The sequence below is a fragment of the Cornus florida genome, unplaced genomic scaffold (assembly GCF_030987335.1).
Source record: "Cornus florida cultivar Cherokee Brave unplaced genomic scaffold, ASM3098733v1 CherokeeBrave_3.0.0_Hap2_Chr05, whole genome shotgun sequence".
Lineage (NCBI taxonomy): Eukaryota > Viridiplantae > Streptophyta > Magnoliopsida > Cornales > Cornaceae > Cornus > Cornus florida.
In genome coordinates this window covers 90,661,167-90,733,255 of record NW_026775575.1, presented here as the reverse complement: position 1 = coordinate 90,733,255, position 72,089 = coordinate 90,661,167, and the positions used below count along the sequence as shown (strand labels likewise).

Here is a 72,089-nt window from a genome sequence, read left to right as displayed (position 1 = left end):
ACACCATTATTCCCTTCATCATAAAGACTGCATTTGGATTTATGAATTCAGATATGATGGATTTTGATGTTCCAACAACCGATATTGCTTGGGGAAGATAAAAAGAGAATTTTCTTTTTCTTTTAGGTACTCAAAATCATATTATAGTTTAGAATGACATAATTTGTTGAGTTTTTTTTATATAAATTACGTATGGATCACATTCATATACTTCTATTTTGGAACTGCCATGATACTTTAGCTAAATTATAGTTATGGAGTCCAAATGACAGGACAATTCTACAATGGTCCATTCCTGTCTTCAATGGTCCATTTGGTTAGATAGAAATTTATAATAGAAAGTGAAAGTGAAGAAAGTGAAGTAAAGGAAAAGAAAATTAAGTTTTCAGTGTGCAATTGGTTAACAGGAAAAATTTTCAAGAAAATTATGATAAAATATTACTCTGTTAGTTTGGATAAGATAAAAATGAAAAGAAAATGATTATATTACCAAAACTACCCTTAGGAATTTAAATATTTTAAAATAAAATAAATTTGTGTTTGATGAACCACTTTATACCTAATTGTTTATATCTATTTTTAACAAATAAAGAAATAAATAAAATAAAAGGAAAGTAAAATAATATATTATTAAAAATAATAATATTATTATTATTTCTATTAATATCTAAATTGTATCTTTAACGGACACAACAATTATAAAACCCAAATCTGGTGATTGTAAGTTTCCAATCAAATTAAGAATCCCAATTGCCTACAACACCAACTGTAAAAAAACATGTATGTATACCACTCGATCTCAATTATTATTAATTATAGAACTCAAAATAATAATAATAATAAATAAATTTTATATGCATATATAAAAATATAAATAATTAAATTAGGATTATATCAATTTACAGAAGAAAAAAAATGCTTGAAGTTTGTAATAACAAGTGGAGAGAATCAAGGACAAACCGATAAAGTGAAGAAGAGTGGGGGGCGGGGGGGGGGGGAACAGCTGACAATGATACAAGAGGAAACAAAGATATAAAGTGGCTAAGTTTTGCGAGAAAGTAAATTTTCGTATTTGAAAAATTTTTAGAAAAAATTTACAACAGCGAGAATCTTACTTTTCCAAAAGTTTTCACTTTCTAACCAAACACATAAATTTTTAAAATATTTTCCTTTTTTTTTCTCCTTTCTACCTAGTTCTTTGCTAACCAAACGAACCCCAACGGAATTCATGTGGGTCCCATGAAATTGCATTCAACAATATACCTATGATCATTTTGACGGTACAATTTAACATGAGTATCATTTTTCATTTAGATTAATTCACCAATTCAAGCAAAGATATAAAATGGATCAAAGTGGAAGATAGGGACTTCAAGTCTCCAAAAGCACTGGGACAAAAATATATATATACAAGATTTTGAATTTTAATTTACATGAATGTATTCAAGATGCATTACATTTATTCAAATGTAACTAAATAATAATGTGTCCTTGACTACGAAAAAAACTAACCAGGTTTGTGTTATATAATATACTCCTTTTGAAAAAAAATAAAAATAAAAAAATAAATAACAATTGATCAAATTTGAGATAAATTTTCGTGACATTGTCAAAGGGAGAAGTCAAGAAGTTTAGGAAGCTTGTAAGGGTTGGCATGTTCCCTACCTGCTTCACCTGCTTCTTGAAAGAAAGGGTGTTAAGTAAACAATATCTACAATAGTGTTGATGGATGTATAAATTAAATACTCGTAGATAAGGGAAGGTTGTTAAATTAACGTGCTATCTCATAAGATTGAGATACGCTCTGCAAATTACGATAAGAATTACCGATTATTATAAGGATTAAACTTACAGATTACGATAAGGATTACAGATTACGATAAGAATTAAATAAGGATTACAGATTACGATAAGAATTAAGTCTACAGATTACGATAAGGATTAAGCTTACAGATTATGATAAGAATGAAGACAACGGTAACTCTACGTGAATTCTGACCTAAGCCCTATAAATAAAGGGGGTTAATCGACGTTTGGAAGTACGCCATAAATCCTATATTTAATCCTTTATTGGATATTCAATCGTCAAATACTTGTTGGGAAACGTGCAAGTTTTAAAAAAAATTTTGAGGGATTTTGATTCATAGATCTTGATTCATCACCTAGAGACAAGTTTTATGCAAAAATAAAAATATGATGTATCATTCAATTAATGGATTGAATACTTACATTAAAGGTTTAAGTAAACCTTTAAATCTTTCATTTAAAGTGAATGTTCTCACTTATTGTAGATCCCTTAACAAGATGCCTTCTCCTTAGATCTCCATCTTCTTAGTAATTGTTTTGCCTTTAGAAATCACTCATAAGCCTCCATGAATGACCTTGGAAAACTAGGCTTATGGGAGTCTCCATTAGATGAGAACACTAACCCTAATTTTCTAGAGAGAAAAAATATATTCCTTTTTCCTTCTCATAAAATCACCACTTAAATATACATAGACCATGTATATTTATAGGCAATATAAAGATAAAGAAAAGGAATAACAAATCATTCTCAATCTCTAATTCACATGTCTCAAATCTAGTATGACTCCAATATCAAGTTGGGTTATGAGTGAGAATCCATTGGGCCTATTATTTAATTGGCTACAATGAATTAATAATTGACCCGGTTCATGTACCCAATTCAATTAATTCATAAATTAATTTTTACTCCACTAAAAGAAATTAATTGAACTCCAATTAAATATAAATAACCTCTAAGTCAATATTACACTTTGACCCCTCTATGCATAATTAGTTATCGGATAAATAAAGCCATCAATCCGACTACTTAATTAATATATTTATTTTGGTACCTTTGATTATTTCTGACTCGATCACAATAAAACATTTGTTTGACAAAAATAATAATTTAAATAAATAAATATATAATAAATCATTTTATCTAAAAACACACGAAGGCCTTCGAATTTACTTTGTGATCAACCATAATCAATACAAAATAAATACAAGTAGTAATGATGCAAATATTGAAAATATAACCCTCTAACTATTAATTACATAACTACTCAAAGTGTCGGTCTAAGGATCTCGAAGAATCCGCCGAACAAATCAAAGTAATTATATTAATTAATAAAAGGGTTTATATTTTTCTCATGCTTAAGAGTCAAATGCCATGACAGTGATAGGGAGCAATTGCATACGACGGCTCTCGCAATATATCTCAACCTAACGCGAATCCAGTTCAAGCCTTAATTAATTATGAGTCCATCTATAATTACCGACTATGAACAATTTATGATTACTATTTATATACATATATAAATATCTCTTATAATCAAATGGACACTATCAATTCCATAGTGAATCGAAACATAATACATTGAATTTACCAATTGTATAAAACATAAATATTTCAGAAACGTCAAGAACATATGTCACTATAATCCAGATAGGAATTTGCTATGCTAAGGAATATAAATCCCAACAGTATTAACTTGACAGTCGGAGTGTACCCGGCCGGCATCACGCCGGTTGACAATTCTTTCTTGTCTTACAAGAAACACCCCCGACTCCAGACTGTATAAATTTCTGCATCAACAAGTGTTATATCGAGACAAATTTGTCAAAGAATTATAACCATCATATATATAATAAACAAAATAATTGTTAAATTTTAAAATTATCACGAAAAATATTGAAAAGAAAAAAGAATAATTATTGGGTCTGCGGACCCATCACATTGAATGGCAGCACTCAAAGAAAAAAATCTAATAAACAAAAAAATACATTTATTATTATACCAAGTGGGACATGAAGGAGTACAAACGCCTTTTAACAAGGAGTTGCGATGTCCGTTGTTACAGTACTGTACTGCAATATCGCAAGGATCATCGCAATTATTTATTTATGTGGCCCTTCTATACGATCGCATTGTACCGCAAAGGAATCGAATTATTCGAGCATGATGAAGCCACACCCGGAATGTGGGTACGGATTAATTAAATTAATAATGTCTCTCGTTTTTTTTATTTATTTAAACTTTAAATAAGAGAGGATAAAAAGAGCATATGATATGGGAGATGATGACAAGAATTATGTTGACGGTCTTGATTGGTACATGTTTGATCAGTCGGCAAAGGGGCTTTTTTTGAGCAGACAACTTTAGCTGTAAGGGATGCCTCTTTGCTTCTTCGCTTATTGATGGAATCTTGACCCCTCATTACTGCTCATCATGCCCCTGTTTCTGTGGTTTAGAATTTCATTTCGTATTGGATAATTTCAAAATTAATTTCCATATTCATACATGTCTCTATATGTGTATATATATATATATATTCAATGATCCCAAGTCATCACTGTAATTTTAAAGTGCTAAATACAATCTTCTTAGATATTTATTTTCGTGAGGATCATGTACATTTAAAAATATTTTAAATGGTACCATTCAATTGATAAAAAGAATCAAGTGACTTTATTTCAAGATGTAAAATCGTTATACCGTTGAATAGTCTTGTTTAAACACAAAGACTGTAGTCTAATAATTTTTTCTTTTCATCTTTTGAAGAATCAAGTTTTTAGACAAACAAATGAATATTTGAATTTCTTTTCAACAAATAATTAAAATAAAATTTAAAAATCAATGTTGCCTAGATAATGAACACCCCTAAATAATATATATATATATATACACACAGTTTGATGCATCCTTCGTCCTATCGTCTGATACACAATCTTTTTTCAAATCTGATATGCGATTTATACCGATCAATTTACACTGATTCTATCCTATCCAAATCTATTACATTGCGATTATAACCATTACCATAACTATATAACTATGACTGATATTGCAACTATAATGATTCAATATGGTATTATGCATGTGCGGTATTTTGATGGTAGAAAATCAATTAAGAACACCTTTTTTGACCAAAAATACAGAACGACGGGGGTGGTCCACCGATATAACCACACAAATCATAAGCTAAGCTATTTCCTTGTCAACCATATCTCCGTACCAAACAGCACTACGTGGCATGAAAATAACTCATATATTATACACCCATTATAGACCAAGTTTGGGACCGACCCCCAATTCATTTTGGATCACTTATATCAGGAATCTTTTCTAATTGTGTTGTTAAATCTGGTACGAATATATATACATATATTTATATGTATATGTGATTTTTATTTTTATTTTTATTTTTAATGACTTACAGTTATGTATCAATTAATTACTGATCTGGCATTAAATTCATTTAATGAGAATTTTATTTATCAATTCAAAGATGATTGAAAGCATAATAATAATCCAGGTTTATGTCATAAAACATGGTGTTCCAAGGTTTATGTCATGTCCCCACCGTGATGTTATCACCTAATTATTCTTTGAATTCTCGATCAATCAAGTAATCATATGGTGTCGCCTCACAAACCCGTGGGCATGCATGACGGAGCTATATTGCGCCACGTGGTTGCATTCTTTTCTGTAAAATTGTATTTTTTTTAAATATAAATTAATTTAAACTTTGAGATAAATTTTATCCAATTTCAATTTTAAGACACCAAATATAGTATTCAATTTTTTTTTTTTTTTTGATAAATAACCAAATATAGTATACATATATTTCATATTTTTAATTTTGTTAAAATTTTAGTTATATTCTCACTAAATTTTGATAAAATTCAATGTATATATCAGGAGACACTGAAATTTTGATCTTCACATCTTTTTTTTTGGTTCCTCGTTCAATATCCTCTAACAATGAGAAATTATTAAATTGTTCTGTACCATTAAACGCTTGATGATTATAGTGATAGTTCTTTTTTAAAAAATTTTGACAGATAGAATATTCAAGTTTCTCCAAGTGCACGACAATAATACAAAAAAACCTACCTACTTGGCTTGTTTCAATTCTTCAAGCACGAGGCAAGCAACCTAATTTTTTGATCCGAATTTCTTTATTATTTTCCTATTTGTTTTATTTAGTTATAATTACATAAGATGTTCATTGGTTATTCGATTCTGAATTGAATTAAGTTTGCCAGTTGGTCCTGCGACAGTAAAGAGCGAGCGATCCCATGGAAGATTAACATGTGATAGTTTGATATTATATGTTGAGAAAGACATATTTAGTAGAATAAATAATAAAATTATCATACAACCGTATCAAAATATGTTAATTTGTTGACAACGATGAAAGTATTATTTTTTATTTTTTTATCTTAACGTTGTTCATACACGTCACTCAAAAACATTTCTAGTTCGTCACCAAATACATACAAACACCAATTCATACAAAGAGATAGTGTGTTTAAGCGATGGTTCTTGGATTTTATGTTGCAAATATGCAGTGAGTTAGCATCACACATGTGACACACGAACGTTGAGAAGAGAAATGGGTTCTAGCCTTCCATGATCTTCCACTTTTGTATAGAATTGTAGAGTGATATCTAGATTATTAGAGAAAAAATTGTAAACTAGAAAATATTTTATAATAGTAGAGAATTATATATTTATATAGTTAGATAGAAATTTTTATATGCCTATATAAAGAGCAGAGGCCACATTGAGAGTGTGAGCAGTAGCGTTCTAAGAATGAGAGTAGATTGAGTAATAATATAAGTTTATAAGTATAATGGTATATGTGTTATATATGGCGAATAATACAACAAATGTAATTGATTTGTGTCCAGAAAAACAACAGATGCGAATCGCAACCATTATAACAGATGCGAGTCGCGACAGATATAATGTTCTGTTATCATATAAATCGACTAATACAATTTTTGTACCGTACAAAACATTCCGAGACGTGACATTAAAGTTTAAAACATTCCGGTACACGATTGATTGTAACATGAAGAAAAATATATATATTAAATTAAAATATTATTTGTGTCCAGAAAAAACTTTTAGACAAAAATTAATTATATTATAAAATAGATTTTTAAGTTAAAATTTGAATTATATAGTTTGTGGTTTAAAAATTATTGTTGTCCAAAGTCTTAAGAAATTAACTATATAATCGTAAATTATGAATTTTAATTTTAATGATATGATTTGTCATAAAACAATGTGTAAGAATTAAGAATATCATCGGAAATAATGAGCTGGAAGTATGAGTGTGAGTAGTCTTGTAGAACAATTTTTTAAGTAGTAATGATAGTCGTTATTTTGTCTTGCGTATAAGTGTAACTGTTTACGTATTACTTGTGACGAATAATACAACAAGTGTAATTGACTTGCAGCAAGAAATACGAACAGATGCCAATCGCGAAGAATATAACGAAGGCAAGTGATTACGGATATAGCCTTCTGCTGTAGTACAAATCGACCAACACAACTATTGTGTCGTACGAACTATTTCGGGCGGTGATATTAAAGCGAAAAACATTCTAGTACACTATACACTATTTGTCGTGACATGTAGGGAAAAAAATTTAAATTAAAAAATTATTTGTATCCACCAAAAAACTTTAAACAAAAATTAATTTTATTATAAGTAGATTTTTAAGTTAAAATTTAAATTTTATAGTTTTTGATTTAAAAATTATTATTGACTGTACAACGTTTTGACAAGAAATTAATTATATGATCGTAAATTTCGAATTAAAAATTTGAATTACTTGTCGTAACACAATGGGTAAGAACTAGGAATATCATCGAAAATGATGGGTGTGGTCATGGATTTGGTCCACCAACATGCAAATGAAAAAGTCAAAGAATTTTAAGTTGAAGGTGAACCTTCCATTTATGATTTACCATTAGTCAGATCAGCAATCATGCTAATACATGAATCAGAGCATTCACGTGCTTGAGGAATAGTTGGGTTGTTCATTTTTGTACCTATTGCCAATTATCTATCAAAAAAAACCTGAAGCCTCCTTGCTAATTATTTATCAACTACATTTATAATAAAAAATAAAAATAAAATACTGAAGGCCTCCTCTCTCTCTCTCTCTCTCTCAAATATGTAAAAATATATTATAAAGGTTTTGAATAAAATCAACAAAGTCACATAAATTTTGTTCCTACAAAAATGTGAAATTAATGAAATTCAAAAGAAACAACTAATTTCTATGCCATGTTATTAAGGGTGCAATTTGAAAAGTTCACTGCATGCACAATTTGGGTCGAATTTGGCCTTAGAATGAATTTAAACAATTATTTATGTAACTCAATTTGAACTTACTTTAAAAAATTTAACTTGATCTATCTTAATTTCATTAATTGATCTAAGATAACACTGTCTTTCATAACCAAAAATAATCATACTTATATTATTATTTTTTAATCATTATACATGTTTATTTTTATATAAATGGGTCAATTAGGATAATTATTTGTCAAAATTCTTTTCAATTACCACTCCATCACCTGGGAGCCCTTATATTGATATTTATATTTATATTATTAAAATTGTAGTAAATAAACTCCAATAATATAAAAACTGAAGTCAAGTTAATTTTATAAAAAATTAGATCGGAATTTGAAGGTATATCCATCTACAATTGACATAACTGATGAATAAGTTGCAGAGAGAGAATGCACAGTGTGGAGCCGTTGGCCAACCTGGCGAAGAGATACCGTGGGGCCCGATAACTACTGCCCACGCCAACAATAATATCAGTGATCGTAAGTAATTGACCGACAGAGAGAGCAACGAAAAATAAGTGGCCACGTCACGACCAACGACCTCAGGATCTCGGACCATTCATGCATCGACATGACCCCCCTGTTGGAGTGAAGGCTATCCTTTCAACACGTGTTTTGTTGATTCTCCCGAGAATGAATTCCCCCAAACCAACCCAACCCAACCAACCCCCTTCTCCTCCCAAAAGAAAGAGAATAGGAGTTGGAATACTCAACTCCACTCCCCACTCATAATTATCAACAAAGAAAATAATACTTTTAACAGAGCTACCCCTACCCCTACCCCTGGCTCTACTATATTATAGCCATACATATAGATATAGAGAGATAATTGATATAGTAATATATACATATATATATATATATAGAGAGAGAGAGAGAGTGAGAGGAATAGTCCTACTCTGTAGACCTCAGTCAATACGAAAAGGATCTGGAAACATGTCTATCTCTGATCAATTTGTGCCCCCACCCCCACCAGGCTCTAAAAGTTGGCTGACTAGTCACGAATTTGACATCTTGGATTCCCAGCATGGCTCCCCCAACGATAATGCTCAACTTCGAATTAGACTGATTAATAATACATGAATGTATCTGTTATGTGTGTTTATATATATATATATATATATATATGATGCTTACATAATTAGTACATTATTAGAGAAATTTTTTAGAAAATAATTACCATCATAAGGGTAATTAAATGTATGCGTCAATTTCTCGTTATAGGAGTTCATCTTTTTATATAAGCACAATTAAATGTTAAAATACTAGATATATATATTTTGATCTCTCTTTTCTTTACTTTTACTATTACTTTTGTCTCAATAAATATGTCGTTGATGAAAAATCGTGTGAGTTCAATTTGTCACGATTTTTTAAAAGTGATTATTTTTATAGAACAAATGGAGTATATTTTATTAAAACAATATAATAATTATTGTATTTTCTCTCGTGTGGTCCAATCAGAATGTTTGACAGAATAGACCATTTGTAATCAATTTAAGAATGTCTTACTTTTCAATTTCAATGCCTTGTGTGTGATGATTTCCTTTTATTATATAATATTCGAGATTTTTAAGAAAATGAAATCCTGTTAGGTGAAAAAAAGAACACACTTCCTCCTTTTCAATTTAATAGTTCGTTTTTGAAAAAAAAAAAAAACATGTATTTAATGAATTCTCTATTTTTGAAGTTTGAATATATATATATATATATATATATATATATATATATATTATTAAGTTGATTTATATATATATATATATATAAAAACACTTATAGTGTACTAAGTTTCTTAGTGTGCAATCAATACATATTAGACCAACTTAATAAACTTAATTATGTTTAGTATAGTAGAAAAGAAAAGAGAGATAATATTAGTCAGGAGAAAAATAAAAGAAAAGAAAAGAATGGATTATGTTACCTATTTATTGTGTTTGGTTGATTAATGAAGACTAAAAAAATTGTGATAATCATGATGGAGAAAAGAAAATAAATTTACAACTATACATTTTTCCGTTAATTTTATCTTTCATAAAACTAACGAACAAATTTGATATTAATAAATTTCACTAAAAAGATCATTTCCTTCTTATTCTTTAGGAAGGACAACAAAAACTATTATGTTGCGTTTGGTGTGCAGAAATGTGAAAGGGGATAAAAGGAAAAACTATTATGCTGCGTTTGGTGTGCAGAAATGAGAATAGGGATAGAAGGAAATGGTCGTTCTTATTCTATTATTTGGTTGTAAATATTAAATGTGTAGGAATGGAATAATAATAACAATTATAGTATTTCGTTAGATCAATTTTGAATTTTGAATGGAATAAATTTCAAATTGAGTTCTTCAAAATATCCATGTTAGTAACAAATAAGTTAAATTAACAAAAATGACATTCTTTTATAATTTTTAAAAAATAAATGGTGGTAGTGGCAGTGGTGGATGCTGGTGGTGAGGGTGGTGAAGGTGGAAAGCAGTAGTGGTGTAGGTGGTGGTGTTGGAAGGCAATGGCGTCTACAATGGTGGAAGGCGGTGGCAGTAGTGTAGTTGGCGATGGTGGAAGCCAATGGAGGTGGCTGTAGTGGTAGTGGAAGGCAGTGGATGTGGCAATGGTGGAAGGCGATAGCAGTGGTGGTAATGGAAAGCGATGGCGACGATGGTAGTGGAAAGTGGTGACGGTGGTAATGGTGGAATGTGGTGAAAGACGGTGGTGGTGGTAGTGGTGATGGAAGGCGATAGCGGTGGTGGTGGCAGCGGCGACGGTGGTGGTGGTGAAAGGTGATGACAATGGTGAAAGGTGATGGCGATGGACGATGGTGAAAGTTAATGGTAGTAGTGGTGGTGAAATGTGGAGATAGTTATGGTAGAAGGTAGTGGTGATTTTTGAATTTAGAATATGAAAGTTTTTTGGGAATTTGATTTTTTTAAAACAAAATTACTTAGAAATGGAATGACCATTCTATAGATTTAATTGTGGAATGGATTTTCATTCTAATAGAATGATTATTCCCATTTTAAATTGCATACCAAAGGAATAATTGAAATAAGCGTTCCATTACATTCCATTTCATCTCTTCACATGGAAGGCACCATTATATCATTCATTTGTCTTTTCTTTTCTATTTTTATACCAAATACAATTTCTCAATCTCCCTCCATTAATATTTTTTATTTTTCTTTCTATTTTTATTGTACCAAACTACCCAAAGATTAAAGATTAGGAAAATATTTTAAGATAGGTAGACACAATAATTAAATAGTATTGCAAAATTGACCATTTTGTGAAATTGACGGTTTTAAATGGATTGGTCAACACGATTCAAGTGAAAAAACAAAAAGAAAAACTGTTCAAATAATTGAAACTCATTAGTTTATGGTCCACGCGGAGAGAGAGAAAGAACGCCCCAGTATCAAGATGTGCATCCTTCCTTATCAGTCTTTGTTGTTGGTAGGATCCTTATCAATCTTACTTCACCTTTTTTGATAGTTGTATTTCAACTATTTTATTCTTCAAGTCAAATCAATTGTTTTCAAGCAAAATAAAATGAGTACGTGTCATTTTTTACTTTTTATCTTTTCGGGTAAATTGTCACATTTTTTGCAAGTAAAAGAAATGGAATGTGTGTAAAACTATAACCTATTTCTTGTAAAATTTTCATTTTCATAAACGGATAATTTTCCTTGGTAGCCATTCTTTTACTAGTCTAGGTCATCGTCCTTATCCTTCCCATTTTCTTTTTTTAGAACAACTACTTATTGTTGCAAATATAAATAATTAATTAAAAATAAAAAGAAAAAAGAAAAAAATCTCAGAGATTGAGAACTACTAATAATAATAGGTTTACCCAGTGATCTATTTCATGAAGCATAAGCCATAAAAGGAAATAATTTTCCAACAAATTCTTCAATTGCACATGAAAATTACTATTATTAACCACCCTCGGTGTTGGATGCTTCAATTTATTATCTAAATTGGAACAATCTAGCGCAGAATACTTTCCAGTTTGTCACTTCTTACTAAATTTTTGGTGTGAAGGAAATGGACATTTGCGGGATTGTGATTAGTTTAAGAAGGTGGTAAAACCTCAAACCACATGGGTCCCTAACTCCAGAGAGAGACTTGTGGGCAAGGACGAAGCTACAGCAGCCTAGGCCTGGGCCTAGGGGCAATTGCCCACCCTAATTTTCTTTAAAAAATTATATATATATATATATATATATATACTGTATATTTTGTGTTGTGTGTAGAATTTTAGCCTGTAATTTAATCTCTCGTCTTGATCACCGGTCCATTACATCTCTATTAGACGTCACATTAGAGAAGTATAACTTCTTAAGGAACATATAATTATTACATTATTTCCTTCAAGAGTTATTATGTTGTCTTTTTAAATTTGAATATTTTTTAAAATTTAAAAGTATTTATGAAAAGATGTAAAATTTGATGTTTAAATTTAAAAAATAAACAACTAATTAGGGACAATCAAAATAGAATAAATTGAGACGAAGGAGTACTACACAACACTTTTTCAATTATTTTTTAATAAAAAATTGTGTATATATATATATATATATATAATATAACGTGAAAGATTGAAGCCTAATGATATGTACTTCTTGCCAATCAAAAAAAAAAAAAAGTTACAACAAAATTCTAAATAGGGTTAAGGGCAAAAAAAACTCCTTGCTATATAAAATATATGCAAAAAATACTCATATTAAAAATAAATAAAAAAATGCATATAACTCCATGTATTATTTATTTTTTTGAGCAAATTGTCCCATATTGAATAAATCTGTTAAAAAATAGCCGTTTGTGATGTCATTTCTTTTTAAATCCAAAAATATCCTTTTTGTGTAACAAGAACGCCCCTACAAATTTTGTATATATTTGAAAAGTGAATGGGATTTTTTTGGATGAACTTAAAGATGTATCCATTAAAAATTCTCTCTAATATATATTTTTTCTTTTAAAAATATCTCTATGTTGTACCAAGAAGACATTTTTTTATTTTTTATTTTTATTTTATGATACTATATTTCATTTAGTTTGTCAAGTGAGATTATGAAATCTGTACATAATTTTTAGTTTTTTAGAATAGTATATATATATATATAAACATAACCTTTCTTGTAAATATTCTTTTCTAATTCTATAAATTATATAAATTTTCTTTCCATTTTTAGAACTCTCCTTCTATAAGCAATTATAATATATCTCTCCCTAAAACTTCTGTGTCGTTGATAGTATCTCTCTTTAAATTTTCTCTCTCCCTAAAACAGAGCACCCAAAAAGACGTTTCCTGCTCTAAAAAATCAGCAATCCACCAGTTACAAACTTTCAGTAGAAATAGATAAAAATCATAAAAATGATTTATGAAAAATAGAGAAAAAGTTAGATTAAAAAAAAATTACTTCTTGTATTCAGAGGAGGCCATATCAAAGCAATATTTAGAAGTTTGGATCAATTCTATTAATATTTTCAATTGTGTGGACTTGTCTATAAATAGTTAGATTTATTTATGACTATGGAATAAAAGATAAGGCTGATAGGTGATTGTGAGACATGGGAATTGAGATTGAAGAGAGATATATTGAATTTAAGGATAATTTTGAAGAAAAATTTGGAATTTTAAGTATAATCCTTTTTGTTTTTTTCCTTAAAGTAAAGTTAATTTAGTAATTTTATTGTTAAAATTATGATTTGTCCTTATTTGCACAAATTGAAAAAAGTATTGAAGTTTTTCTAACAATAAAAGGGTAATTGCACATTTTATATATTATGAGAGAGTTTTTTTACACTTTAACCCTTCTAAATGACGTAGCCTTATTTACTTATTTTTTATTAAATATAATATATGAAAATCATGAATAGAAAATGTGAAGAATCAAACCGAAAAGCGTGCAATTTTTGTATTTATTTTGCTTAATCTAATTATCAATTAGTTTTTTTATTTCCAAAACTTAACTAAAATATTTCAAATTCCAAATTTATCTTCAATGCATATAGAAAACTTGTTTAATATAAAACATATCGAGAATAGTGGAAATATAATATCAAAAAAATTATTAATTAACATTAATTATTTTTATTAATTTGTGAAACAATAATTATCTTTAATTTATTATTTTATTTTTTATCTCATCATTTTTTACCAAAAGAAGGTACATGATATAACTAATAAAATAGAAGATGTATACTTATTTTCTCATCTTCAGATTCATGTAGATGCCTTGATAGTCAAGTGGTTAGTGTTTTCGATGGATTTTGAGAGTGTCAAACTTTAACTCTTTACATTTATTAATCTAACTTTTAACCTTTCTTGTCTTGCTAAAAAAAAAAAAAAAAAAACTTTAAATTCTAGTGATTCTTATTTTTCACCGTTCAAAATAAAAGAAGTATAAGTTCAAGGGACCGTAACGGATGTATGCGGTTCAAAATAAAAGATGTATAAGTTCAAGGGACAGTAACAGATGTATGCCATGGGCCCTTAACTAAAAAATAAAAAATATGAGTTTCTTAATAATATATATATATATATATATATATACATGACTAATAAAATATCAATAATTTGTGTTTTTTTACTGTTTCTTCTTGTTGTTATTCATTCATCAAGATTGAACCCTTAATCATAATCAAGGACTCATAATTGTCTGTGTCACATTGTGTTTCTACTTTTTTACATTATTTTAGAAAACTTAAAAAATACTAGAAAAAACTGTAAGCTTTAAACATGTACTCACCTTCCATGACATTATTGGCAGCAATTCTAGTTCTCTCTCCTATAAATAGCCAAGCAAACCCCCAGACCATATTGCCACCGCCAACAAAATATCAACTCTACCATTTCTTCATCCATCACAAATACAATTCTTTCTGATTCATCAAACCACCCCAAACCCATCTCAAATTCTCCACTTTCTCTCTGTCCAAACACTCCTATTCTCTACCACCATGGTGGTCTTGTCCAAACCAGCAATTGAACAGTTCTATGCCACCCAAACCAGCCAACCCTCCATTTTTTTCACTGGTGTCCCTCTTATAGACCTATCAAAACCGGACTCCAAGAACCTCCTTGTTAAGGCCTGTGAAGAGTTTGGTTTCTTCAAAGTGGTCAATCATGGTGTCCCAACTGAATTCATCACCAAGTTGGAAACAGAGGCTGTCAAATTCTTCTCTCTACCCCTGTCTGAGAAGGAAAAAACAGGGCCACCAAACCCATTTGGCTATGGAAGCAAGAGCATTGGATCGAGCGGTGATGTTGGTTGGATTGAATATCTTCTTCTAACCACCAACCCTGAATTCAGCTACCAGAGATTTGCATCAATTTTCGGCGAAGACCCGGAAATATTTCGGTAAAAAATCTAAACGTAGTCTGATGATAAATTCAATCTTGTTTCATTGAAAAATGATTTATTATGACTAAATTGAAATTGGTTTTCATTGTTGGTAGGTGTGCTGTGAATGATTATGTGTCAGCTGTGAAGAAGATGGCTTGTGAGATTGTTGAATTGTTGGCTGATGGGTTGAAGATTCAACCAAGGAATGTGTTCAGCAAGCTTTTGATGGATGAACAGAGTGACTCTGTTTTCAGGCTCAATCACTACCCTCCGTGTCCTGAGCTTCAGGATGATGATATGAATGATCCAAATATGATTGGATTTGGAGAACACACTGACCCACAAATCATTTCGGTTCTAAGATCTAACAACACTTCTGGCCTTCAAATCAACTTGAGAGATGGAAATTGGATTTCAATCCCACCTGATCAGAATTCCTTCTTCATCAATGTTGGTGACTCTTTGCAGGTACAGTTACTTCTAGTGAAACTTTTTTTTTTCTTTTCTATAGTTTTCATGGTTTCATTTAATTTTTCCTTTTCCTTTTCCTTTGGGCATTATTCAACGAAAGTTACAAAACACTGTTTTACAGTTAGGAACCTTCTTTTTTTTAAAAAAATAATAATAAAAAAATTATTTGTTACATGATTTTTGCATTGGTAAACTAAACCTATTCATCTCAACGATATGTGTTTCTTTTTGCAGGTTATGACAAATGGGAAGTTCAAAAGTGTTAGGCATAGGGTTTTGGCAAACAGTTCAAAATCAAGGGTTTCAATGATTTATTTTGGAGGACCACCATTGAGTGAACTGATTGCTCCATTGCCTTCAATCATGGAAGGAGAGGACAGCTTGTACAAAGAGTTTACTTGGTTCGAGTACAAAAAATCTGCCTTCAAGTCCAGACTGGCCGATAATAGGCTGGGCCTTTTTGAGAAAATTGCTGCCTCGTAATGTTCTCTTTTGAGTCCAAGACTTCAAAATATTAGGTTTTTTAATAGTAGTTGATCAAATTCTCCATAGACGGAAAACTTTGTAATCTTTTTTTCTCTTGTTTTTGTTTCTCATACTTCATGTAACTACCTTTTCTTGTTAATAAAACAAGTCCATCGTGTTGTCATCAACATCAACCACTGTCAAAAGTAGAAGCTTTAATGATAATTTTGAGAACAACTCCTATTTATCCAAGTGCCAAGGAAAAAGGTACCTCATAAAACCTTATAAAACATTACATTACACTCAAAAATATATATAAGATAAGTTACTAGAGTAAAAAAAAAAAAAAAAATCCCTATTGCTAAACTCTTATTCTCTTTGGTTGATTAAAGAAATGAAGGAAATTATTTTAATAAATTTACCATTATACCATTTCAAATTTAAAAGAGAAATGTATAGGTAAGAAGTAACAACACAAATAGTAAAGACTGTTAAATATAATTCAAATGATAATTTGAAAGCAAAAATAGATAAAAAATAAAAAATAAAATCATGTCTTAGGACTCATATGATATTTTGATTTTGTCTTTTATAAAAGTAAATGCAAAATCGGTATTAATAATGTTTCATTAATTTTTATAAGTCCTTTCTTTTCCTTCAGTAACCCGTACGCGTGATGTGACCTAATTAATCAACATACAATTAACCCAGTAACAATTGTCAACGGGTAAATTCACAAAAATTGTTGAATTTTTATGCAACATCACATTTTGTTCTAAGAAAAATGTGATTTGCAAGTAACTTTATGTATCTCTAAATTACAACAAAATTTGGTTGATGCAGGTTCAAGTTTGATATATCTCAATATTCTGTGGATCGGATAATTTTATTTTTTTTCTTTTTGTTACTACAAAGTTGGCTCGCAGTTTCAAGTTATGAGGTGATGCTTAAATTTTAGGTCTCGAATATGAGTGTGCTCATCACTGCCTGTGAGTTGTGTGTTGTGACCACAACCCCAAAGAAACAACTGGCACAAACTATGTAATTCTGTGGCCTGGCAAGTGCCAACATCAATGTAAATACAAATCACGTGAGACTAAAATGAGTGACTTTCTGGTACATTACTTTCTCAGCCTTTTTGCTGATAGTTCAAGTTTTATAGGGCACTAAATAGGCGTCCACCACATTGTTCAGCCATAATTGTATGCAGGGCAGCCATGTCTTTACCTTTGTTTATTTATTTTTGGAAATATACTTCTACCACCGAGCCAATTCTAATCACATTGAGTGAGAGCCTGAAAAAAGAGTAAAATCTTAATTAATTGCACGGAATGAAAGAGGAGAGAGAACGAGCGTAAAAACAATACCCATCGAAAAGAATTGTGCATCTTAGATTCAATCAATCAAATTAAACTGACCTAATGATGTAGCATTACTCCTCTTTTGATATTTTAATGTTCAAAGACCAACATGAGGGGCTTGTATATTGACTTCTATGCGGAAAGGGAAAAAAAAAAAAATTCATGTCCATGTATAATGCGATACTCTCTCTCTCTCAGAGAACGTGTTGTGTTTAGTAGTCATGACTATCATCGACCTCATTCATAGAATGATCTTGAAGAGTCACTTCAATGTTTGAAGTTTACAATTGAGGACTAAAAAACTTTGAAAACATGGGGGTAAAAAAAGATACACACTGTATAATATAGAGATGTGATTTGATTTTATAAAATGACGAGAAGTGACAAGTCAATGGGGAAATATATATATATATATATATCATACAATGTTATAAAGTTTACCTATTGAAAAATGGACTTTGTAGATTTTGCTTTTTCTCTTTAAGATTTTGTTCCAACTGAATTCACACTTGAGGAATGAAATTATCACTACAAAATCAAACACATTTATTTCCTTCACATAAACGTTTTTCACCTTCCATTTTCACCCTCTAAATCAATGAAGAAAATGAAAAATTGGCTTCTCACTCTTCAAGCCATTAACATGATGTAATTTTCTTCTTCAATAAAAAGTGAACTCGAAAGGCTAATTAGAAAGAAAAGTATATTCGGAACCGACCAAATCCTACTTTATATTGATTAATGAAGTATGGAGAGACTTGGAGTGGTTGAAAATCTATAAACAATCATAAAACACAATCTTTTTATATTGAAATTTTGTGGACATGTCAAAGTCAATATAAACATGTGTTTTGACTTTGTTTTTACCTAGGTCATTCTTGCTATGTTTAATCACTGTTGGGACCATAGGAAGCAAATAGTGAGCACATAGAAATCATTAGCGGCTCCATAAACATTTGGTGGACCAATTTAATTCAGACTCTTAGAAAGAAAAAATGGACTCACAAAAGTATATTAATATATTACAAAAAAATCTCAACAATTATTTGGATTTAACTAGTTTGTCAAACGCACCTGAACCATCTAATAATTTTTCTAAGACATAAGTTATACGACCATCGTTTCATTGAGAGGAAAATGTCTTCTAATTAAGCTCAATGGATTGGCTAGTTGGAGAAGATTTAAGTCCTGGGGTCTCATAAATCATCAGGTCTTTAGGATCAATTATTCATAATTACAAACAATTTCTTAGGGTCACATCTGCAGATACAGTTTGAGCTTTACCCAATTTGTATGGAGGCTTTGTACGAGTCTTGTGAATTAGTCGGGACAAAGACTCAGACACCCTTATCCGAAAAATAAAAAAACGTCTTTAATTGAAAAATGCTTCCCATGGATAGCTAAATGTTAGGAGGACAAATATTTTTATTATTCTGAATTCAAAAATTATAACATTTTGATGTAGTTTGAATCAAAATTTACTAAATTGATAAAAATAAAAAATAAAAAATTTGTTTAAATTTGGCATTTGTAAAGGTACTTTGCTATTTATAACCAACCAAACTTAATGAACAAACCATGTGTGTTTTTGGTCATTTGATTCATTTCATGTGTATGGAACCCCCACATTATCAAAAGGCCAAAAGCAATTTTATCTTTGAGCCTCCCAATTGACTAGACCAAAATTTGTTTATATTTTAAGTCCAACCAAACAACTTAATCGCCAAACCAAACGTGTTTTTGGCCATTTGATTCACGTGGGTGAGACCCCCCACACAAGCATCAAAAAGCCCAAAAACAGACTTTAGCATTTGGGGCTCTCAAATCACTTTAAAAATCATTTTTGATTGCATAATCTTCATGATAATTTCATAAATATCTGGAAAATGTTTTTTTTTTGTAACACAATCACTTCCAAGTGTATTTTTACCGAAGATTATAGTATAGTGATATCTCTTCTATCTCTCAAAATAAAATATAAAGGTTGGAGTTCTCGCAAGAACAAATAGTTACGTGTGTTTCTTGCTAATTGAAAAATATATATATTAATTCCAGGTTTTTGGCTGCTAAAGGGCTTCGCTCGAAGTTGCAGGAGGATTTCTTTGACTTGTTGGTTTCAACTGATCACAAATCGTCCTTGAAAGAGAAAGGAAGTATTGAGTGATAGGGAAATGCAATTAAATGATGAAAACAATGTTTGAATTGAAAGGAGAGATGGCTGTAGAAAACCTGTAAAAATTGATAGGCAAGGCATGGGTTCAGATCACTTCCCCATCAAGCCAGTGAACCACATTGTGCCCAGAACACATTTAAGCTTGGGAAGTTATGGTCCCCAATCAAACCATAGGCTGTCCACATCTACATTGAGTCATGGGCTTAGTTTTTAGGATATTCTGTCATCCAATCATATCTTAATACTTTAAATCTAAAAAACTCAAACTTAGCTGCTGGAATTTGTATATTCCCTTCTTTCTTTTTTTAAAATAATAATATAAACTTTGTGTATTCAATTCCAAAAGTATTGGGAGAATAATTTACACAAATCAATTAATGATTTAATTGCCATGATCTGATGTTGGTCTTATCAATGTATAGTTCCATTTGTAAGACAAAATGTTGAGGACAAAAAGTTATGTGTTTTTTTTTTCCTTTTTTTCCTCCCCCTCCTCAAGTTCAAGCAAACATGTACTAGTTGTATATTTTTGCCGCCACTTAAAATCAAACTGTGTCAAAACGGAAGGGAACTTTAATTTTTTTTTTCTTCCCCCACAAGAAAAGGGAAGGGGAAACCATGTAAAACAAAGTTGGAAATGCTTTGTTTTTTTAAGCTTATACCATGTAAAACAAAGTTGGAAATGCTTTTTTTTATTTTTAAAAAAAAAAATGAAAATGAAAAAAGTGGCAAAGTTAACATTGATGACAATCAATAAAGAAGAGGAATGGTGTTGGTGAAAATTTATGTAGCAAGGCAACAGCTTGCAATGGGGATGGGGAGATTGGGAGATGGAGAGCTATCTGCATCAAGAATGAAGATGTCTTTGTCCCTGAACTAGGAGGAATCATATCATAATGTCATTGCCATACTTATTGAAGCAGAAAGTGAGGTGGAATCACCCACAAAATAAAGGGACCAAAAAAAAAAAAAAAGGATACAACAAATATATATATATATATATATATATATATATATATATATATATATATATTTGTTGTATTTGGTCATGCTATATAGTATTATTAAGTACTAACATTTTCTTATAAGATTAAGGCAAACAAGTTGAAAATTTTACTTTATGAAGAATTTTAGGCAAATTTAGTCATGCTTTATATTTTAAGTCAAGTGGTCCCTTAATATTAATTATTTGGAAGTTAAGATGATTGTAGTATAATATAAAGGGATTTTTACCAATACATGGGCTTAAGGCCCAAATTCTATAATATAATGAGGTCAAACTTTGGCTACAACTAGAAAATGGGAGGACCACACAAACTTTTTCTTAAATATGGAGGGACCACACAAATTATTTCTATATAATGAAGTGATATTCTACTTTGAACCACACAACAAACTATATTATTAATATGACCCAAAACAATATACTATTATAACATAAAAACCTTAGAATGTAAAATAAACTTACGAAAAGATCCTTAAACAAACTAGTTAATATCTTTTAAATATTTTTTAAGTTTTTCACAATAAATTAAAATTTCACAGTAGATTAATATGGATTTATAGACTTCTTTAGACAAAAGATCTTATATATAAATTAAATTTAACGAAACAGTATAAGCTCTGATATCAAAATTAAATTCAATCGAACCGGATAGAAGCATGCATTAACATAGAGATAAAATTAACAATTAAATCACAGAAATGACTGTTGAACTTGATAACGCTTTGTAAAAACGCCTGAACACCGGCAAGAATGGACCAATAAGCCAACAGTTCGAGTCAATTCACAGAAGAAATTACTAAATTAAAACTGAGGTTGCTTGTACTGGTTGGATTCAAGAAAATTCTAGGATTTACACTGTCTGGCTAATTAAAATCTATATATTTGATCTTTTTGTAGACTGAAGTCTTTTGCCCGAAAGTACTGAAAATACTAAATAAGGAAAAGGAATTTTTCTAATAACAGCAAACTGGATGATTTATGTTATGGAAAATATATACATGGATACACTCTGTTTATACTTAGATGCACTCTTACACAATATTTTACAAAAAGAAACACACTAAAAGAAATCACACTAGGAAACTATGGCTGAAGGCTGGAATGCTTGATGGCTCTTAACTTGATTGCTCTAAAACTCGATGATCTTCTCTTGAGCTGAAGGTTTCCTTTTATAGAGAAATTGGAGGGATGGATCAACGCTTGAGATTGCAAACGCGACATAGATGGCTGAGATGTAAAATGCTTTAAAGATAAGGTTCATTGAATTATTACGGGGCATCCTTATCTTTAACTTTAGAATTTGCTTTCGGTGGATCTTGGCTGCTTTTGGATACTGTTGAAAATCTATTTTTGGACCTGCTTTTTATCTTGATACTGTTAGAGAGTTTGTACACTGATGGAAAATCTGTTTTTTCTTTGGATGTGCTTTAGACTTCTAACATATTGGACAAATTTCTATCAATATCGCTATCTAGTGAGATGTCTGGTGAGATGGATCCTTCATCTCTGTAAACAATTTTGTACAGCTCAATCAACACATTTTCTTCATTTATTATTTCTTTAATCTATAGAGATATCTCAATCTCTGGAGGAAATCAGATGACATAGGGAATTTTGGCTTTGATGAAAATTTCTATATTTACATTATGGTCGAAAAGTCTAAAACCAGGGTTATAGCTTGGGTTAAGCTGTCGATAAGCTTTATAGTACATCAAATGGTTAAAGGTAGCTGGGTCAATATTATTATGAAAGTTATTTACAAAATCGATATGTCTTGTCAGAGTCAGGACTTCCGTTGAATCAGAATGAATATAAATTTGATATTGTCCGAGAATTACAGCTCCATTTTTTACCCATTCTAGAGGAGTGTTGTGGATTTGAAGGAGAATTGGACTTTCTGACATGTAATTTTGGGTTTGTTTTTGTTCGAAAATGATGGCTCGGTTTAATTGGTCAGGAAAGTTAAAAACTTTTAAAACTTCTAAAGGCATGTCTTTAGGTATGATAATGCTATGGACCATTCCTAATTCTAAGAGTTTACTTACGTAACATTTGGTGGCTCTTGTTGAGAAGCAGGTTTTTCTGATAATGTCAATAGGAGAATAATGTACAAGATCTATTTCTAAGAGGACTATGGTAGGTATGTAGTTGCCTATTTGTATAAATAGGAAGAAATAATAATTGTATCGGGTTCCTTTGGGTGGACTGTTGTTTCTGAGGTAGTTTTGGATATCAACCCATTCTTTGAAATCATCAGACTTAGCTTCTTCAAGGATAAGATCTTTTATGTCTTCAGGGAAGAGCTCGACTTGTTGTCTTAGGATTGTAAGTTTGAGAGAAAATGGGTAATAAATTGGCATACTTGGTTTGTACCTGCAGAATGAACTTTCTAAAGATTTTCATTTTCATTAGTCATTTGCTCAGAAAATTTTAGTTTAGCTGTGAGGTTTGCTGTTGTATTTTGATATGCTAAATTTAACTTTTTATAAGGTATTAATTAATAAGTTTTCATATTGTCCTGTCATATTATATCCCTTTGTGGATATGGCTATTTTTTATATATTTACTAAATTCTCTAGTGGTCATCGTGAAATTAGAAATACATCCTATAATAGCTGCGTTGGCTGCTAAATCTATTTTAGTGCTAGCTATTTGTGCTTGTTGATGGTTATTTCATCAATAATCATAAATATATGCGAGTGCTCTGGTTCCTACTTTTGATCTATTTAATCTTAATATTCCGATCATTATTACACCTAAATGCATAAGCTTTAATTTACTTTTTTTCAGCTCTTGACAAGCCTCTGGAGTTATGAGATCTAAAATTACCTGGTTATTTACTATACTTATCCTTCGCTGGCTAAGATGATTATATATCTTGCTCTGGAAATTTAATAAATCATTAGAATAAAGATTAATTTTATTAGATATTTTCTTCATTCCTTTTTCGATATATTTTTGAGCATCGTGTTCATTATCATATAGATCTTCTACCCTCATTATTTATTTGGCTTTTCTAAGGACAATGGCCATTCTCTATATGGTTGTAAAAGATTTACACGCTTGGTGGTTTTAGTCGAGAAGGAATTAGTTGATAACTTTAAATCTTTTATTTTATCTAATAGTTCAGATAATTCTTTAGAAGATTCTCTAAGAATACTTTCTTGTATTACTTTTAATTTTTCTTCAAGTTTGTTAATTTTTTCAGATAACTGGGTAATAACTGGATTAAAAAGTTATTTTGTCTAATATTTATATTAGTTGATTATACGCCTGTCTTAAAACTTGTAAATCCTACAGGGTCTTTGTCAATTTTATAAAGTTCGGCTAAAGCTAATAGATAATCAGGATTACTAGTACTCATAAAACTATTGTAATAGTCTTTGACTATCTGTTTTCAAAGATTTTAAATATTATATAGTTATTTTTTAATTTTCTATAATATTTTTAATATCATTGTTTATGTCTTTAATTGCGACTAATATTATTTTGTTATCTAGATTATTTGGACTAGAATTCTGGTCTATTTATGTTCTAATATAATCTAGACTTTTTCCTAATCGTTTTATAGAGTTGTCTAAGTTATTAAATTCTATTCTACTCATAAACCTAGCTAAAATCTTTGTCGTCTTACTTCTAAAATATTCTGTATAAGAATAATTCTAGATCTAAGTTCTTCTATTCTTCGTTGAAGGCTATGTGTTGTATTACCGAGTTCTAGTGAAGTGTAACAGTTTCTAAGTGCTATTTGAAAATATTCTAGAATTTCTAAAAGTTCTTATTTGGTTAAATTGTGCATAAAATAAATTTTTAAGGGTGAAAATATAATTTTAGCCTATAAAAAGGTTCAAAATGAAGGCCACTCTTGATTTATGATATAGTAAATATGCAAATTACGTCAATGATTTAGTACTAAAGTTTTGCTACCACCACTTATATGTAAAAGTGTCATAGCTATAAGTAATATTTACACATGGTTCAGCCAGTGGAGGGGCCCACTAAACTCTTGCTGGTGGACTGGCCTTCTCCTATATAATCAAGAAAGAACAACAACCCACTTTAGAGTAAAAACAATTGGCCTTGTGGGATAACATAGCCCAAACATTCGTAGCCCAGCCCAATAAGTGCAATCCCAATTCAAACTATTAATCACTAATTTTTAGAAATTATTAGATGGCCTTATACTATTAATGCTTGGTGGACCAATCAAAGTTATGCAATCTACGAATGCATGAAAGCCATTGATTTATTCATAATTGGCAAATGGCAATAAACAATAAGGAAGGTCTTCATACAGTTCTTTGATGTATGTGTATATATGTTTATGTGCATGTGTGTTTGAAGGTCATTTTGCCTTTTTCATTCTCAGCATATAATTTCATTTCCATTTGCAGGGAGTTTATTACTTTGTTTTAATCTACTTTATAATTGCAATCAATCTGTCATCCCTTAGCTAGTGTCTCTGACTAGTGGGATGTGTGATTCAAGAATCCTCATGTATAAGTGGATTGTTTGAAAATTTCTTTTTTTTTTGTTCTCAAAATATTATTTTAGGAAATTGAGTAAAAAATAAAGATCAGTTTTTTTGGAAACACAGGATGATTATTTTTGTTCTGTTTTCTGTTTCCAGTTAGAAGTACTGAAAAACTGAAAACATTATGCTCTCAAAATTCTATTTTCAGCAAACACTTTTTAGTAATCTCATATCTGAAAACTATTCCAATCAGGCAAATTACATCTCCTATTCTTATTTATTTGTTGTTTAATACTTGTATCCATTCGTGTCCTTAGATTTCATTTTGGTGATTATCGTTGTATACCCACTGCCATATTTTTCGTGAATGAGTGCAGTAGAAATGCAAATGTTAAATGGATGTGTGGTAAGACAAGGAGGGATAAAATTTGAAAAGAACACATTCTTTGAATGGTTGAAGTAGCAGCAATCAGAGATAATAATGTGATGATATTAAGGGCCATGTAGAATTAAAAGGTAGCATATATATATATATTCTCTCTTATTTTTGTTTTTCATACTACCAGGTGTTCAGCTGCTATTGGCGCATCGCTGAGAGTTGCAAGAAGGATTTCTTTGACTGATCATAATTTACACATATGAATTGATGATTTAAATGCCATGATCTGATTTTGGTCTTATTAATGCATAGTTTGATTTGTGAGAAAGAATGATAAGAATGAAAAGATTTGTTTACATTGAAGTTGTATTCTCACATTAGATAGTTTTAATTTTACCGATTTCGATTGTGAAGATAAATTGGAAAGTTTAAACTTAAAAATTGAAAAATGTGGCAAAGTTAGCTAGCATTCATGCCATCAATAAATACAAGGAATGGTACTGGTGAAATTTATTGAGTATAGTAAGGCAGCAGCTTAAGAAAACATTAAATTCTAACAAGTTATGTTGTCAAAAACTTTTTAAGTACATATATATATATATATATGGACTTAAAGTATGAGACATATTACAACGGGATGTAATAGACAATACCAGAGCAAATTGAGGTTATTTGCACCAGTCTTTCCGGATTTTGGCTATCAAAAAATGCCACTTCAATTTTTTCAAGAGTCACATCAGTAATTTTCGCTCTCCAGAAACATGCACTCCATCAAACTCTTCGAATTCTCGCTTTTCAAAAAAAAAATAATAATAATAATAAATTAAAATAAGGATTACAAAATCCTATGAGAATAAGAAAAAGAAATTTTAATTTTAATGATTTTTTTAAAAAAAAAAGTTTTAGAAAATTGAATTTCTTAAACTTTTTTTTTAAAAAAAATGATAGCCGTTAAGGCACTGTTTGTGTCAGCCAAACAGTGCCTTAATGGCCAAATGCGTTGTTTATGGCAGCAATTTAAAATTTAAAGCAAATTTTTTTTTAAAAAAAATCAAATTTTAAGGGGGAAAAAAAAAAGGTTTTTTAATTTATTTTTTCCCCAAATAAATATTTTTTTTGGACAAACAGTGCCTAAACAATAAATTTTTTATTTAATGAATTTTATATTATTTTACTTTTTAAAAAAAGAGCTCAAAATAACCTATTTTTGAGTTTTTGCCCAAAAAAAACCAGGCTGCCAAAGGCACTGTTTGCTGCCTGAAGCTAAAAAAAAAAAAAAAAAAGCCTTCAGGCTAAAGGAAAAGGACAAAAAAATAAACCGCGTTCGAGCTCGTATTCAGCGATCCAACCAGCCTGCGGATGTGGGCTCGCCCATTTTCTGCCAGGCCGTTGCAGTTCATTTGGCCCATTTTGCTCGCCAAAACAAGCTTTGAAAAGCCCGTTGTGGATGCTCTGAGTCCGATTTACTAATCCTTTAAAAAGTAAATTTTTTATCCTTGTATAAGTTGCTTATAATTATTATTTTTTTTCTCGTTTTTATATAACAAAGGTATTTCTGTTTTGTCCTCACCTCTCACAAAATAAAACAAACTATTCCTTTTTTTTTTTTTTTTTTTACTCTCAGCCCAAACATAACCCATAAATCATTTTAACCCAGTCCGCCTGAGACTTAAATGGGCTAATTGGGCCTTTGATGATAAATTGTGTTCGACTGATTCTCCTGGAGGCGTATTGGCGAATCACTTTATTAAAATGACCAGACCAACCACTCATCTATCAGTACTCCGTTTTCACACTTTTTGTCTAGATCCCTAATTCTGCGATTGAAAGACGAAGCAATATAGTGACTAGTGGGAGAGAGAGATTCGCCGAACCCTAGTTTCATCACAGAGATCTGAATGGAGCATGACGCGGCCGACCAGACGCCTCCGTCCGAGGAGATGGAGGCCCTATCGGTACCCTCCTCAGAGCATCAAGCTTCCCCTTCCACTTCCTCGAACTCCATAACTCAGTAAGATCCTATTCACATATTTCAAGACATTTATTTATGTATTTGTGTATATATGCAGATTTCTATATATAATTCAACATCAGTGATGTGAGTTTGTGTTCAATTGTTGAAACAGGATGAGTGCAGAGGAAAAATTTAAGATTGTGAGGAGTGTAGGAGAGGAGTGCATACAAGAAGATGAGCTCTTTAACCTTCTCTCCAAGAAGTCCCAACCTATTTGCTATGATGGGTTTGAACCCTCCGGTCGAATGCATATCGCTCAGGTCTGTTCTCAACTCCTAAGAACTTAACAATCTTATAACCCTTTTGGAGATTTTTATTACCACTCGGATCTAGAGTGGATTAACAGTCATTAAATATTTATGTAATGAAACTCAAGTGGATTTACAATCATGCTACTGGGATAAAGCTTTTTTTGTAGAATTTTTTACATGGCTAAATTTATTATTTTTTTTATTGTTCGATAGTTACAATATCATTCTGATAATTTGTTGGTCAATTTAGAATAGTCAATAACGGGTTGATGAGATACATTTTGGGTCTGTTTACTAACAGGAAGTAATTCCTACTTCTACTTTCACCAAAAGCAAAATTATGATTTTGGTTTCTTGGAGCTGAAATAGAAAGTAGAATCGTGTTTAGTAATGCCTCGTGTTTTCAAATTTTTGAAAGCAAAATAGCAGAAAGTAAGTTCAATAATTATGCTTTTTACTTTGTTTTCAAAATTGGGAATACTTGGAAATTTTTTTAGTTCTGGCATATCCAAACTGAAAACATGATAATTTTCTCATTGAGCAAAGAATATCATGAATTTGTCACATCAGTTCAACAATATCCGAAATGGGATCTTGGCATTTTTTGAATCTCTACATGCTTGGAAGGCTAGTTTATATTAAAATTTTGACTGGATTTAACAACTTGGGCTCTAATTCAACTCACAATTCTTGGCATCTTTCTTATAGGTATTGTTGGAAAAATGTAATTGAATCTGCATTTTCCATGGACTTGCAAAACATGAAATATTAAATCAAGATATGTGAACCGAGTAACAGAAAATTATTTGTTTACTTCAGTTGTAAATTTTCATAAAGTTTTGCAACATTTTTTTCCCGCTCATTTGTCATTTTGCTTTGCATAAGCAATAAATTCATACGTGGAAGGTACAAAATTTGTTGAAGTCTATGATTGAACCAGCCCCACCTACTACATATTCAACAAACATAGATCGATCCTTGAAGACCCCTGAAGGCACCTGTACACAATGTTCTAGCCTACAATTATGTCACAGTCTTCAATTCAAAAGAGTAGCTTGGTCTGTCTGCACTAGGCTAGCAAGCATGTAGGGACATATCTCCTTGAAGACGAGTAATTGCTGTTGAAATATCGAAATAACAAGGAAAATAAGAGACAAGGATTTAGGCTTGGGTTGGAGCTAAAATCAAAAATATTTTAGGGTTTGTTTGGTTAGTGTCAACTGTCAACTAGCTAGAAAGGAAAAGAAACAGAAATTTTTTAAATTGTTTTGTAGTTTGGTTAGCGTGAAAATGAAAATTTTCAGGAAAGTGATATTCCCGTAACTAGTTCATTTTCCTCAAAATGTTTCCTCTATGAAACACGCGAAAATTTCAGTTTCTCGTGAAAATTGTATCGTTATATGTTAGTTTCCAATTATACCCTTGTTAGTTATTTCTCTTCTTTCTTTTTTTTAGACTCACAAAAGGAGCGGACTTTTTTTTTATAAATTAGGACTCCTAATTATATTACAACTTTCTAACTCTTTAAATTCGGACTCCTAATTAAGTTACAATTTTCTGAATCTTTAAATTAGGACTCCCTCTATATATATATATATGCACGCACATATATTTTTATTCATAAAACAATTATTTATATTTTTTATTATGCTTGTTGCGTGATGTATTTTACTTAGTATTGAATTCATAAGGGTAGTTTTGGCATATAAATCATTTTCTTTTCACTTTCTTGCTAACCAAACTAATGAAACAACATTTTCCCACAAAAGTTTTACAAAAAAATCATGCTAACCAAATGCATGATAGAAACATAAGTTTCTTTTCTTTCACTTCACTTTCTTTTCCTTTCACTTTCTACCATCAATTACCGGCTAACCAAACGAACCCTTAAGCATAGCATACACATATATTTAACTATAATAACTCATGAATGGACTTAGAAGTGCTAAATGTTCATATAATTGACTCTTAAGATTGTGCATTTTAAAAAGTGACACAATGGTACTAAATATGGCTGTCATGTGAGGGAATGCCATACATTGCATGTAGAACTTTGAACAATGGATGTTGAAAATTGGGTACGTGTACACTTGCTTATATTCGTTTATTAATGGCTTCTTTTATTTCATTGCTGAACAGGGAGTTATGAAGATAATTAATGTGAACAAACTGATTTCTGCTGGTTGCAAAGTAAAGATCTGGATTGCAGATTGGTTTGCACAGCTAAACAACAAAATGGGGGGTGACTTGAAAAAGATCCAAACGATTGGACGTTATATGATTGAGATATGGAAAGCTGTTGGGTTAAATCTTGAAAATGGTCAAGTAGAATTTTTATGGTCATCAGAAGAAATTAATTCCCGGGCACATGAGTACTGGCCCATTGTAATGGATATTGCTCGAAGGAACAAGCTTCCTAGGATATTGAGGTTCAAGATTTATGACGGAGATTACTTCCTGTTGAATTGTGATTTACTACTAAAGGTACCCTTACAAACATGGAATGTTTCTCTTTTGCAGGTGTGTTCAGATCATGGGTCGCAATGAGCAAGATGAACTGACAGCAGCCCAGATTCTGTACCCTTGCATGCAATGTGCTGACATATTTTTCCTAAAGGTATGCATTATGAAGTTTTGGAAAGTTGTGTTCCAATATTACACGTAGCATTGTGCCTGCCTCTGAACTGCAATGAGTGTGTGTATGTGTGTTTGTGTGTGTGTGAGTGAGAGAGAGAGACTAATTTCTTTTAAGATCTGCATATGCTGCGATAATTGAAACATCAATTTTACTTCTCATATTGTGTCCTTGAGTTCTTCTTGTAAGACTTTTATGTTCTTTGCTTTTTGCAAGTCGGCCTCTGTGTGTGTGATTTATTGTTAATAATTAGCTTACTGAGGACCTCTGAAAGACTGGATTAGATTGTGAGTAGGACCAATAAAGTAATACAACAGCCCTCGGTTAAGATCCATGCTATTACTTGGCTACACAGATTTGATTTATATGAAGCTGTCTAGCCTTTCTTGGGTCCACAATATCTTTTGACTTAACTTAACAGAGCCTTGTCCCAACTGCTTCGGATTGGTTAAATGAATCTTGTTTCATCATTCTGCTATGTTTTAGTTAAATCATACTCTTTCATATCTTTCGTTAATATCTAAACCTATGTTATTGTGTTCTTACTTCTTTCTCTTCTCTTGCCATTACTCTTAATGTGATCGTGGTGTAGCTATTGGTCTCTGTTGCACAAAACAATTATAACCATTTTTCTTTTGTTTTTATCTTGGAAAGGTGACACTTCAACCATTTTATGAATGTAATAGGTTCTAGCGTTATCCTTTCTCGTCTTATATCCATCTCAACATTCGTACTTTGATAATTTTTATGAACACGTGGTTTGTTAACCTCCCAACATTTTGTACAGCGGTGTATTGTTATTGTTCTATATAATTTACTTTATAATTTTAGAGGTATATGTTGATCACACAATGTGGTAGAAGTATTCCTCCGTTTATAACTCATCATGCCTTAGTACTATGCGTAAAATCATCTACCATTCCTTATTCTATGTGAATATTAACTCTAGGTACAAAATTGTTCTCTTTTTGGTGTCTCTTGACTACATGTCTACTTATATTTTTCATTTTACCATCAAGGGTTGTAGCCTAGTGGTATTTACTCACCTTCCAAAATACAAGGTCAAGGGTTCAAGTCCTCATACTCTTCTATTTATTTTTAGTTCAGCTCATCTTAAACAGTTAAACCCTCTTGATTTTAGAGTTACACTTCCTACCCTTAATTAGCAATTATCCTTATTTAGTTTCATCACTCAAAAATTATCTTCTATATATAGCCAGATAGCCTACACCATGGAACATAATTTTGTATGTGTTTTATCAATTCATCTATTATAAAGGCCAATAAATATGAGTTTAATACTGGTTGCTGATGTAAGCCGCAATTATTTAAAATATTACTTGTTTCTCTTGCAATTGCTCTTGATTATAGTCACAGCTGACTTGTTTCTCTTGCAATTGCTCTTGATGATTATAGTCACAACAACATTATCCACATCCATCATCATTATGATCTTGTTGAACAATTTTTTCAGTAAAGACTATGTCATCCTCAAAATTTCCGTACCTCAATAGGAATATGATTTAGACTTGAAACCCTTTTTCTATTTCTCTTCCTCAATGAACTTTTAGCTCATGCACCCTAATGTGGGATTTCTATTTTTAAAATAAGCAAAATTAAAATCACTATTTTGGCATGTCCTTGTAAGCATCCTATGTACTGGCTTTTAACTTCCATTCCTATTTAGTTCCAGCTGTAGAAACAACTAGTACCACCTTCTTCATTTATAGGCCCTGATTTTAGCTTGTCCATGCTAATATATGATCATTATTTGCTTTCTAATATTTTATGTTTGTTTGCTTATAAACAGGAAGTTTCAATTTATAATAGGTTATTTTACTATTCAATACGTTGTGCATGATGATGATGTAAAATTATACAATTTGTCCAATCTCAACAGGCTGACATCTGTCAATTGGGCATGGATCAGCGGAAAGTGAATGTACTTGCAAGAGAATATTGTGATGATATTAAGAGGAAAAACAAGCCTATCATATTGTCTCATCGTATAAATCTGTCATCTTTCCTACTTCCCTGAGTTCATAGTTGTTCGCTATCCTGATATAGTCAGTTATTTACAGTCATATTGACTTGACTTGCAGACATGCTTCCTGGTTTGCATGAAGGGCAAGAGAAGATGTCAAAAAGTGATCCATCATCTTCCATCTTCATGGAGGATGAAGAGGTATCATATGGTGCTACACAATTGGAATTTACAGTATTTGTTTATTGAAAGCCGAATGTAGCATTGAACTTACCTGTTTATAGAAGCTTCCCCTAGAATTCAACCTTTTTACCCATGTTTAGGTGCTATAGTTATGGGCCTTATGGCATACCTTGTAATGAATGTGACAGGCTGAAGTAAACTTGAAGATAAAGAAAGCTTACTGTCCGCCGAATGTTGTTGTGGGGAACCCATGCTTGGAGTACATCAAATACATTATCTTCCCATGGTTTAATGAGTTCAAGGTTGAGCGCAGTGCAGAAAATGGTGGTCAAAAGTGAGTTAACCCTGTCAAATTTTTTGGTTCTTTTTACCTTGTGTTACATTTCATATTTGTTCAAGATTTTCTGAGCCTGTCTGTGCGAGGAGTATTTCCTCTACTTTCTCATTTGTTAAAAGCCTGGCAATTCTTACAGGTTCCAAAGCGCTATGTTAATCCGCTTCAAGATTCTCTTTCTTTTAGAATCTTGATTATACTGGCTTTAGTTGATGGCATCATGTGTCTGTTTGTTTTCAGGACTTTCAGCAATTTTGAAGAACTGGTTGCCGATTATGAAAATGGGAAATTGCATCCTCTAGACTTGAAAAATGCTTTATCAAAAGCATTGAATAAGATATTGCAGGTATGCACTTTCTTCTTTTCTATGTTCTAACTGGCTGTCCCGTGCGTAGTAATTTTCATAACCATGGGTTTCTGGTCTGAATTTAATGATCTCTATATATTTATGCTTTATATTTAAGCTTCTTGTTACTTCGGTTGCATTATCTTTGTCCAACTTAATGTGAAGCATTTGGGTAAGCATCTTTCAACACTGTTTTTGCATTGACCTCTTCAAACTGTCAATCAAAATCACGCAATCTATGAATGCATGCAATTTATATATTCATAATCAGCAATAAACAATAAGGAAGGTGTTCAACTGTTCTTTAATGTATGTGCATATTGTATGTGCATGTGTGTTTGCATGACATTTTTCCTTTTTCATTCTTAGCATATAACTTCATTCCCTTTTGCAGGGAGTTTATTACTTTCTTTTAAATTTAGTTAGAAAGCAACCACTATAATTGCGATTAATCTGTCATCCTTTAGCTATTGTCTCTGACAAGTATCATGTAATTGACAAGTGGTGTGATTAAAGAATCCTCATGTTGTGTGGGAGCAATCAATCACTTATTTGATGTTAAACCAGTATATGCATATACTGCCTTAATGTTAAGGTCTTCCTACTTGTAGTTTCCTTTATCCCCAATTGCCGCTAGACTTGTTTATGCTCCTTTGCACATGACTAACCTATTCAACATTCTGCAGTCCTAATATACTGTTTTTGACAGCTCTAACAGATTTCCCTGCGCTACCATGTCAAGTGCTTCAATTCCTTGTCAATTTTGCCGGAGCAGAACATATACAACCTGACACACTTTCAAACTTTTAAAATTGGTTGACATTATTTCACATACAGTTTTCTTTTCTTGGAGTTATGAAAAAAAAGAAAATAACTAAAATAAAATTCTCGGGGGTCGTTTGGTAATGTTTCTGTTTCCTAAAGGCCCAAAGTAACAAAAAAAAAAAAAAAAAGGTTATTTCTACCTGTTTATCACCAAAACACGGGAAATATGTTCCCAACTTAAATGCACCCATTATTTCAATCGTTTATACCTCTCCTCACTAGAAGACTCTTTCCGCTCATTCCATCCTCTCTCTTCTTCTCGGCTAAAGAAATACTAGGTTCGTCACCTCCTCGTGACGCCAGTTCATCTCTCCTCTCTTTCTCACTATCAAAACCCTAGAAATTGGGACAAATCAAATCCTAGAAATTGGGACAAATCAAAACCATATAAATATATCACTGACGCATTTAATGTTCCAAACCCACCTCATGCAAATAAGTTACAGAGATATATATACATACACACATACCATGTGTGTTTGTGTATATATATTTATTTATACACACCCAATTAAGTAGCAATTCACACAGACCACTTCAGACTCACAGTGCTTCTTCCCTTGCTATTTGTTTACGACTTGACTGTAAGTTTCTTCCTCATTACTTTCTTGAATACAGTGTATGGTTGAGAAAATATTGTCACGAGTTTTTGTGTCTGCATTTAATTTGACATAATATTTTATTCTAAGCTTTTGAAACTTTTCCTTCAAAACTTTTAATTTTTTATTTTTAAAATTCGTTAACATACACAAACACACCCACGTATGTGTTTTCAATCTCTATGATTTTTTTATTTTAGTAATCTTATTCTTTATACTCATGTTCATTATACTTTTATGGTTGTTTATGATAGTGGTTGTATTATGTGAAGTGAATCCTCATTATTTTACGGAAATACATTACCAAACATGTTTTTTTGTTTACTATTTACAATATTCTAGAAACAAACTAACATCACACCAAACATTGATTCTTGTTTTAGACAAAACAGGTAGAAATAGAACACCCAGAAATAGAAATAGGAAATGAAGAACACATAAGCATAAATGTTACCAAACGACCCCTTGTTTTTTTGTTGTCGAAATATTATTTTAGGAAATTAGTTAAAAAAAATGACCAGTTTTCCCGTAAACACGAGGATGATTATTTCTGTTCTCTGTTTTCTTTTTCCAGTTACAATTATTGAAAAACTGAGAACATTATGCCTCTCAAAATTCTTTCAGTAATCTCATCTCTGAAAACTTTTCTAATCATACCAATTGCATATCTTGCTCTTATTTATTTGCTGTCTAACACTTGTATTCATTTGTGTCTTTGGATTTTATTTTGGTGATTATCGTTGTATATCCCACTGCCATATTTTTTCATCAGCCATATATTTCACAAATGAGTGTAGAAGAAATGCAAATGTTAAGAAGGATGTTTGATTAGATAAGGAGGGATAAAATTAGAAAAAGCACACATTCTTTTAATGGTTGAAGTAGCAGCATTCAGAGATAAAAACGAAAGAAAATCAATTGAGATGGTTTGACCATGTATAACAACAGTCAATAACTGCACCAATGAGAAAGGATGACATGATCTGATTGAGGGTAATGCTAGGAGAAGGGAAAGATCAAAATTAATATGGTTGAAATAATTAGAAAGTATATGATAGCATGTGGTTTATTTAAAGTTGTGGTTCTAGATGAACATGAATAATAACATAGGATTCTAGTAGCCACCACCCCAAATAGTTGGAGAAGGCTTTTTGTTGTTGTATCCTGATGGCATATCAGGGTGGAATCATGTAGGACTTGGTTTATGATGATCTAATTTGTACTTTTGGGGTGGATGAATAATCAGCTTCTCATTCTTTTTTCTTGTGTATGCATGTGCAAAGAAAAATTATCAAATTGATCAACTGTATGCTTTGCGTTGGTGAAGGATTAGTTTCTTTCCATCCTCTAGAATTAACCGTAAAACATCATCTATTGCTGTATGTATGTACTGGACTTGCTTTTTGAATTTATAATACAACTGACGATCGAGACCATGGTTTTTGGCATTTGTCAATTCCAAAGGTCTCTCGTAAGAAGGTGGATTGTATGAATGGACCCTGGTGAGATGTATGGAGAAGTCTGCATGGCATCCCAGCCTTTTATAGTATTTTTATCAGCGCAATGACTTCATATTCCTTCTGCATTGCAGCCAGTGCGGGATCACTTCAATACTGATGCTAATGCCAAGGACCTACTGAAAAGGGTGAAGGTATGTTTTGGCTAGTATCATTTTTCTTGTTTGATATTAGTACTGCCCAACTCCCCTTCTATTTTATTTATTTATTTTTTCCGGTAGATCTCACCGACTGTTTCTTTTTATGTAGAACTACAAAGTCACAAGATGATGCAGATTGGAATTTGCACCCCGTTATCCCTTGCACTGCTGTCTTAACACACAGCTAGATTGAATTTTGCTTTTTGTTATACTCAACAATACATTAGGATCCTCGATGCCAAATAAAGTGGATGGATATTTTATTTTTGGAATATATCTACTTTTCCTTTGCTTAAAAACCTTGTGTAATTTTGTTATGTAACTTGATAGTAATGTGATATGAAGGGCCATGCAGAATGAAAAGGTTGCATTTGATTTATCAGATCAAACTGAATTAATCCACTCGGGGCTACATACACACACCATCAAGGGATTGTGTGTTTTTTGAAACCTTGACCATACAGCGAACTGTGCAGTTTTGGCAACGGGTGCGAGTTGTATAAGTCCAAAGACAATGATATACATATATGCAGTTTCGGTTTGAACTCACTCACTTCCTGGAAGAGCAAAAGTCTGGCACATGTTTAGGAATCTCGTGCAGCATGAGGTAAAGCAATAGAAAATAAAAAAAATATGTAAACAAGTTTCATAAAATAAGAAAATAAATAATAAATTAAGATATGAAAATTTGTTATATATACCCATGCACGTTACAAAACGAATTAGGACTCAAGTCCGGCTTCTATCATCTTCTCAATCGTTGGCAGAACGGAAAGATAAAATATTCTTTTAAAAAATGATAAATTACGTTACCTCGCTTTAAATTTGACGCAAATTACACACAAACTCGTCTTCTTTGACAATTTTATCTTCTCTTATAAAAAATACAATATGATACATTATTATAATGGATAAAGTGCATTTAACGCCCTTAACTTGTATCATTTTGCAATATACCCCTTTTAGTATTATTTTACAAAAAAAAATTGTGGGTTTTTTTCTAACCAAAATACCCCCCTTAACCAAGTCAAGGGGAATTTTATGCAATTTTTTCAATTGGGTGAATTTAGCTAAAAGTTTTTTTTTTTCTTTCTCTAATAATAATATTTCAACTTATATTTTTTGTTACATGCATCACCATACTTTTAATTAAAGAAAATCATAAAAAAATTTAAAAGTAATATTTATAGTTTTGAATGCAATTACATATAAGTTCAAATCTTATATGTGTACTCACATTATATATTTTTTTCCTGAATTACTCACATTATATATTGTTATACCATTATTATATTATTTATTTTATATATAATGTGTACATAAAAATATTTGAGATGGACATTTAATAAAAAATTAGATTGACAAAAATGAATTTTAATTACAAAAAGTAATTGGATGGAATCAATTAATAGTAAACTTTTCTCTATTTTTTTTCAATAAAAAGGCAAAAAAAGAATATCATAGGATTTAACTATATATGCTAGACATATACTAAAGAAGTATCATGTAATTGCACTCATAAGTATGTATTTTACTTTTTAATTTTATTTTTAAAATATTTTTCTTTAATTAAAAGTATGGTGATGCATGTAACAGAAAATATAAGTTCAAATATTATTATTCAAGGAAAAAAAAAAAAAAAAAAAGAGAAGAAGAAGAATATTTTAGCAAAATTCACATAATTGGGTAAATTGCACAAAATCCCCACCAAAATGGACATTTTATCAAAAAATTAGATCAACAAAAATGAATTTTAATTACAAAAAGTAATTGGATGGTATAAAATAATAAACTTTTCTCTAATATATTTTTTTCAATAGAAAAATAATGGGAAAAAATAATATTACAAGATTTAATTATGCTAGACATATACTACTAAGAAAATATCATATAGTTTTCTTTTGGTAAATATTATAGTTTTTCGTTATAAGAATGAATTTTACTTTTAATTTTATTATTTAAATAATTTTTTTTAATTAAAAGTATGAAGATGCATGTAACTGAAAATATAAGTTTAAAAATTATTATTTAAGAAAAAAATATAAAATATTATAACTAAATTCACGTCTTGTTACAATTCAAAATCACTTTTTTTGATAAAGTATAACAACGCCACCTTATGAGGTTTGCTAAAAAAAGATACAGGTGAAACTTACTTGTTTTTTGAACAAATACACCCCTGAAGGTTCAAAAATGAACAAAGACACCCCCTAACTTGAGAAATTGATCAAATTACCCTTTGATCGTTTATGAGACTTTTTTAACTTTACAATTTAGTAAATTGGACCAATTTAGCTCATGAACAATTTATGCATAAAAAAAAATAATAAATAAAATAAAATAAGAAGAAGAAAAAAGTCTAATACCTTCTCTCTCTCAATATACCAGATAGCGGCGGCGATGGTCTGGTCAACGGCCACCGCCACCGCCCTCTTCCTCATTCATAAACCGAACTTTCTGCTCTCAAAGCTCATTGATCTCAAAGACTTCAACAATGCTTCATTTCTCTTCTCTCATATGCCTGAACCCAGTGACTACGCTTTCAATGTAATGATTCGTGGCCTAACAACAACATGGCAAACAACTTGAAATGAAAAAGATGTTTCTGGGTAGTTGTTTATTTCGGTCACTAGCTTTTGTTCGCTGTAAACAAACAGGTCAAATGAAGATGACATCAATGAGCATATTGGCCATTTACATGGATCCAGGTGTCTTTTCTTTTTGCTTCAAAAAAGACGACCGAATATGGGTTTAATTCTTATAAGTTCCATTATAATTCTATTACCAAGGCCCAGTTTGGTAGAATGGAAATGGGAGGGAAGGGAAGGGAAGGTGATGGAGGGTGATTAAAAAATTGTGTTTGGGTAAAATGGATGGAAGGAAAGGAAAGGAGAGGGAAGGGTTTGGAGGGTTATGTATAACTTTGTACATTGATTTGCTTCTCCTCCCAAAAATGAGAGGAAAGGGAAAACAATGGCTAATGTAATATTTGAGATGTCAATTTTAGCCTCAAAACAATATATATACAAGTTACATACAAGTTAGTAGTTGCAGAGAGAATGAGAGATGACAGGCCAGCGGCTGAAGCTTGCGAACGGCGAACTGGAACAGCAGCGATGGAAACTAAAAAATATGGGTTTTGATGTGCTGAACAATCTAAAATGATATACCGATACGGGTTTTGAATTTTTGATTCTCGTAGACAGAAAGATAAACTGAAATATATAGGTTTAGGTTTTGAACTTCTAATTCTTGTAGTGCAAAGAGAAAGAGAGAGAGATATAGAGAGAGAGGGCAAGTTCAGAGTTGAGAACGAGAATAGAGATGGAGGCGAGATTCGAGAGGCTGAAATGATTTGCCCTAATTTTTTATTTATTTATTTATTTCCTTTTCTTGTGGCTCATCAGGTATAGGAGACTATATATATATATATATATATATATATGGAAGCGAGATTGGGGAGGCTGAAATGATTTGCCCTAATTTTTTTTTTTTCTTTTCTTGTGCAGGTATAGGAGACTATATATATATATATATATATATATTTATTTATTTATTTATTTTTTAAATATAAAAGGGTATAATAGTCAATTTATTAAAATAATTCACTTTCCTTTCTTTCCCATTCTTTTCCCAAACATGATTATTATCCTTCCCTTTCTTTTCCTTTATTAATCAATCAAACACAATAGGGGGTTAAAATTATCCTTCCCTTTCCTTTCCCTCATAACTAATGTTATCCTCCCCCTTCAAACCCACCGTACCAAACATACCCCAAATGAAGTTTTGGGGCTTAAAGTCGAATAATTTTACATTTCCATTCTTGTTTATTGCCTGTGCGAATCTTTTAGCATTGGAACACGGGAGGCTGGCCCATTTAATGGTTTTCAAGAATGGGTTGATTGTGGATGGTTATGTGGCTCATTCATTGATCACGATGTATTCAAGATGTGGTGAATTGGGGTATGTCCGGAAAGTGTTTGATCAAATTAGGGAGAGAGATATAGTGTCGTGGAATTCGATGACATCAGGGTACTTGAAGATGGGTTTTGCAGTGGGAAGCGGTGGAATTGTTTGGGAAAATGAGGGGTGAAGGGTTTGACCCCAACCCAGAAGCATCGGCGATAGTTCAATCCGGCAAGACCCAGAAGCATCGACGACAGAACAGATCTGTTAACGGCGTCGTTTTGATTTCTATGTCTTGGAAGCGAGGGACTGCTCTTCAAGACTTCCAACCCTTGGAACTGGCCTCAACGTTGCTTCCGGCCTTGTTGCAGGAGCTCCACGGTGGCGTGTGTAGGGAAAGTAATCTTGTTTTCGGCCTGTGGACTATCGCAGTGGGATTTTGCCTCTAATTCGCGACTCTTATCTTCGTGCACCATCGGTAGTTTTAGATCGACGGTGGTGGAAGGAAAACGGGTGGTGGTGGTGGTGGTGGCGCAATGAACGCGTGTATATATAGAGAAAGAGAGAGGGGGGAAGAGGGTGGCGACAATGGCGGCGGCGGGGCAGTGAACTCCGAGAGAGTGGGGGAAGAAGGTGGTTTGGTCAGGTGGGTGGTCTAATCTGGTGCCACTTGGCAGCCAATTTGTGGCTGAAAGAAATTGAGAGTAATTGTGTCTTTTTACTATATATTCCCTCCGTCCCAATATAAGTGACACTTACGGGGAGTAGTAATTTTTAAGGGGACATGTGGGACATGCATTGTCTGCCTAAAAAATTACTAATCTAGCCTTTTAAGTTTTGAATATTCAAATTTGAAATTTAAACTTAAAGGATATTTTTGGAATGATGTGAAATATATTATTTGAAAAAAGAAAGTGGTCACTTATTTTGGGACAGACAAAAAAGGAAAGCATGACACTTATTTTAGGACGGAGAGAATATAATATTTTATAATAAATTTGATTTTTATATTGAGGGGTAATTTTGTCTTTTAAGAGGATTTAAGGCTTTGTTTACTTTAGAGTTTCGCCTAAAGGGATGGCTTTGTCCCAAAAAAAAAAAAAAAAAAAAAAAAAAAAAAAAAAAATAAAGAAAAAGAAAAAGAAAAGGAAGCTCAATCTCCACAATTGAAATCAATTGTTTCTCTCCCCCAAATTTAACCACCGCTATACTACCTTCTCACAGGGGTTTTAAAAAATAAAATAAAATAAAATAAATTTAACTTAGGGCAAGTATTTCAGACGACCCAATCTGCTTCGACACTCCGCAGGGCGCAGCCTCCGCTATCGCCTCAGGATCAGGTGACAAGGTATGTTCATCGCCTCTCTCTCTCTCCTTTTGCACGAATCGATATTTTATATATGTTTCTCTCTTTCGTTCATCACATCATTTGATTTGTTCTAACTTTGGTTTGTTTGATTCGGGCCTTTACCTTTGTTCCAATAGTGAAAAGTAGCTTCCAAACTAGGGTTTTTTGTGTGTGTGTGATGGCTTTCAAAAGCTGAATGAATATATTATGGTTTTCTTAGTATTTTAATAAATGTGTGCCTTTCTACATGTGTCTTTCATGGCGATCGAGTCCATAATCTATGGCAGGTACTTTTTTTTTTTCCTCTCCCTAAGTCCACTCCAGGTTCACAACAGCTGCAACTATCCCCTTTTGCTCATAATTTTTTGCATTTTCACATTCAATCCCACGAAAATTAAGGATCCCTTCTACTAGTGGGTTGAGGTAATAATTAAGTTGTTCGATCTCTAAATTATGCTCGTACTTAAAAGTGCCAAATTAAGGGTTTTTTTTTTTTTTTTTTTTAAATTTTATTTTTATATGAAGATACCATTATTGATGTTATTTGAAGTTGGCTCAGCTAGAATCTCAGTTAATAATACTGTCAAAGGCTCAAAGCACTTGCCATCGTCAGAATGTACAAACACATGGAAATCAAGAGCAGGCTTTAACAAAACAAAAGTTAATGGTTTTTTTTATTAATTTGCACAGGTCTTCTGTAGCAATGTTCAATCAATCACTGCTACTAAAGTTGATTCCTCATCCTGAAATCAAGAAAGGGGTAATTGGCTCCCAATAAAAACACACACAGTGTAGTTAATACAAAGAGTGAAAGACAACCCTATATATGATAGTGGATGTCACATATAACCTAAAAGTCCCACTACTTCTTCAGCACTACAAGTTCAGCCTCCTATATATATATAGTCACCTCATCTCCACATATTTTTGTCATCTGTAATCATCAATTTTTAGCAGCTATATAAACAATGAATGTAAAAGAAGCTGCGGTTTTCTGTCCTCTTTTCCACTTTTGGACTGTATTTTGGATACTCTGTTCTGTCTTCTCTCCTCTCCTCCAGATTCCAGTGAAAACTCCAGCCAGGAGATCATTCAACCAAACGGCTTGATTTTAGATTTTGTTTTTTTGGTATTATATTTATTGTATGATCGGCAATGCTTAGTTATTATTGTTTCTGTTTGATTTTCCATCCGTTTTATGTTAATTGTGATCTTCTTTCACATGCTAGCAGGACACTCTTCTTAGGATCTCATTAGGTTATTTGTCTTGAACTTGAATCAAATCATTGCATATTGAGGTAATATATATTTTCTTTAAACAAAACAAATTATTATTATTATTTTTTTGAAGTCTAGTTTTATGTTGATTATGGTTCCTGTTATTTAGATTTCATTAAGTCTACAAGAAAATTTGAATATGGGCATGACAAAAAGGGAAAAAAAGAAGAGAGAAGAAGAATTGATTCAATCTCAAAAAGGAGATATTCATAAGTTTTTTTGGAGCAATACACAAATAGAGAGTTTAGTTGAAGATTTGGTGAATGAAGAACTTATGAATGCGAAAGCAAATGAAGAAAATCTCAATGAACATGAAGATTTAATGAATGAAGATCATATGAAGTTAGTCAATGAACATGAAGATTTAATGAATGAAGATTATAGTTATTAGTTGTCTTATGCAAAATGCACATGCACACAATTATATTAGCTATATAATTTAAAAACATCGTGTGAAAATTCCTCACTCTTATAATTTTTTTTGTGCGTGTGAAGGGCCTCACATTTGAAAGTTCGCCTGGGGCCTCTCAAAATATTTGGAATCTCAGGTCCGGCCCTGCTGCAGCTGTAGTATCAGACTCACCCTCTACAAATAATTTTGATTGATCGGTTGAGAGATGGGAGAGAGAAAGGTTTTGAACAAGTATTACCCGCCGGACTTCGATCCGGCGAAGATACCGAGGAGGAGACAGCCGAAGAACCAGCAGATAAAGGTGAGGATGATGCTCCCCATGAGCATCCGTTGCAACACCTGTGGAAATTATATATATAAGGGCACCAAGTTCAATTCCCGCAAAGAAGACGTCATTGGCGAGGTATTGAAACCTATACAATATCTATATCTATATCTATATCTATCTATACCTTCATTTGTATGTGTTTGGCGTGTGCTTGTTGATAACTCGTTTTGTGTTCGTTAATTTCCTTTTATGAATATGCATTTGGGGATTAATAGAACCTCAATATCCAAATTGGTAATAAATTAAACTTAGCACTTCATGTAAACTAAATGGCAAAGGTTAGGTCTTCACTAATGGTAAGGTTAGGACATACAAGCTTGAAATATTGATGTTTTGTTGTTTGGAAGTTGGATTGATAACATCAATTATGTCTTCTTTTTTTGGTTAATTTTACTTTGTTTCCCTTAGTTTTGTGATTTCCAAGATGCATGTTTTCTGATTTTCTCTTTGACGGAATCTGGATCTATACAGCCGCTGAACTGAATTGTAAATGTCAAAATCATTTGCAGACATACTTGGGTATCCAAATATTTAGGTTCTACTTCAAATGCACCAGGTGCTCAGCTGAGATTGCGATGAAGACAGACCCTCAAAATTCAGACTACGTAGTTGAGTCGGGTGCAACAAGAAATTTCGAACCTTGGCGTGCAGAGGATGAGGTGAAAATTAACTTGCTGTATCCAGCTATATATTTCATGTTGAAATCTCCTTACTTTGATCTAATTATTGTTTAGGGTTTCATCTACAACTTCAATATTTCATTTTGTCAGGAAGTAGACAAGGAGAAGCAGAAAAGGGATTCTGAAGAGATGGGTGATGCAATGAAATCTTTGGAGAATAGAACCTTGGACTCAAAAAGAGAGATGGATATCCTTGCTGCACTGGATGAAATGAAGTCCATGAAGGTATATGAAGCTATGGCTTAACCATATTGTCTTTGCATGGCATTAAATGACCCCAAATTGAACTCTGTCCGTGCTGATGCATATCTGTCATAAAAATACTTGTCAGTGTATACAAATGGCCAAAAAAGAAAAAACCTAAAATAATGAACTTCTTGTTCTGTTGTGTTAGTTTTAGGCACTCATTGTTGATGATTTGGTCAGTAAGGGCCTGTTTGTCTCAGTTTTCTAAGATTGTTTTCTGGTTTCAGAGACCTGAAAATAAAATAAAAATCAATTACCATAAACAAAAAGAACTTTAATATTAAAGGCCTGGTGGGTGGTTTTTTTTTTTTGTTTTGTTTTGTTGGGGGGGGGGGGGGGGGGGGGGTTGCGGTTGTTGTTAAAGAAGATAAGATAACAAAATTTCAATTACCACAGGGTGATGACTGATGAGTGCGAAGACTAAAACATTAGTGGGGACTGCTTTATATATGGTGGGTTTTATTAAATATTTTGTGGGGTTATTATTAAGATTTTAACAAAATCATGGGTATAAAATGTAAATTAAAAAAAATTCAGTGGCCCCCCCACTGGACATAACTGGATTAGTCCTTGAGTGGTGGTACTCCCCCCCCCTTTATTTATTTTTTTGAAAACCGAGTTAAAAAAGACCAGATTCCTGAAAACTGTCTTTTGTGATTCAGTTTTCATACATCTTGAGCTGCAATTTTAGAAAATTGAACCAAACAAACACTAATTATATATATATTTTTGAAAAACCGAGTTAAAGAAGACCAGATTCCTGAAAACTATCTCTTGTGATTTAGTTCTCATAGATCTTGAACCGCAGTTTCAGAAAATTGAACCAAACAAACCCTAAATGTGTATTTTTTATTTAAGTTACTATGTATGTTAAACTTAATTCTAGGTTGAATTTCAACCAACTAATTTAACCACCATTCAAATTTGTGTAATGTGTATGAAGTATTAACAGAACAAGAGGAGAAAACAAAAAAAGAGTAAATAAAATTGATTACCTGATGCTTGGTATCATTAGCATGATGGATGAATGTTAAGTTTTTCTTTTATTCGCCTTGCTTTTTTTCTTTTTTCTTTTCTTACTGTTCTGGAATTTGGCTACAGAAACTACTTAGGGTTTCTTATATATCTATATATATATTTGACATACTAAAATAAGCTTTTTTCTACATTTTTCAGTCGAGACAGGCAACTGTCAGTGTAGATGTGATGCTTGAGGTTTTGCAACGCTCAGCGGAGGAAAAGGTAAGATTGTTAAGCTAGTTTTTAAGTTTTACCCCTTCCATTATCCCACTACTCTTCTCCTACCAAACGGTCCGTATATAATTGGAATTTGAGCTTTATTCTCACCCACTCTTTTTCACGTTTGTTTGTTTTGTTGTCCTGAAACTTTCTTGGGGCATATCAATCATGTCTAAACCATCTTAATGTTCATTTGTGGATGAGAACTTATCTGATTATACCTAGATTTAAATGTAGCTTTTTATAGAATGCAACCTTTTTGGGATGCTAATTTCAGTCATCTCCATGTCTTAATTTTAGTTATACTTGCCTATGAACAGAGTCATCATATTTGCTTCCTTGATGACTAGAATTTTTTCTGCTAAGCAAGGGCTTTGTCACTGTGTGCAAATCACATCTCCTTCCCCGTCAAGATGTTTCAAATATTTGGTGAACTTAGGTGAGACATCTCATCGGATGTGAAATTGAATGGCAAAATGGAAACATCTGTCGTATGATTCGTGCTGGATCTGGCTAAAATATATATAGCTATCTGAAACCCCTTACATATATGTGCTTGGGTACTTGCATAAATATATGTGCAATGACGGGTTTCATAACTGTACTGTTGGATTTTCACGATAGGAAAAGAAGTTGGAAGAGGAGGATGAAGCGCTCATAAAATCAATATTTCAAGTGAGTTCTGATTATCTCCTGGTAGTTAGTTTACTTTTGTTCTCCTTTTCTCTGAGGAGTTAGTTTTATGAAGCTTACTTGGTGTCCATTTAACTCAGGGATCAAGAGTCCCTGTCCAAAAAAGAATCCATGACGAAGATCTTGATGATGATGATGATGATGAAGATTTGACTCATTCAACTGCCAATGGTGAAATTGGGAACAGTGATTTAAAGGTATGAATATGCCATGATTACGTTTCAGTTTTTACAACATTGTTTTTAAAAAGTATATATGAAATCTGTATCTATCAAAAAATAGTACTGAAAATGTCATGCTAGTTTGAATAAAAAAATAAAATGATTCAATCCTTACTGAAATTGCACGAAGAGAGTCATCCTCATGAAATTGGGTTCTTAAATCAGAAATATTTTTTGAGTTATGATTGGGAATATGTGATAGGGAATTGAGATTGGCAAAATATCCTTTTTTACAATGCATTCCCTGTGATTATTTTGTGTGTAATATAAATCTCTTAAAATTTGATGGTGCATCTCAAAATCATAGCAGAATTTTAAGGTTAAATTTTTATGGTTAAGTTAGTTTTCTGGAACTTTGATATGATTGCTTAAAGCACCGTGACTATGGCTTAACCCAGCATGTAAACTGCGTATAGATCCTACATAACTATCATTATACCTGTGTCACTCCTGGGCTGGATTAATGCAGCCAGACACAAAAACGAAACATGTTATCAAAATCAAGAATGTCTCCGGTATATTAAGATTAGGTCTGTGACCTTTCAACGGATCAGATTTCAATCCGAATCCGATCTGATAATATCGAAATCCGATATGATAATTTGGATGGATTGAATATTTTAATCTGATAATCCATTAACTATCAAAATACAAAACTAACAAATCGGATGTGCATTATGGTCAATCCAATCCAATAATAATATGATCCGACTGAATATAATATATAATAAGTTATACATATATTCATTCAACTGGTATATAGTTGATGAAAAAATAATAATTTAAGAAAAAATAATATTCATTCAATACACCTTACTTTCTTTCGACACCTTCCACCTCTCCCCAAGAGAGAAAAAAAGATAGAGAAGAAGATTGTCAATCTTAATTTAAGAAAAATTTCCAACAAGAAGCTTCTGGCAATAAGTGCAAAACAGAAACAAGGATCATAATTTCATTTCTGAGAGCCATCTCCATCTGCCGACTGCTGTTTTCATCAGCTTTAAAGCAGAAGTGTTTGGAGAACACATTGGGAGTGGCAAAAGGATCTGGTAACACATGGAAATGCTCGGTAGCGTAGTGTAAAGTCTATTATTGATTAGATAACCAAAACCAAACAATTGATTTTTTTAGATGTGTTGCCTACATACACATCCATTTATAGAAGAGTGTGCTTGTTAGAATTTGAGGAGGAAAAGCTACTATGAATAAGTTTAAAATTTATCTTGGATCTATCTTAGTAAGACAAGCATAAAATATTCAAACATGACATAATAAACATTGGTATGTAGTATGCGTGAACTATATGACATATTTTGAAGTAAACATTTGACACAAGTCACAAATAAAATAAAAAAACCTACTAAAAACAATTAACAAGTTAGGGTAGAGTAGTTACGAACCAAGTACTAAAAATAAGCACTTTTTCCTACCTTCCCTTGTATTTTTTCCTCTTACCTGCTAATTCTCAAAGAAGTCAGTGATTGTTTGTTGCATTCTTAGGTTTTAATCCTTCATTTTATCTTTTTTATTTTGCAAGAAAGAAAATATGGGGTTTTATTGGTCTTTGAGTTTACATTCTTAGAACAGAATTCATGTAGCTTAAAAAAAATGGATTCATGTAGTTGTTTTTATTTAGTTGGGATAAGGCTTCATTGATTTGGTTGAGTTGAAATGATGTTGACATAGATGAAATATTTTTAATCGTCTCTATAAATTCTTTTGTGTTGGTTTGACCAGTTTATGGTATCTTTCAATGGGAACAACATTGTATTGATGAAAGAAAAAAAAAATTGATCCTTGATCAACGAGAAACTTGAAATTTTCCCTTTGTCTTTAGTTGACTGCTGATTATTTCTTCAAATGGTAAGCTTTCAGTATCAAAAGTGAAAAAGAATATTTGTACTTGAATAACATTGTAAACGATTAAAAAACAAATAATGATGAGCTTAACTCCTAGGTGCACAAATGGAACTGAAGAGGATGTAGAATCAGTGCTGACCTTTGATCTTTATTTTACTTATTTCACTTAATTTCTTTTCTTTTGGTCTCGAAAGCAATTGTGCACAACAATTATATATCTGCTATGCCACTATTTGTATGTTAGTATTTTTTGCTTGAAAAATTGCAAAAATAATATGAAATAAATCGAAAAACTTGAAACTGAAAAAGAAGTGACTAGTTTACATAGGTTGGCATAGCGATTGTGCAGAATTCTCTGCTTACAGAGTTAGGTGGATAGGCCGAGTACAAATTGCTTTAGGAAATATATAGTGCACATTGCTATTTGGAGAAAAGAGAGAATATTTTATTGAAATTGAAAGCACTATCTGGACATTTCTTTGATTCTGGAAAATAGTGCATCCTGCATACCTGTGCTCCTAATGTTTGAATGTTTTGTTACAAACACCCTTTTGTCCCTCCACCTCAAAATAAAAATAAAAAATAAAGGAGAACCTCGAACTGCATCGTTTTCATGCTTCTAAATTTAGTATGGATTTCAGTTAATAGCAGCAGAGGGAACACCTGTGGGAATCAGTAGTTGAATTAATAAGAAAAGTTTCATTGTACTTGTTATAAAAATGTGAAATGATGAAACTGTGCATTTATGACTAAGCTTGTTAAATATCTTATGCAGAAGAGAAAGGTTTCTGAAGAGCTTCCTAATAACCCAACAGATTGTCTGACTGAAACAAGTATTCCCAACAGCTCCAATGGTGAAGGTTGGTTGAGTAATTTTAAATGAAATCTTCTTTTTATTCTGTGCAAAGTTTGGTTGAGTAATTTTAAATGAAATCTTCTTTTTATTCTGTGCAAAGTTAATGTGCTTAATTTTAATTTGCAATGCTTAAAGCCAAGTCCTGGTTGATTAATCCATTCCCAGCCTTTTTGCTTTGTTCAGCTGTTGAAGATGAACTACTAGTGTGTCCCAAAAACCCCAGGGCTTGTCTGTTTACTTTTCTCAACTTTGGAAGCATAGGCCTAGTAATTTATAATAATAGTAATTGCAATATGAAGTGTATAAAACTAGAATAGAAGTCAATAAAGTGGGGCTAATGGTCGGTTATGGAAGTCTATAATCGGAGAAATTTACTCCGTTGTGAAGTCTTACCAAGCAAGTCAGAATTTCCAGTCACATTCTTGTGGTAAATGCCTGAGCAGTGTCTTAGGAACTTGACTTTTTCCTTACTTGTGGTAAGAAAATGATACAGCTAACATAGGTTGATAGTATATATCTTTAGAAACAGTTCATTCTATTAAAAGGTTAATGACAACGGAAACTAAATTTGAAAAAAGAAAAAAGAGAAAAAAGAAAAGAGAGTGGTGGGTTAGGAAGGAGAGTAAGAAACTGCAGCAATCTGCTAATGAATTTCATCTTTACCATATTTTACGGAAACATTATTTATGGTTTCTTTCAGCTGAAATGCTAGAAAAGTACTTGCTAATATAAATTAGACAGTAACATTTTCTTCCCTTGGTTTTCTGTCTTCAGAATATATAATTGTGTTTGAAACTATGGGAATTTGTAAAATGCAATTTTCTTTACAAAGGTACCATGTGTTAACAAATTTGTCATTTTTATGGTTGTTGACAGAAAAATCGGTACGGCTTAGGGCGCCATCAGTCAAATTTAATGTTGTCAAGAAACCTCCAGTGGTTTCTAATAGTAACAAGCCAGCAGAACAGGAAAACAAAGCAAGCATCGGGCTACAATCATTATTCCAAAACTATGAAAGTGATGAAGACGATTAGATTGGTGCTGTAAACGACTACACTTTGCAAAAGCAATTGCAGATAGTTTATTGAGGCATGGAGTGAGCTGCTAGATCCCCAATTGGGGGATATTGAGGCAAAATTGAAGCCTTTGTTGATCATGACATGGAGTGAGCTGCTAGACCTCACCAACCTTGAGCTACCATTACTGTACTGGGATGTTATTATGCAAAAGTTGTGCAATAATGTTGACCATTACTGTACTGTACTGCAACTTTTGATTGTGTAATTCTGTTGATATTATCTTCAATATCCATTCAATGTGTTCAAAGCTGAAGATATCACTGCTGCTAATTGTAGCTTTCGGACAGAATACCGCTTACACCGTGCAAACCGTCCAATGGTGTTCTGATTCTCTCCATGGAGAGGTGTTTTAGTGTTTTAAAAGCACTATGTTACGATAGCATCTTTTTAAAAATTTGATTGGAATTAAATGATGGAGGTCCTCAAATAAAGATGTCTTAGAATTAATTAATTACGGGAAATGCATAAACATTTCCATTAATACTCTAATGTCATAATGCTTAAATCAAGTGATTTTCGCACTTCTGCTTTTCCTCCTTCCAACTCAAGGTAGCTTAGAAAATTCATAACAGCATTACTTTTTCATATAATTAACATCCCACGGTTGATGAATGACAGAAATCTAAATGGGATATCACAAGTACGTTACAAGGAAAAAAAGAATATTAACATATGCAATGTGGAACATATAACAGAAGAATGGAGGAGGACCAACGCAATAACATCTTTCAAGACAGTTTCTCTAGTACATTGGAAAAGAGGTCTCCAAAACCTAGCCCTAAATCAAAGAGCACAACAAGTTCACCCTGAAAGGCATGGATTCAACAAGATAGCACAAATTGAATCACAAATTCAAAATGGTAGTAGTTCCACTGGAAAAATAAAAAATAAAGGTGGTTTTCTAGGTCACAAAGACCAGAGTTTCTTATTTCTGGCCTTTCCTTTTCCACAGATCTCCAAACATTCTTATACCCCCTTTTCTCTTTCCAGTACCCAAACCATCATCCAGGTCATCACCCATACTAGGAGAACCTGCAAACCCGGGGTTGTACCCTCCTCCAACTGGAGTATCAAACATGCTGCTAAAGTGCTTATCCATGGAACCACCCCTCTCAGACACTCTTTTCCCACTCATCTCCACACCCCCAGCAAGTACTGCTGCTGCAGCATCAGCCGCTTTCCTCCATTGCTCAGTCTGGACACTCAGTTTCTTCATTTCCGTTTCCAATAAATCCTTTGCTTCTTTTTTAGCTTCCAGCTTCTCATTTAACTGAACTGTAATTGCTTTACTTTCTTCCAGCTCATGTCCTAGTTGGCTCAACCTTGTAGTCAAGTCCTCTTCCTTGGCTCGAGTAGATGATATCTCTAAAGTTGCTTCATTCAACTGACTTTTCAAGCTTTCATTTTCTTGATGGAAAGCTTCTAATTCCTTTTCCTTCTCTTCTAAATTGGCTTTCAACGAACTGATCTCGTCATTCTTCAAAGCCAATTCACTGGAATACAGTTTCTCATGCTCAGAAATGGTAGGTGATTCTGTTGATAGGCCAACAACTGGTTTACTTTCATGATCTTCTTGATCAATTGGTTGATTAAATTTAACCTGAGGCTCCACCGTCACTTTTTCCATTGGAACTTTGAAAACATCAGTTTCTAGCTGGTTGTCATCAGGAATTTCAAACGGGGCACTGCAATCATTTTTGTTTGATTCTTGGGTTTCAGTTGGATGAGATTGCTCCTCTTGCATTTTCATGGGGTCTGGAAGAATTGGTTTCCGGCTTTTCTTCTTTAAATTTTCTTGAACTTCTTTCTTCGCAGCCTCTACAGAGGATAACTGCTCCTTCAGAATCTTGAGCTCTTCTTGTGCTTGCCCAAGTTGAGATTCTAAATCTGAAATGCGGGTACCAAGTTTCTTTTGATTTACTGAATCAGATTGTGTACCTCTTGGGGATCGGCGATCCACTAGCTTAGAGCTCTTGTTACTAGTGGGTCGATTATGCAGCGGATCAGAATTGGAGCTTGATGATGACCTAAGTTGAAGTGGGACTCGGGGAGATTGCCTTTGAGGCATTTCTGACCCCCTATTCGACATATAAAAACATAAATTTCCATTAATCACACAAACATAATACATAAAAAAGTCAACTTTGAGAGACAAAACTTAATGTACATATAACAATAACAACTTAAAACATCAATTGCATGTGGGAATAAGGATTAAAGCTAATTTCTTGGGGACAATGCTTGCCTTAGGCCATAAAAGAAACTTCCTTCTTATATGGCCTAAGGCAAAGTATTGTCCATTCCTTGGCATAGAGAATAAGGTAGTATTTCCGTAACGAATTTGTGTGCCACAAATCAAGTTAGGTGCATGAAGAACTTAATTTTAGCAAAGGTAAAATAGACATTGTTTAAAGGCTTTACGGAAGAAAATGAAAATGAATGAAATGAAGCTATGCACTTCTGAAAGGAAGTTAATATTAGTTGATCCCTTCATCTGTGGATTATCCATATGGCTAGGATATAAAAGAAGGTTTGTAATATAATTACAGATTCTATTCCATATGATGCTTCAAAATTACTTTATAGTTTGCAGCATTCATTCTTTCACAAGGAAACAAGCACTCATCAAAAGCAGTGATTCACATTCATCAAATTTTGGTTTGACATAATGGCTTGCAAACACACAAATCATAGACAGAGAATGGAATATAGTAATTTGATCATTTAATCAATTGCTTAAGCAATAATCACATGGTAGCCATCATTATCATGCCAATGATGGATACTCCACGAATAAAACAGCTCAAACAGATTAAATGGTACACAAAACAATCTTTACAAACCAAATGAATGATACTGGAAAAGAGAGCTGCCATTTGGCCCATATTCTATAGATTAAAGTTCTCTAACCTTGATCTTGGCATTGATTTTGCTAGAAGTTCAGAAGGCAAATGGTTGAAGAAGATAATAAGACAAATTACTTTAAAGCTTGTGATCTACAAAACTTGAAGCTGTGATCAAGAGGAAAAATGTGTAAATGCAGAGGAAATGTACTACAAGAGCAACATACAATCAAATAAAAATACAGTTTGAGTATAAAAACATGAAATATCTCTAACGGGCCAGTGGTCTAGCGGTATTAGTCTCTTACTTCCCAAAGGGAGGTCAGGGGTTCAAGTCTCGGAAGAGACGTGTGTGTGAGTATCAACTAAGAAAAAAAAAACATGAAGTATCTCCTAGAGCTGACAGATTTGCCAAACAATTCCATATGCACAATCAAACATTAAATGCTATTATCCATATCAAATTTATTCCAAAATGCCCTGGGTTTTAACAACATAAGCAAACTGCTCCGGCACACCTGATCTTTATATTGGACATTACAATGATATATTTCTACTGGTAACATAGTATGAAAAAGCCTATTTTGGCATTCAACAAAAAGAATATATGTTGCTCTTGAAAACAAGGAAAACTTCAAATTGGTAATTAGAGAAACCTAATTACCTAAGGGGTAAACCATGACATGGCAAAAAAAACATCTTTTCCAGATATTTCCAACTAACAAATTTGTAGAGTTCGGATGCAGGGAAGTAGTATTCGTAATTTTTGCTGCTGTTAACCATAGTACATTAGGGGTTGAAACAACAACGGCAATGATCATACACAACTTCGTTGAATAAATTACTTGCATGTAATTTGGATTGCATTCAAACTCCTTTGTTCATGTTTTTCTTTTACTTTAGGCATATATAAAATATTGATCATGAATTTTAGATTTTATCATACCATGAAAACTACCAGCTATGTTGTTGGTCAAATATGGACAAAAAGTTACCTAAAACATTTTGAAAAAGTGTGTAATATATTCTATTGACACTCTACTTTGAACTTCCTGCACTTTACATTGTGAATGCATACAAATTCGTTTACTAAATGAACTTTAAAGAGATTAGCTAAAAACACTGCATGCCATTTAGCTAAAAGTCCCATAAACTCTTGTGGGGGATTTCAAATTTGACCTATTTTTGGTAGGGCGTTGCGTATCTCAAATCGATCCACTTACATTTTCTGCTGCTTTCTCTGACAAATCAGATGAAAAGAGAAGAAGTAGAGGAAAAATGTTCTTGATAGGAAAAAATCAGATGAAAAAATTTTCAAATTAAAAGCAGCAAGATCTGAAGATTACAAAGCTTGTATACATTTATGATCCACTTACATTTTCTGCTGCTTTCTCTGACAAATCAGATGAAAAGAGAAGAAGTAGAGGAAAAATGTTCTTGATAGGAAAAAATCAGATGAAAAAATTTTCAAATTAAAAGCAGCAAGATCTGAAGATTACAAAGCTTGTATACATTTATGATCAGGTACATAACATATTGTATGAGCCGAACTTTACCAAATAATCAGCTCAACCAAGTTGTTCCTCAATGTTTCAATCAATTTTCAGTGCAACATTAATTACACCATTCAAACTTAGAATTTCAATGAATTAGAGGGATATCATTAGATCTCAAACACAACAAAATATCAATAAATTAACACACACACTCTCTCTCAAGAAAATGTAAAATAAATAGAAACTTAGAAAAGTTGGTCATGATATTCCTAACCAAAATTTGTTTTCTTTTCCCTAATTTTTTATTTTGGTAAAAGTAAGTAAAGGTTCTTTCTTTTTCTTTTTCTTTTTCTTTTCTTTTCCCTAAATTTTTGGCAACAAAACAAGTACAAACAGATCATATTTTTTTGTCTCAAGAAGAAAACCCAAGTTAAAAAGCAGCAAAATGAACAGAAAACAAATAAAGCAGCAGGAAAGAAAATAGATCTCACCCCTGAAATCAGTCACAGCTCCAACTGTGTGATCTGAGCGAGAGAAATTAGTCCATCTCAAGAGACCCTTTACTGTGAATGCAAGATACGGAGTATATAACTAGAGATAGAAGAAACACCCATTCACTAGACAAGATACAGGAACTGAAGAAATTATTCTCTGGTTGAAGTGGGTGAGAATGAAATGTTACATACAAGGGTAGAGAGAGAGAGAGAGAGAGAGAGAGAGATGTGTGAAACTATGAATGAAATTATTCTCTGGCTGAAGAAATTATAATAGATGTGTGAAACTATGAATTTCTTAAGTATATATAGATAACAGCTCCTTCTTCAAAGCTCGAGTAACGGTAAAACTCCACTAACGAGGGTAGAGAGAGAGAGAGAGAGAGAGAGAGAGGGTTTTAGTTTGAAATTAGAGTTTGAAATTTAAAGGGATTGGGGGTGGCTGGGTGACGTGGGTCTGTGTGAGATAGGATTGTGATTTGTTGGAGGAGAATCAGACAGGAAGAGGACAAGAGGGTAATTTTGAACGTTAGAGAAAAGAAATCCCAAACTGTAAGAGTAAACCCTTCTCCCTTTCAATCCTTTTGGATAACAGTGCATGTTTGAGTTTTCGATTTTAATATTAAGATAACCTATATTGACACTCCTGAAGTCACACACACGTGTGTGTGTGAAAGTTTGGCTCTTTTCGAACAGCGACAATCCCTGGTAAAATTTATCATCCAAACATAACCTTAAAAAAAATTCACTTTACCCTTCACTATTTTATTAATTTTAATTATAAAATATCAAAACATTTAAATAACTCAAATTACCATTTTCATCTCTCTCTATATATATACGCGCACACACCGTAACCTATGTGAATCCCTACTGTAACCATGTTACTTATTTCATTACCGTCAAGATAATCGGGAGAGATTGGTGATTTCAATGGCGGCCAAAGATTCCGACGCCGGCGAAGTTGTGTACGATGGGTCAACGAACAGATGGTTTCGGTGTAGTGGGATCGCCGACGTGAAGGTTGTTGGGATCACCGGCGGTGAGATAAGACAACGTCGACGATTTCGAAGACCAAGGTCTCAACGACGAGAACGGTTTGCTGTGGAAGTTGCTGGGCGCGTGGTAGTGCATCGGCGTGTGTTGGACACGCGATTTGGGGGAAGAAGATGATTGACCACACGGGACGGTCTTTGCTTGGATTCGGTGTTGAAGAACGGCAGTGAGGAACTGAACAGTGGCGGCGAGCAAGGATGCCGACGGCGAGACTGAACGACGATGAAGGAGTGACCGGTGAAGAATAAGGATTAAAACCGTATGTCCATAGCTACAGACGGTGGTGATGGTGGCTCGGCGGCGCAGTGAGCTTAGAGGACGGCGGAACTGCAACCACCGTCGCCATCTCTACTGTAAGGTCGTCGTCGCCGCCTCTACTGCAACGTCGCCGCCGCCGCCTGTGTGTATATATAATTATCCTTGTGTGTATATACATATATGTATATATGTGTATATAAAAAAAAGAAAAAAATTGAAGGATAAAGAAGTGGATTGGTGGAATCAGGGGCGGTGAGGAGGAAGAGAGAACAGAGAGAAATAGGTACGAGCAAATTGAGGATAAAAAGGTCATTTCAACTTTTTAATTGGTCAGTATAAAAGTTAAAACATTGGGATTTTTTGGTAATTGTATCAAACTTGAGGGGTGTCATTGTTTGAAAATAGCTAAACTTTCATAAACTTTCATAGGTGTGTCCTCTCAGGGTGTTGATGTACTTTACCCTAACTTTTAATTTGGAAGCTTTTCAACTTTGAACATAAAGTATTGGCAAAAATAAATATTAATATTAATTGCACCCTCAGTTTTATTTGAAAATAGAAAATAATTTTTAGGCTGATTAGTTAGGAGGGCAAAATGAAAAAAAACACTCTTAATGATTTAATTTTGAGCAAATAACATTATTATCCTTTATTTTGGGTATATAATTATGATGACCTTGTGGGCAGGTGTGTCGTGGGCGGATGCCAGACACTGGCAAGCTACTACACTGACGAGCTACGGGTAAATAGTCCCACATCGCCTGGGTAAGTGAAAAGTGAAGTGGTTATATGTAGATGTGTCACCCTAATTGGTATGAGGCCTTTTGGGGTAAAGCCCAAAGAGTAAAACTGTGCGGGCTCAGGCCCAAAGCAGACAATATCATACCATGTGGTGGAGTGGGTCGTTACAAATGGTATCAGCGTCTGACCCAGCCGGAAATGTGCCGACGGGGACGTCCCTAATTTTAAAAGGATAGTCTCGGCATTTTGATTATTGTTCTTTAATTGTTTTAATTATTTGTTTGGTTTGATTTAACTGTTTAATTATTTTAATTAATTAATTGGGTTTAAGTTAACTGTTTAATTGTTTTAATTATTTAATTAGGGTTTTATTTAGGGATTTGTATTTGTCTTTTAAGTGATCACGTTGGAGGTTTTAGCCGACTTTTAATTAGCTTGGGATTAGGATTAAGATTTTCAGTGAGGCCTATAAATATATGTATTAAGGTTCTACCTAGGGTTTTAGAACCCTATTCACGACTGTGGAAGCAGAGAGAGAACAGAGAAGGATTATAGTAGGAATCGCTGGAGAATTTAGGAAGACGACGGTGCAAGGTTTCAAACTGAGACCTAAAGGCAAGTTCTATACCTAACTTTCTCCCATTAGCTCGTGTTCTTTACATGTCTAATACAATTCCAGGAACATATAAAGATTAAAATTAAACTGGATTGCATGTCTGAGATACTTTAAACGGAACATGTTTTCAAGTTACATATTGTTGTTTTAAATTCTTTCTTGCATAACTCTTGATTTATTTCATGTCCATTGATGTGTAAAGTGTTTAATTAGTCTGGAACACCTTGGGAAAACACTAAAACTAATCTGTTTGCATGGTTGAGTTGTTTGAAACAGTAGATGATCATCAATGCTAAATTGCTTGGTTTGAATTCTTTTTACGAAATACATGTTTAAGTTGATGTCGGTAGTTGTATAAAGAATTTAATTGCCTCTTGAACATACTGGAACCTAGTTCAGACACCTAAGAACCTTGACGATGGAGGACGGAAGTGATAGAAGTCACCGAAAATGAAATCGGTGAAGGAAAACGAGTGAACTGGGCAAACTGGGGAAGGAAACGGCTCCCCACAAGGGTGGAGCCGGCTCCAAGGGTTGTGGAGGCGGCTCCACACAAGGGGGAGGCGGCTCCACCCCTTTTTGATGGATTTTTGGCACGTTGTTGCTTCTGGGGTTGCTTTCTGACCTTTCTGGGGTAATCAAAGGCCTGTAATTGGGAAATTAGTTGTTACCTAAGATCTTGTTTAAGCTCCAGAGAGCAAGAATAATGGTTAATGAACCACTTGGGGTTTATAGCTTAAGCAAGATAAAAGTTCTTACAGAGTTTGGTATACTGTTTTGGAAGTGAATTATTTAAATTGCTTGACTTTGTTTGTAGCAATTTTTCTGTGAATGGTTTATAGTCTAAATCATGTTTTGGTGGTATCAAGTAAGCATGCTAATGTATTTATTATCATTATTATGCTTATCACGGATTAAAGAATGTTTATGTTTATTCTATGTGCTATAAATTATGCGAGAATCATGTAACAGTGGAATAAGACAAGCATGTTAGTTTTACAAAATTCTATTATGCTTTGTATGGAATTAATTGATATAAACATTTATTCATGTTCTATCAATAATATGGATTATGTGGATTAGTTGGTAGTTACATTTATTATCTGTGTTATCAACCATAGGATGTATGGATTGTATGCACCGGTATGGGACGGTGGCATACTAGGGATGGGTTAGTTTCAAAATACTACATCCTACCTATATGGAATAAGGGAATGGATTATAAAATAAATCCTACTTATATTTATGTTAGATCAGCCGAAACAGAGTTGAATGACTAACTGAATTACTTGATATGGATATGTAAGCTTGTGCAGCTGAACAAACTGAACGGCTAATTGGATCTATTATGGATGGATAGGATGGACTTTAAGTATATATATTTATGGTACTGCGATCTGAGCTTGAGTCTCAGAATCATCGGTTAGGAAGCGTATATACAGTAGGATGCGTAGCTAGATATGATAGGTCGTGGTATACCCTGTTAGGCTTAGATACTCATGTCCACTCAGGTGCGTTTTGCATGTTGTCTTCTATTTAGGTTGAGACCCCCTGCATAGTCCAGTGAGAGTCATGTAATGTGGAGATATATATATACGGATTATATAGCTATTATTGAGTTGGTTAGAATGTACATGCGTATCGAGTCTCTGCTTGGATTGTAGTAGGAAAGAACTTGTTCGTGGGCCTGACCCATTTCTATTTTTCAGGTGTTCGATAGTTCCAGTCGTAGTCTTGATCGTGCTGAGCGGAGACTATCACTCAATCTTCTGACGATGTAGGACTTTTCTCCGTGGTTTAGCTTTGGATGTTCTTTCAGTTATTTACATTTCAGTTTGGATTTTTATTAGGGGTCCACTAGAGATGGATTCCCGAGTTGTTTAAACTATTAGAGGTTTTGGAATGATTTGGATTTTATTAATCTTTAATATTGGAGGATTTTATATTTAGAGATCTTTCAGTTTTTAATATTTATTCTTAATTCATTTTTATAATCTGTGTTCGTTTTTAAATATTAATTGTTTGATATTCCCTCGAATTTGGGATTCGGCCTGATCAACCTATGTCTCGGATTCGTGGGGTATCACACGTCGGGCCTCCAAGGGGGGTGGATTGTGATGATCCTGTAGGCCAGTGTGTCGTGGGCGGGTGCGAGACACGGGCAGGCTACCACACTGGCGAGCTACGAGTGCACAGTCCCACATTACCTGGGTAAGGGAAATGTGAAGTGGTTATATGTAGGTGTGTCACTCCAATTAGTATGAGGCCTTTTGGGGTAAAGCCCAAAGAGCAAAACCGTGCGGGCTCGACCCAAAACAGATAATATCATACCACGTGGTGGAGTGGGTCGTTATAATAATTTCGTTAAATTTGTAAAAATGAGTAAAATTTTATTATTACAATATTTAAAATAATTTGGTAATTAGAGGGAAATGAACAAGGAAAAATGTTTTCCTTTGCTTCTCTTTTTTCTTTTATTTCCCTTTCCTTTTTCCTTTGCCTCGCTTAATCTACATACCTCCAAAATTATCTCACCTACGAGTTATTGTTACTTTTTATAAGTTTATCTTGCTCTGTATATCAAATTACGTTATTTTTATAAATCGGAAGGGAGATAAAGATAATAGGGTTATTTGAGACATTATCTTATCTTTTGAATTTTAAACAAAATTAAAATTTTAAGTTCAAATATGAAACAATGAACACTATATTATTTATCTTCTAATGTTTAATACTAGCAATTAGATATACATAATTATAGATGCAAGTTTAATAAAAAAATTTTTTTTGCTCAAATCACTATTAAAATATAAAATTTTGAAAATACCCTTTTCTCTTCCGGTAATGCCCTTATAAGGGCAAAGTGAGAAAAAGACCACTAATGTTACATTTTGGGCAAATAAAATCCTCCATATTTTATTTTGAGCATATAAGTCCGTTAAATTTGAAACAATGTGGTAAAGAAGGGCTTGAAGTCATTGTTTCGTTAAAAATTTAGTCATTTGCATTGCACATGACATTTTTAAGATTTAAAATTTTAAAAATACTAGTCTCTTCCGATAATGCCCTTATTTATATATAAACTTGTCACATTTAATTACTTTTTTTACCTATTTTTTATTCAGTTATAGAGGTATACTTTAGCCATTTTAGCATTCAGATCATTGTTTGCACCAAAATTAAATGTTAAGGAGGTTTTGGAACGTATAAGGAGTTATATACTCTATTTGCATACCATAAGGGTGTTTTTTTTCCGCAACCCTATATTATATATATAAAGAGGGACATTTTAATTATTTTACATTTAATTTATTTTTTTTACCTTTTTTTATTCAGTTATAGAAGGCTACTTTAGTCTTTTTAGCATTCAGGTCCTTAATTGATCCAAAATTAAATGTTAGGGACTTTTTAAAACGTATAGGAGGTTATACACTTTATATGCATACCATAGGTGTTTTTTGCTTGCAAATAGTTATAATGATCTGCTTGACTTTGATTGAATAATTATTCAATAATCAAATTCGATAATTACCAAATTCAATCAAAACGTTATGTGATAGGATTCATCACTCTTTTTATATAAATTGAATTTGATAATTGCCGAATTCGATCATTAAATCACAACTCATTTTTATTAGTTATGTATGAACCAAGGGCCTTGTGCCCCAGTGGTATCTCTTCTACCTCCCAAAATGGATGGTGAAGATTCGAGTTTCTAAATGAGCAAAATGGATGCGTGAATGGTGGGTGTGTGTGAGTTTCTTCCCAAAATAAATAAATAATCATAATAATAATAATAATAATATTATTATTATTATTATTATTATTACTATTATTATTATATTTACAAAAAATATATATAAAAAATAATATCCTATTCTATTATAAATATTTGATAAACATGATCAATCAAAAGTTGTATATTTGAAAATATTTAGTCTAGTGAAGAAATTTTAAAGTTGGAAATGCTATCATTAAGATTGATTCTCATTTGTGGCAATAAAAACTATGCATGTTTAAAATCATATAATACATTAATGAGTTAATTATAATGACATCCCTTGAGGTTTAGCTTATTGATAGCCATATATAAATTAGTCTTTTTTTGAACAATGGCATCCCCTCAGTTTTAATAAATTTAACAAAAGCACCCATATCACAACTGACACGTGATTAATTGACATTATTATTCTTTAACTTATAAATTAATTTATTTAAAATATAAAATTACCTTTTTAACCTTCTATTTAATCTCAAACCTAAATAAACATGTATGCATTTCTATATATATACATATAGATATTTTGTCCCGTCACTTTTTTTTGGGACAAAAATAGCCTCAATACAACCTCTCTACTTAGTAAAAACAAATGGGTATTCAAGTAATTTCGTAAACAAATGCCCACTAGGTAAGGGATCCTCGGCCTGCCTCCTCTGTCCTATCATGCAATTTCTCTCTAAAATGCATTGCAGGGACCATGTCGCTACCGCCGCGCTGGAGATCAAATCTGGCCAACAAACCACCACATCTCCCCAACAAAACTCGCCACCACCATCCAGCCGCACAACCATCAACAGCAAACGCATATTTCCCAAGGATGAACAACCACCAACACCACCACAATATTTGTCGACGTCATCACCGCCACCCCACTACACAACCACCATCGCCATCCCTACCAATAACCACCGCCGCCACCCCATAACCGATAACCACCGCCGCCATCCCTACCCACAACCACCGTCGTCATCCCCATAGCCGAAAACCACCGCTACCATCCCCATAGTCGGCAACCTCCATGTGGGGGCGCGTGAGGCCCCTTCCGATAACGCGTAAAGGCCCATCTGACAGCGCGTGAGGCTTCTTCCGGCAATGGGTTGGGGCTAAAAAGGAGCGATTTGACTGCATAGTGTCATCCCCTTCCCTTCGAGGATGACGATCTGAAACCTCCAACGCCGAATATCAACGGTATCCCAGACATTGATTGATCTCGATCTCCTCATCATACGCGCTAGTGCTCATTTTCAACACCAACCAGACGACGATTTGCTCCGATTACTCTCAAGCGACGGTATTGCAGAGTTGGTGAGAGATGAAAGGGTTATGGCCTTGGGGGCAGTTGGTGGACACGTGTAAAAGCCACACGCTATTCAAATCGCTAAAGGGTAGTTTCGTCAATTAAAATAATTGATATTTTAAATGAAAAATGAATATTTTTATTGGAGGGAAAATAAGACATTTTACTCTATTTTAGGCTGTGTTTGGATCCATATCTAATCAGGGGTGTCATCGTAAAAAAACAAAAGTTAACTTATACATGGTTGTTAAAAGTTAACTTATACATGGTTGTTAATTAACTAAATCTTAAAGAGTGTCATTGTAGTTAGTTAATAAAGATTTTTAATGAGAGAAAATTCATTTTTACAGTTCATTGACAAAGTGTGTCCTTATTAAATTCTATTAATTGAAATCGCAACTTAATTTTTATACTAAAACATAATGGAACCTAAAGCTCATATTATTAATAATAATTCAGAAAAGTCATTATTGCACGTGTGATGATGTTTCATAATCAAACTCAATTTGACTCATTTTTGTCAAATTCAATGAAGGTTATCAATCCACTTGACCTAGCAACTGTTGGCTCTTGTTTTTGTCCTAATTAATAGTGCAATGCTTATTTTATCCAGTCATTTAATTATCCACTTTTATCTATGATTTAATTTGTACACACCAAACATTTAATGAAGATAGCAAATATTCCTTAAGGAAAAAAATAATAGACAAACCTCTAGGTGAACATCTGTTGGACTTGCATGTTTTCTCTGTACAAGTGGACCAGTTTGACAATTAGATTACTCCTTCTCTAAATGTTATTTACTGTACACAAAAACACAATTCAATCTACCCCTCAAATTGAAGCTTACCCTTCTTACTTTTTGCTAGTATATTGATGATTAGTTTGATAGTCGAAGCGACATTATTCTCACTCATAGGAACAGTCGAATTAATCCGACTCAAAGAATTTTATAGAATTGACTTTCTATTAACTATTGAGATTAGAATTACTATTGATTGATTAGAGGACCAACTAAGAATAGGAAAATGATTCTTTTACTGAATAGTTGCAGTGAATTGCTAGACCTGATCTTTTAATTGGTCAATTATGTAACAAATAAAGAAATTGAGTCTTCTACTTAGTTGTATTTGATATAAATAGTCAATTAAAAATTATTCGATTAGATGATACACTGTAAGTGTTTGGTGTGAGTATCACTACTTCTAAAAATATAATTTGTGTGCTCATTAGATTAATTAAAGATTATGGTCATTGAATGAAAAGAATGGGCTAGCTAGGGTGGCAGTGAGACCACAAGTCCATAATATTCATGACAATGCATGTGAACCCACCCCTATGTTTTAAGAGAGAGAGACATTCCATGTGGAGCTTAAATGTTTCTTCAACTACTGCAACAACCCAATTTCATGAATCCCATCCCTTCTAAACAATGCACAAGATCACTGTATGGATATCCATATTAATTAGGTGGCCCCACCCATTTCATTTAGGGGACAAAATGTTATTACTTTGGAACCCCAATCACTTGATTATTCACTTTCACCTTGAGTGACAATTAATTAATTCACCTCAAAGTTGAATTGTTGATGTGCACATTCACTATCCTTGGGGCGATAATGGATTCACAACTTTTTAAATTTGACTATACGCACTTTCACTTTGATCTGGTTATTAATGATATCACATGAAATTTAAACAAAAAATTAAAATGAAGAGATTAAAGTCTTGGAAATAGTTTTATGTTCTCGAAAAATTAGAAACGAAAAAGGTACAAAAAATTCGGTTTGGTTTAGTTTTTTTAAAACTCAATTAAAAAAATATCTGTTTTAAGATAACAGTTTTTTATAGTTATCTGAAAACTGTACTATGTTTTCTGAATTTCTGATAACAGTTTTCAGAGTTACAAACCAAATATGCCTAAAATTTTGTCTCATTCACAATATAATTTGCAATAAAAAGTCAGTTTAATTAGATTTAATTTTGGATTGAGCATTGTCCTTCCAACATATTAACAGTTCCGATGTAATCTAACACAAAATGATACTCCATAATACCAAATCTTAAGCATCCCTATTGGCCTTTTCTTTCTTCCTCCTTTTGCTTTGCTTGGAAGACATTTTCCATACACACTAGGTATGACATATAGGCTCAGTGCCGGGTCAGGTTTGGGAATGAATTTTTAAGTCCCTGCCTAGTTTTTTAGCCAGGCCAAATTTGTGAAAGATGTTGCTAACCTGATCATCAATCACCACATTATCTCAGTGATGAAGAACGATGTCTTGTAAACTTTTAGGTGTGAATATGCAGCTGTCTTTTCTTAAAACAATCGGCTTCGGCCCACCAAGGGTGTCGAATGCCAGCTCACAGTCTAGTCTCCCTGAAATGATTGTCTAAGAAATATACATGATTAGTTTTTTAGTATCCAAAAGAGAAAAAATAAAAGTTAAGGGAGGAAAATGTCCTTCATTTAGCGGGCAATGCCAAAAAAAAAACGAGTCGGATGAAACCCAAGATGAGCTTTCTGTGGCATTTCTGATAATCATCATCAAGAAACACTTCCAGCTGACCATGCCCCTTGTTGACATGCAAATTTTCATCACAGAAAGCACCTCAACTTGTTATATGTGCCACTTTTAAACACCAAAAGGTTTGTGTATGTGATTTTTGTTATCTGGTATGCAATAATAAGAGCAGGACAGGTAATGTCCTTGCATAGTTTACAAAGTTCCTTTTTTTTTATTTTTATAATTGAACATTGTTTACAAAGTTGATCACATTAAGCTTTTTCATTGGACTTCAGACCACAATCGAATTGTAAAATTTGACAAAGAAATGCTAAATACATCATAAAACTGACCCTAGATGGTGGATGTATGCCATAAATTTCCATAGAAAGCGCCATGAAATGATTTTATTTTCATGGTTTTGCAATACCATTTGTTCTGAGAACTGTGTGTTGCAAATGGCATAACCCACCACTTTTCGTTCACTAAAAAAGCTGTTTCCATTTACTTCTGTAGATAGAGAGTCATTACTACCTTGAGCTCATAAACCAGTGCCATACTGCCATGCAACTACCAGTCTACCAGTGCACTTCTCCTTGCTCAAGCCTCAGCTACTGAAATGGCCATAGCCAACATCATCTGCTCCTTGAATCTCTCTGGACTAATGGTCCCAACAACAGTCTGAAAGCCACCCTCAATATCATCTTATGGTGGCAATGCAGCAATCCTACTATCAGGTGAGACCCTAATTTCATCTTCTACTGCATCGGAACTAGCATAGATGGTCCCTTCTTCAGCCACCTCCAATCCATGATTCAACCCCCATTCTCTGCCATCCACAGCCATTGCCATTGAACTATAGGGTGAGGCCTCAATTAAGCTCCCTGCAGGAGGATGATTCTCCGTCACTTGCTCCTCTATATTGGAAAACCTGCCACAAGGAAGCAAGCTGAATGCCGATATGTTTCCATTATATTTACTAGAGGATTCTCTGCCCATTTGCTGGCGCTCACCAAGTGCAGCAATTGCACAAGCCAGACCATCAGATGGAGGTGATGATGTTTCAGCCAGCGGCGACATGACTGCTAAGCCACAACAATCTTCTGTTATGTATTGTTCTAATCGAGCAGCTTCACCGTAGGCTGGACTTTTCTGTCGGCCATTCTCCTGGCAACAATTTTGCAAAACAGCATGGGTCATACTTAGAAAAATATAACAAATGGAAGCAACGCTCAGATTTTTCAACCTCATACGTAGAGATAGGAACTAAGATCATTTTGTTAATAAAATAAGAAAGTCTGAATGCAGCTTAATTCATTCTGGAAGAACAATAAGAGAATTCATGATTTGCTGTAACTATTTTAAGCTCAAAAGCTCCCATTTTAACTGGATGTATTCTCAATGACAGACAATAAATTGATTTAAACAATACCTGAATAGACAGCCAGATGGCTTCCATAACCATTATATCCTCAAGACCCAGGTCAAGTTCATCGTCCCTGCACATGAAGTCCGCATCAAGATCAAGAATACTAACATGGCATAAGAATCATCTTATTACTTATTAGGACCAAGTTGATTGCATTTGCCAAACAAGACGCAAGTTAAGAAGCGTGTCTGTAACATAGGTTCACCTTAGTTGGAGGCATATCCAAAAATAGATCATGCTAAATTACGCTATGTGAGGACAGAATTTGGAATGTGCCAAAAAGAATACCAAAAGTATCGATTCATGTAATTAATGTAATCACATTACGAGAATTCACGAATTCCAGCTTTATTCTAATACTTCAAAAACTGCACCTACAGAGGTATCCGCACACGTCCTAAAATATTTGTCAATTGGTAAATGAAATTTTTTGCATTTATTTATAAGTTTGTCCATGGTCATACTTCAGTTCATAAGATAACATGTACCAATATAGTCTTTCACTAGGTAATTTTTTAGCCAGACAGCACACATCCTATCCCTCTCATGCCCAAATAGCTCTTTTCACAACACATCTCCTTCAAGAAGACTTATGGTGGGCCATCTAATCTATTGTTCGTGGTTTAACAACACTGCCAATGGTGTGAGTTTGAGCCCCAGCGCATCCACTTTGTGAAATATCAAAAGTTATGTTTGTCTCGAATCTTCCTTCCCAGGACCTTGCTGTAGCAAGACCAGTACTGGATAATGCCCCTAATCTAATCTATTGTAAGCAAGGGAGCAATGAGATGATGACTAGAAGGTACTCATCAACTCATAATTTTTCTTGTGGTGGTGCATTGCGGTGTAACACTGGTCGACTATGGTACATGTAGTACTTCTGAACCATGCTGAAAGACGGATACTTCCAGCTCGATTTGAAATGACTCCAACTTCCCCATGTAAGGATTTAAAATTGATAACATAACGACTGACATTCAATAAACAGTCAGGCAGGAAACTCTTCAAATAAAACAGGACTAATACTGGATGCCATAAATATTTTGTAATAAATTGCTGAACCATCGGAATAGAGCTTGTAAGGAAACACATTTGAATTCCTTTTGTAGTTGAATGTAAGGTTGTTGACATATCTTTTCAGGTTACAAATTATTCCTGATGTATCCATACAACTGGTATTTTCTGAAAACCGCCCCAAACTCCAGTAAACTCATAATATATAAATGAAGTTACATCCATTCAAAGATCTTCTCATATGTCAAACCACGAGATAACTGTAATCACATTAATAAAATGCAAAAATACACCAAAAGATAACCGGTGCAACACAAGTTTTGGACTATAACTTGAAAAGTAGTGTAAGTATGTAACTGCCTCAAAACACCCATGCAACAGGATAGAATCCTACAATAGAAAATATTGTTTCATATGAATTCTATCTAAGATGTATTTAGATAGTCCCTACAAATGTTCATTGTTCACTAAGAAAATATCTTTGTTCAACTATAACATAACGGTGATTATCTTTGTTTATTACACACAACATAAAGGTAAGGAAGTCATATTGACAGACTGAATACAAGTAGAAAATCTGATGATATCTATCTTGAAAACAATTTCAGCATTATAAATAACAAAATCAAGATACAAAAGGAGAGCAATTCAGTTTAAGAGCAGAAACAGATATTATCATTTTTACTCTCTCAGTTCCACAAAATAAATAAAAATTCAGAAAATTCACAAAACAGAAAAACAGATATTATCATTTTTGAATTGTAGGAAATTAACTGAATAATTATGTATACAATAATATACCTGTTATTCCTAGAGTGTAGAGGTTGTCTGGTTGTTGAAGCAGCAGGTGAGTATTGAGAAGAAACAAATTCCTCACTTTCTACAAAAGATATAGAACACGACAATGCAGATGAAAGAAAATGTAATGCATCAATCAGAAACCATACAAGAAAAGGTACATAATTGTGATCATCATATCAAATAAAAAAGCATATATATATATAGATATTGAACCAATAATTTTAAAAGAATATACCTGTTAATGGGCGACATTCAACCTTTCCTGGTTCAATAATTCTGCTTGAAGAACTTATCTCATGTCTTTTATGCTTTCTATCTTCTTGCTCTTGAAGTTCCTGCTGCTGCATCCTTATTTTTACTTCTATAACCCTTTGATCTTCCTAAACACATGAAAAATGTGAACCAATTGCAAATTTGATTCTCTAAATTGAAGGTGCTAATTCCTAAAGGAAAAATAAATGAATTAAAAAAAATTATTCTCTGAGAAAGAAAACCTTACAATTTGCTCGAAACCTTTTTCCTCCTTTGTTTTCATCCCCCGATATTCAATACCATAATTCAAGCTTTTACAGAAGGGACACCTTGCACTATTAAGGAAAACAAGCATAGAACAAAAAGCTTAAAGGTAGCAATCCCAATAGTAACCACAAAAGGTAGGTGAAATATGCAACATGGCGGAATGGTTTGCATAAATAAAGGATACTGTGCAGGACGAGTTGGATTTGGGGTCTTCAGTTGCAGAAAACACTCTGTTGCAAACAGAAAAAATCAATAGGCATCCAAATATTAATAACTGCATTAATCACAGGAGAAATGTTCATAACATATACCTGTGCAAATGCCTTTCATGCAACATCTGGAGCGATTGAGACTTGGATAATACTAAAAGAATTTATACCCAAAAAAAAATTAGAAACTTCTATATTGCTACAAATAAAAAATAAAAAATAAAAAATAAAAAACAAAATTGAAATGCCGTTCAAAGCAAGAGGTGGTCCAATTGTAAAAGCAAAAGAAGATGAAATCGTATCAAAAACTTAATTTTCCACTGTTATGAATCAACTCAATTGTGTATCGTGCATTAATTGAAAATGCTGAAGGAAGACCTGAGAATTCAACTACAAACCTCGTACTAAATATCATTTGTGGTTCCAAAATACACCAATCAACTCAATTGTATCCCATGCAATAATTTAGCCCAATCTCAGTTAACCAAATGCCTTAAATGTCTCTTTACATTCCCTAGATGTCTCATAAACAGGCCAATTTCGAAAAACAAAAACACTTGAATTAAAAGCACATACCAAGAAGCAAATGGGGCATTCTTCCAAATCACAAGCACATTCTTCGTCTCCCGGATAGCATGGGGCGAGTTTAGAGTTGAGTATGAGCTTCCTAAGCTTCTTATGATCTACATCCTTTTGTTGGTACAAACCTTGTGGTCTTGTATACTTCTCGTCGACTACTCGTCTCCTCCGACTCAACTTATTCCCCATCAAATAATCTATCAAACCAAAGTAGAACAAAAACAACTACTTTTTTATCTTAAGAAACCCTAATTGTTATATCACAACATTCACAACATATTTTCACTTCCGGAACATATAAATACACTTGATGAGCACATTGTACCATCACAAACTCAAAGCAATTGACAAAAAAATAAATAAATAAAATAAATAAAATCAAATCAAATAAAATCAAATCAAATCAAATTATTTCCAAAAAACACAACAGACAGTATTGCAGAGAAGCACACAACGGTTCAATAATTTGAAATTGTGATTTGAGAAACGAACCTTGGGTTCTTGGGACGAGCGAATCGTAGACTGTATGGCTTCAAAAGACAGAGTAAGAACGAATATCGATAAATTTTGTAGAGAAGAACAGGAACAAGACAACAACTTTCTTTGATATATATATATATATATGGGTAACTGGATGCAATGCTTTATACGTTGAATATTAAGTAGTCTTATCAAATTCCTCATTTGCAATCTGTGTGGTTCGTGACAGATTGATGTAAAGAAGTAAAGCACAAAATCGAGACTTAGTTGTAGAGTAATAAAGCCGTAAAGAATCATTGGGTTCGTGAAGTAACCAATGTCATAACTCTAAAGGGATGAGGCCAATGAAAATGGTGGCTTTGTGTGGAGGTTTCATGAGTAGAATGGAAAATAATACAAGTCCGTAGCTCCTCGTCAGATGAGCTTATGAGTATTAGGGGTGTGGAACCTGAGAATCGATGGCAAGTCAGAACTGAACCGAAGAACCTAACGGGAATTGAACCGGACCGGTATTATAATAGATATATATATATATATTGAACCGGACCGGTATTATAATATATATATATATATATATAATTACTAATATATATGTTAATAGGATTTTTTTTTTTTTGGTCGGGAGTACAAATATACTCTCACTGTATCATGTTTGTTGGTCACCTAGAAAACTTTGACACATTATTATCTTTTATTTTTGAATAATTTAAAATCATTTTTAATAGTATTTTTTTATATATATTAATATATTATCTTTGTACTATATTAAATGTCCATATAATAAACTTTAATTCACAAATAATATTGAAGATAAATAATGTATAGTGTGATGCCCGTACCAAGACAAGGCCAAAGCCCCTACAAAATGTGAGCACCAAATGTTGAACATGATGCCAACATCGGATCTGTTGAATATAAGAGAGTGACAGAGATATATGTTGAATATGTTCTGTATAATCAAGTGTAAATAAATCATGTACAATGAGAGGTATAAATAGGTGAGAGATCACCAACGGCTATACAATGATCATGGCAACAATCTATACAACGGATATAATATAATCTAACTATGATAACAATCTATACAACGGCTATAATCTAATTATGTTAATATCCTCCCTCAAACTCAAGGTGGTAGAGTAGAAACCAACTTGAGT

General features: G+C 32.9%; 5 protein-coding genes across 9 annotated transcripts; 3 read left to right on the top strand and 2 right to left on the bottom strand.

Moving 5' to 3' along the window:
• The first annotated feature begins 14,934 nt into the window (after positions 1-14,934).
• On the top strand, positions 14,935-16,633 carry LOC132307576 (gibberellin 2-beta-dioxygenase 1-like). Its single transcript, XM_059805379.1, has 3 exons — positions 14,935-15,524; positions 15,623-15,977; positions 16,215-16,633. The coding sequence occupies exons 1-3, from the start codon at positions 15,124-15,126 to the stop codon at positions 16,461-16,463; spliced, it is 1,005 nt and encodes a 334-aa protein (XP_059661362.1). The 5' UTR covers positions 14,935-15,123; the 3' UTR covers positions 16,464-16,633.
• A 10,952-nt stretch (positions 16,634-27,585) lies between these two features.
• LOC132307575 (tyrosine--tRNA ligase 1, cytoplasmic) lies at positions 27,586-37,045 on the top strand. The gene is made up of 10 exons (XM_059805378.1): positions 27,586-27,849; positions 27,965-28,112; positions 30,243-30,532; positions 30,624-30,720; positions 32,639-32,744; positions 32,841-32,923; positions 33,094-33,239; positions 33,480-33,585; positions 36,601-36,660; positions 36,776-37,045. The coding sequence occupies exons 1-10, from the start codon at positions 27,737-27,739 to the stop codon at positions 36,794-36,796; spliced, it is 1,170 nt and encodes a 389-aa protein (XP_059661361.1). The 5' UTR covers positions 27,586-27,736; the 3' UTR covers positions 36,797-37,045.
• Positions 37,046-41,771: 4,726 nt separating this feature from the next.
• On the top strand, positions 41,772-51,065 carry LOC132307574 (uncharacterized). Of its 3 annotated transcripts, none has more exons than XM_059805375.1 (10): positions 41,782-41,920; positions 43,153-43,218; positions 43,694-44,013; positions 44,448-44,597; positions 44,709-44,843; positions 46,041-46,106; positions 46,728-46,778; positions 46,877-46,993; positions 49,653-49,737; positions 50,610-51,065. In XM_059805375.1, the coding sequence occupies exons 3-10, from the start codon at positions 43,816-43,818 to the stop codon at positions 50,765-50,767; spliced, it is 960 nt and encodes a 319-aa protein (XP_059661358.1). In that variant the 5' UTR covers positions 41,782-41,920; positions 43,153-43,218; positions 43,694-43,815; the 3' UTR covers positions 50,768-51,065. The 3 variants fall into 3 exon arrangements, with proteins under 3 accessions (XP_059661359.1, XP_059661358.1, XP_059661360.1); XM_059805377.1 differs by having other exon boundaries at positions 43,150-43,218; XM_059805376.1 differs by lacking the exon at positions 43,153-43,218 and having other exon boundaries at positions 41,772-41,920.
• Positions 51,066-51,457: 392 nt separating this feature from the next.
• On the bottom strand, positions 51,458-57,230 carry LOC132307573 (interactor of constitutive active ROPs 1-like). 3 transcript variants are annotated; one of them, XM_059805371.1, is made up of 3 exons: positions 55,643-56,505; positions 53,723-53,823; positions 51,458-52,890 (listed from the first exon to the last, which is right to left on the bottom strand). In XM_059805371.1, the coding sequence occupies exons 2-3, from the start codon at positions 53,734-53,736 to the stop codon at positions 51,738-51,740; spliced, it is 1,167 nt and encodes a 388-aa protein (XP_059661354.1). In that variant the 5' UTR covers positions 53,737-53,823; positions 55,643-56,505; the 3' UTR covers positions 51,458-51,737. The 3 variants fall into 3 exon arrangements, with proteins under 3 accessions (XP_059661354.1, XP_059661357.1, XP_059661355.1); XM_059805374.1 differs by lacking the exons at positions 53,723-53,823; positions 55,643-56,505 and adding an exon at positions 56,546-57,230; XM_059805372.1 differs by lacking the exon at positions 53,723-53,823.
• An 8,864-nt stretch (positions 57,231-66,094) lies between these two features.
• LOC132307572 (E3 ubiquitin-protein ligase DA2L-like) lies at positions 66,095-71,404 on the bottom strand. The gene is made up of 8 exons (XM_059805370.1): positions 70,945-71,404; positions 69,976-70,027; positions 69,849-69,894; positions 69,645-69,726; positions 69,381-69,525; positions 69,146-69,224; positions 67,334-67,400; positions 66,095-67,068 (listed from the first exon to the last, which is right to left on the bottom strand). The coding sequence occupies exons 1-8, from the start codon at positions 71,227-71,229 to the stop codon at positions 66,607-66,609; spliced, it is 1,218 nt and encodes a 405-aa protein (XP_059661353.1). The 5' UTR covers positions 71,230-71,404; the 3' UTR covers positions 66,095-66,606.
• Positions 71,405-72,089: the final 685 nt, after the last annotated feature.

What these genes read in the sequence shown, in the direction of transcription:
- LOC132307576 (XM_059805379.1), top strand. Translation starts at nt 15,124, where the DNA reads ATGGTGGTCTTGTCCAAACCAGCAATTGAACAGTTCTATGCCACCCAA. An exon ending in GAAGACCCGGAAATATTTCG is followed by an intron (nt 15,525 to 15,622) that starts GTAAAAAATCTA and finishes CATTGTTGGTAG; the next exon opens with GTGTGCTGTGAATGATTATG. An exon ending in ATGTTGGTGACTCTTTGCAG is followed by an intron (nt 15,978 to 16,214) that starts GTACAGTTACTT and finishes TTCTTTTTGCAG; the next exon opens with GTTATGACAAATGGGAAGTT.
- LOC132307575 (XM_059805378.1), top strand. Translation starts at nt 27,737, where the DNA reads ATGGAGCATGACGCGGCCGACCAGACGCCTCCGTCCGAGGAGATGGAG. An exon ending in GCAGAAAATGGTGGTCAAAA is followed by an intron (nt 33,240 to 33,479) that starts GTGAGTTAACCC and finishes GTTTGTTTTCAG; the next exon opens with GACTTTCAGCAATTTTGAAG. An exon ending in ACCTACTGAAAAGGGTGAAG is followed by an intron (nt 36,661 to 36,775) that starts GTATGTTTTGGC and finishes CTTTTTATGTAG; the next exon opens with AACTACAAAGTCACAAGATG.
- LOC132307574 (XM_059805376.1), top strand. Translation starts at nt 43,816, where the DNA reads ATGGGAGAGAGAAAGGTTTTGAACAAGTATTACCCGCCGGACTTCGAT. An exon ending in TCATAAAATCAATATTTCAA is followed by an intron (nt 46,779 to 46,876) that starts GTGAGTTCTGAT and finishes CATTTAACTCAG; the next exon opens with GGATCAAGAGTCCCTGTCCA. An exon ending in TTGGGAACAGTGATTTAAAG is followed by an intron (nt 46,994 to 49,652) that starts GTATGAATATGC and finishes TATCTTATGCAG; the next exon opens with AAGAGAAAGGTTTCTGAAGA.
- LOC132307572 (XM_059805370.1), bottom strand. Translation starts at nt 71,229, where the DNA reads ATGATTCTTTACGGCTTTATTACTCTACAACTAAGTCTCGATTTTGTG. An exon ending in CATGAAAGGCATTTGCACAG is followed by an intron (nt 69,895 to 69,975) that starts GTATATGTTATG and finishes TGTTTGCAACAG; the next exon opens with AGTGTTTTCTGCAACTGAAG. An exon ending in AAAAAGGTTTCGAGCAAATT is followed by an intron (nt 69,526 to 69,644) that starts GTAAGGTTTTCT and finishes TCATGTGTTTAG; the next exon opens with GAAGATCAAAGGGTTATAGA.